The sequence below is a fragment of the Cololabis saira genome, chromosome 18, assembly GCF_033807715.1.
Source record: "Cololabis saira isolate AMF1-May2022 chromosome 18, fColSai1.1, whole genome shotgun sequence".
Classification (NCBI taxonomy): Eukaryota; Metazoa; Chordata; class Actinopteri; order Beloniformes; family Belonidae; genus Cololabis; species Cololabis saira.
This window is the reverse complement of record NC_084604.1, coordinates 37983010-38055098: the sequence shown is the minus strand read 5'-3', so window position 1 is coordinate 38055098 and position 72089 is coordinate 37983010. Positions and strand designations below refer to the sequence as shown.

The 72089-nt window shown below is 41.1% G+C and overlaps 3 protein-coding genes across 3 annotated transcripts; all 3 read left to right on the top strand.

Annotated features, from left to right (window-relative positions):
* The first annotated feature begins 4456 nt into the window (after positions 1–4456).
* On the top strand, positions 4457–11282 carry LOC133418523 (uncharacterized). Its single transcript, XM_061707257.1, has 6 exons — positions 4457–4513; positions 7068–7367; positions 7613–7900; positions 9359–9493; positions 10077–10102; positions 10515–11282. Exons 1-6 carry the CDS (start codon positions 4465–4467, stop codon positions 10632–10634), a joined length of 918 nt encoding a protein of 305 aa, XP_061563241.1. The 5' UTR covers positions 4457–4464; the 3' UTR covers positions 10635–11282.
* Positions 11283–19651: 8369 nt separating this feature from the next.
* Positions 19652–26173, top strand: LOC133464831 (uncharacterized). Its single transcript, XM_061747016.1, has 5 exons — positions 19652–19740; positions 21180–21485; positions 24019–24312; positions 24411–24562; positions 26084–26173. The coding sequence occupies exons 1-5, from the start codon at positions 19692–19694 to the stop codon at positions 26171–26173; spliced, it is 891 nt and encodes a 296-aa protein (XP_061603000.1). The 5' UTR covers positions 19652–19691.
* A 27255-nt stretch (positions 26174–53428) lies between these two features.
* LOC133464857 (uncharacterized) lies at positions 53429–58475 on the top strand. The gene is made up of 6 exons (XM_061747045.1): positions 53429–53648; positions 53959–54282; positions 54403–54696; positions 54819–54953; positions 55215–55240; positions 57482–58475. Exons 1-6 carry the CDS (start codon positions 53600–53602, stop codon positions 57563–57565), a joined length of 912 nt encoding a protein of 303 aa, XP_061603029.1. The 5' UTR covers positions 53429–53599; the 3' UTR covers positions 57566–58475.
* Positions 58476–72089: the final 13614 nt, after the last annotated feature.

Genomic DNA, 72089 nt, shown 5'->3' with positions numbered 1-72089 from the left:
AAATTTTAAATTGGATTCTGAATTTTACGGGTAACCAATGGAGCGACGCTAACACTGGAGAGACGTGGTCTCTCCTGCTGATTCCTGTCAGTACTCGTGCTGCTGCATTTTGGATCAGCTGGAGCCTATTCAGCAAATTACTTTGACATCCTGCTAACAACACATTACAGTAATCTAGTCTAGAAGATACAAACGCATGAGTTTTCTGCATCACTCTGCGAGAGGATTTTTCCTAATCTCTGCAATATTACGGAGATGGAAAAATGCTATTTTACAAACCTGATTAACATATGGTTTAAATGACAAATCCTGATCGAAAACAACACCAAGGTTTCTCACAGTTGCACTGGAAGCCATCGCAACACCGTCTAATCCCTTCCTAAGATGCTCTGGAGCAAGAATGATAACCTCTGTTTTATCTGAATTTAGAAGCAAGAAATTTCTGGACATCCAGTCCTTGATGTCCCTAAGACATGCCTGAAGTTTAACTAACGGTTCTGTTTTATCCGGCTTCATAGACAAATAGAGCTGCGTATCATCAGCATAGCAATGAAAGTGTATGCCGTGATTCTGGATTATACTTCCCAATGGCTGCATGTATAAACTGAACAAGATTGGCCCTAGCACTGAACCCTGCGCTGGTACTGAACTATTACTGAGCTGGTACTGCACTGGTACTGCACTGGTATTAGACTAGTATTGGTTCTGAGCTAGTACTGAACTGGTATTGAATTTGTACTGTATTGGTATTTCACTGGTACTGAACTGGTATTAAACTGGTGCTGCACTGGTACCGAACTGTTACTGAACTGGTACTGCACTGGTATTGCACCGGTATTGCACTGGTTCTGAGCTAGAACTGAAACTGTACTGCACTGGTACTGTACTGGTATTGAACTGGTATTTCACTGGTATTGCAGTGTTATTGCAGTGGGATGGATCAGAGATGGATGAGATGGCAGGATACCGTTGGGGTTCAATTCAAAGAGAACAAAAACAGACAAACAAACAACCTAGGACCTTGGAGACCCAAAATGTTGTTAGTTTTTAGTTGTTTCTGTTGAACATTTGAACCTGGAGGTCAATAGATCCAGACTCTAGTGCTCGGTAGAGGAACCGCAGGGTTGGAGGTCTTACTTTAGATCAGGGGTCTCCAACCCTGGTACTGGAGAGCACCTATCCAGCATGTTTTAGATGTTTCCCTGCTTCAGCACACCATGATACAAGGAGCTGTGTCATCAACAGAACTGTCCAGACCTTGATGACAAGTTAATGACGACCATTGATTAGAATCAGATGTGTTCATGCAGGGAGACACCTAGAACATGCTGGATAGGTGCTCTCCAGGACTATGGTTGGAGACCCCTGCTTTAGGTTTTAGTCATCAAGTCGCCCTGAAACAAGAAGTTACATCTTCACATACAGACCTGCAGCAGAGAAAAAGTATTTTTATCACTGACCAGAGATAGAATGACACCACGACTGGATTTGATGGGAGATAAAAGATTCTGTTTCAGATGTTTAGGTTTAGGTAGAATAGAATAGAATAGAATAGAAAGCCTTTATTATCATTGTACAGGTACAGTGAAATTCGGCAGCAGCTCCGTCAAAGTGCACACATCTAAAGACTATGTAAACAGGGAAACATAAATATATACATATATATATATATATATATATATATATATATATATATATATATATATATATATATATATATATATATATATATATACACACACTATAAACAAGAGTGAATGGGAGGATAAAAAATGTACATGGATGGGTGGGGGGATATTGCACTTAAATGGATGGAAGAATAATATTGCCCTTGAAAGGATGGGAGTATTGCACATAGATAGTAGAATTTTGGGACATTGTGGATAGAAGGTAGAAAATATTGCACAGAAAATATGAGGTAGCTTATAGGTTGAGGAATGGCGCTTTTGTAGTCCCACCTCCGCCCGGCTCGGCTCGGTGCGGCCCCGTCTTGCGCGTTTGCACTAGGGGCTGAGACGGGTAGAGCCGCTCCAAGCCGATACTATTTCTGTAACCATTCTGGCGAGGTTCTTTGCGAGCTGAGCGGGGACTATTTCTGACGTCACCACCCTCCGCGCCACTGATTGGTCGGGGGGCGGGGCCGGCAGACGTTTGAATCAGGAAGCGGGAGTCAGCGCGAGAGCGACCCGCGGCTCGCGGCGATTTTATTATAAAGCGCAAAACATCTGTTTGGTGATCCAACTCTGAGGTGCAGATGTTCATAAACCTGGTGGCTGACGAGAGAATTAAAAAAGGGATGTAGACGGGCTGTTTTACTCTCAGCCGCTCGCGGCTCCAGCTGATTTCTCATCTGCGCCGACACAAACAAAGGTGTTGCGCAATCGAGTACGTCACAGCAGCTTCACCCCAACCTGCCCACTTCTCACCTGGCTGTGGAAAAACAAACGGGTAGAGGCGGGTAGAGGCGTGACGAGCCGAGTCGGGCTCAGTAAGTCCTAGTGCAAAAGTGCCAAAAGTTCACAGCTTTGGGGAAGAAGCTGTCCTCTTTTTGTACGGGTTCGTAAGGACCTGAAGCGCCTCCCAGAGGGCAACAGGTCGAAAAAGTGGAAGCCGGGGTGGGTGTTGTCCTTTAAAATGTTCCTTGCTCTGTTGAGGCAGCGGGAGCTGTAGATGTCAGACAGGGATGGCAGACCTGGACCTGTTGACACAGCGGGAGCTGTAGATGTCAGACAGGGATGGCAGACCTGGACCTGTTGACACAGCGGGAGCTGTAGATGTCAGACAGGGATGGCAGAGAGGGCAGAGGGCAGCCGATGATCTTCCGTGCTGTGTTTGCCACCCTCTGCAGCCTCTTCCTGTCTGCCTCCGTGCAGCTGGAGTGCCACACTGTCACGGCATGGGTCAGCAGGCTCTCTATGGTGGACCGGTAGAAGGTCACCAGCAGCTGTGTGTTCAAGTTCTCCTTCCTGAGCACCCTCAGGAAGTGCAGCCGCTGCTGAGCGTTCTTCACCTCAACTCTTCCCACTTTTTATTTGGCAGACAGCCCCCTTGATGGATGTGAGGAAATTAAATATCTAGGTCATGTCATTTCTGATGACTGGACGGATGACAAAGACCTGTATCGACAGCGCTGTAAAATTTATTCTCAAGCTAACATGCTCATCAGGAAGTTTTATATGTGTTCTGACTCTGTGAAGTGTTCCCTGTTTCGAACCTACATCACACCGTTATATACTGCTCACTTGTGGTCTAACTATATGAAAAAGAGCATGCAGAGGCTCAAGGTAGCATACAATGATGCAATGAGGTTCCTGCTCCGTGTTCCTAGGTGGCATAGTGCCAGTCAATTGTTTGTGTCCAACAGAGTGCAAACTTGTGAGGCACTCTTAAAGGAGCATGAGGCAGGATTGTGGCAAGATTTATGAAAAAAATCCGTATACATTTTAAGTTTTCTAGTAATAATGTCAGATGAAGCGTTCCAAACCCAAAAGAATGATTCCTCTAGTGTATCTCTCCTTTGCCTTGAACAGGCTGTGTGCTGCAAAATGTGCTGCAATTCGGTCCCGAATTTCCCGCGCTGGGCTGCGGATGTGACGTCACATGACGCTGCATGCACGTTCTCCCCGTTCTCCCGTGCCAGCTTCACTGTTGGCTGCAGTACCCCCAACGGCCGTCGTGGTGAAGGGTGGCGCTAGAGAGTTTCATTTCTTAAAAGGAGCCTCAAGCTCCTTTAAGACAGTTGATGTTTAGTTTTATGTGTCGATTGGACAAATCAGAGAACCACATAATTGAAGCTTTAGTCAGCCCTTTGAAAAGCTGCTATAGATTCACCTCTAGGATAAGGTGGCATTGGTGCAATAGCTTGAATGTTTTATAAATTGAATATTTTGTATATACAAGCAATAGCTTGTATGTCTTATAAATGTATATTTTGTACTTTTGTATTTCTTTTTTATACATTTTATATTGTATTGTGTTTTATATGGAACTGTGTCTGCATGCAATAAAGTTGTTAATATATATATGTATATATATATATATATATATAGATATATATATATATATATATATATATATATATATATATATATATATATATATATATATATATATATATATATATATATTATGTGTATATAATGTGTACGTATTGCAAAACCAACTATTTTGGATGATAAAGCCCAACTGTATGAGGCTGCCTGGGGTATTGCGCAATACCAGCAAGAATGGATCGTCTCAAACTGACAACAGAGCGTTCTGTGTGCTCATGATCTTGCAAGTTCATTCTTCCGAGAACGACTAGCAAGAACATTCTCTCCAAGAACACAAGTCTATTCTTTGCATTCTCTGTATTGAGAAAGGCCCATAGTTTTAGTCAACAAGTCGCCCTGAAACAGGAAGTTACATCATCACATACAGACCTGCAGCAGAGAAAAAGTATTTATATTACTGACCAGAGACAGAATGACACCACGACTGCAGCTCTTCATCACCCTACTGCTTCACTTTGAAGGTAAAGATCAACTTTTTGACATGTTTCGGGGCTTTATGTGATTTAAACCAGGGGTGGGTAATCCTGGTCCTCCAGGGTCGTGTCCTGCAGGTTTTACACGTTTCCCTGCTTCAGCAAAACCCTGACAGAAACGTCTGAGTCGTTACCAAAGCTGTGCTGACCTGGACAGGTGTCTGTCCTCAGCCTCCGTCCTCCACCGACACTCCTGTCATCAGTGAGACGCCCCCCGGTGGCAGCAGCTGGTATAACATGTAGACGTGGATCAGTGGAGGACCGGCTCGTTTTTGGAGAACCACATTCACAGCTTTTGTCTTTGTTAACGTACTGAAATCAGTGACCTGAGGGTGTGAACTTCACACCCTCAGGTCACTCATTTCAGTACGTTAAAAAAAAAAACAGAAGCTGGTTATTCACCTACATGTCTCTGCAAAAAACAGGCTGTTTTATACAATCCAATATATCATTTCAGCTAAAAATATATTTTTCACATTGAAGTGTAACAAAGTAAATTTAAGTATTTTAAGTATTTTACCAAAACCAAAAGTTCTTCTTTTATTCTTCTGTTTCTGAAAAAATGGGTCAAAGACGAAGCAGAAGAGGAAGGTTTGCTTCCTCTTTTTATGTTGCCATGAAACCAAATATAACATTGAATTAAAGCTGTAAGCGATGAACGGGCCTCCACCCTTGTGCACGTTCAGGCTGCAGTGGTAGCTTGTTTGACTTGTAGATTCTTCAGGCCTGGACATTTAGTGGATGAAACCACCCACGACTCTCTATGTCAAACCATTCAAAAGTTATGGAAGAAAATAGGGACTATCAGATATCGACCAATCAGATGAAGGGGTGGGGCTAATTTGCACCAATTATGTTCAAGGATTCAAAACCGAGTCCGATGACACCACCCAATACTCTCGATGTCATACCATTCAAAAGTTATGGCAGAAAGTAGGAACTATCAAATATGGACCAATCAGATAAAGGGGGGGTGCTTTTTGGCATCTATCGTCGCCATGGTAACGCTTTTGACTGAAAAAAGTAATGGGAAATCGTCCCAGGATTAAGACGCACATTTTGATGTATAACACACCTGGGTGCACGTTACGGTTCGGGCGAAGAAGAGACTGAAGAAATGGCATAAATTGCGCCAAAATTAAACGATTAATTCAAAATGGCCGACTTCCTGTTCGGTTTCGGCCATGGCGCCAAGAGACTTTCTTTCTTTTAGTTGCAACATGATACAGGTGTGCATCGATTTTCGTGCATGTACGTCAAACCGTATTGTGGGGCATGAGGCGCAATGTTTTCCAGGGGGCGCTGTTGAGCCGTTAATCCAAACCATTAAATATCAATATCAACTGTGCCGGGGGGGTCCCGGGACAGTTCATCCAAGTAAGCGCCGCGAACGCGTGGCGCTCGAACTCAAACGTCCTTGTCAGTGGGGCTGATAAGAGGGGGAGCCAGGAAGGCGTTGGATGGGGGTGGGGGAGTTGTGGTTGTCAGTGTGAGTGTGTGTGTGTGTGTGTGTGTGTGTGTGTGTGTGTGTGTGTGCGATAGTCTGTGAGCCTTCACCCAAAGCTCCTCAGCCAAAAAGTCCTTGGTGTAATCAGGCAGCTCGGTACAGTTCTGGGAGGAAAATGTTGCAGGTGTTGTGGGAGAGGGGGAGGGTTTGAGCAGAGTTGTCTTGTTTACATTCCTCCAGGGAGATTTGTGACGGAAGAGGCCTGCCAAGCCACTCCGTCAAGGGCAAATTGTAGAATCAACAATTCTTGAGATCAGGCAGCCCAGTAATTTTCCGTCTGCCTTCAAGTCTCTGGTTCATCAATGGCAACTCCAATCAGCCGAAGCCGGGTACCCAGCTTCTCCAAGGTGTTCTCCATCTTGCTAATGAGCTCGAAGACCGCCGCTAGCCTGCGATTCTGTTCAAGGATCACATCCAGCTTGTGGCCCTGCTCTAGAGTCTGAGTGCGGATCCCCGTGCTTATTCCTTCAGCAACGTCGGGCAGCTTATAGAGGGCCAGAACGGCTGTCACCGACTTACGAGATTGACGATAGGCCAGGAACATCCCCACTCCAATTAGAAGAAATCCTGCTATCATAAATCCAATTATGAAGGCGTCTTAAATGTCCTCGATGGTTAGGATCCTGAGGCACAACGGCTTCCAGTTCTTGTAAGAGTCCATCGTGTAACCAGCAAAAAAAGTTCCGTCGGGGCAGGAGGGCTCCCTAACCCCCTGACTTCTTCTCATGACGGTGGACCTCGGCCCGGGTCCTGCAAAGCTGCTTCCCTGCAGGTTTCACATGTTTCCCTGATTCAGCAAAAACCTGAGGGCGTCCAAATTGTGCAACAGTCCGGCTTGTGTCACCCCTGATACATGGGCATATACTGTGTATGAAATTAGCCCTTAGTGCAGGAGAAAGTAAGGGAAAATGATTCTATCAAGTGGAGGTTATTGAATGTTGCTTCTGTGTTGACAAACCTAAATATGTAGGTTAAATATGTTTCTTGGGTCAGGTTGATGTGTGAAGTGTAAAACTTTTGTGTTTTTCTCTGCAGCAGGAATCAGTGATGGAATCGTTCTCCATCACAGAGCTGGAGATGATGTCGTTTTACCGCCTGACTTTGATTCACATTACCCATGTTCTGATGTTGACTGGATTCTTTACAATCCATATATAAATTTCATCGTTCGTCAAGGAAATATTGTGAAGACGTCACCTGGAGCTGAAAGGATGAGTTTGAGCAGTAACTGCTCTCTGATCATCAACAACATCACTGCTGAAGATGCTGGTCTTTACAACTGTAGGATTAGAAAAACTCTTAGTCCCACATCTGTGTATCTGAATGTTTTAACAGGTGAGTGTAAACGCTGTTAAAAGCTTGTGTGGATTTGTCAGCAACATGATCGTCTGGTCTGTTTGGGATCGTCCTCAACATGATGGATCCTCTCAGAGGAACTGGACCACAAACACCTGACGTTTATTTACACGTTTAAATATTTGATTCTTCCATCAGACAATCACTCAGTAAAACTGGATCAGTAAAATGAAGAGTTTCTCATATTCAAGTGGCTGAAATAACAGTTATTTGTTTTGTTCCAGTCTCTCCATATCAACCACATGGGGATCCAGGAAGGGATGGAGATGTGACATTACGCTGTTCTCTGAAGAAATACCTTTATGGCTGTGAGAAGAACAGCATAATCTGGGTGGATGAGACAGGAACTGTGCTGCTTGGTGAAGGTGATGGGTTTGTGTCTGGAGGACAGAACAACTGTGTTTCTGATCTGATGGTGAAACATCAGAGATGCTCCAAGAGAAGATTCACCTGCCAGGTTGTTGAAGGAGACAGAGTGAAGATAGATGCTGAATACACGCTGGACTTTACAGGTAAGACCCTGAAATCATGAAGACCTGGGGCCTCATCTATAAAGCTTGCTTGCGCAGAAAAAGCGCCTGAAAGTTGCGGAAGCCGCCATCTACGCAAAGCCTCGGATCTAAAAAGAAAAAACTAACCGAAAAATCTGCGTATCCCTACGGCAACCCTCACCCTCCCGTAAGAATTTACTTAAGACATGGGGAACTGGCGACGCAGGCTGTGAGGTGGTGAAATGAAGTCAGATTCATGTCATACTCTTAATAATGTCATCACATATCACAACATATATCAGACTTATAATAAAATAGTGCTGATAACGGAGCAGGCGGCGGGGGGGGGCGGGGGCGGGGATGACTGCCGCTCCGAGCCCACTACTCCACGCCGAAGAGGAAAAAAGAAAGTGTTCTGATTAAAATAAGGAAAGTTGGACTATATAACAATTGCGTTCATAAGGATAAAGTTTTTAAAAAAATAAAAATTAAAGAAATAGTCCCTTCTCCCCGTGTGTGTCTGCCTGTCATGCCGGGTACATGCGCTCATGTTGTTTACTTTTAAGCCGGAATTATGGTTCTGCGTCACACCAACGCAGAGCCTACGCCGTAGGGTCCGGCGTAGGGTGCGCGTCGCCACGTACCCTACGCCGTTGGCTCTGCGTTGGTATAACGCGGAACCCAAAAAACAGCCTAGAGCAGCTCTGAGGGGAGACGGGAGGGAGGAGGGGGAGCGGGGGCTGCCGGGCCGCCGCCCCGAGTGTCTTGATGATTTGCTGAGCCTGCCGTTAGTTTTTAAACTGTAAAAAGTGGGGGGGACAAATACATCATTTTGAAAAGTCGGGGGGACATGTCCCCCCTGTTCCCAGTGGAAATTGCGTCGTGCGATCGTGGCACTAACGGGCAGCAACGACGTGCTGCCACTCACTCGCTTTATTTTATACTATTTACTTTTTCTACTTTTACTGTGACCACCAAATAATCTCGTTTCACTGTCCTCTCTCCACATCATCCACAACATCTAGATCTCAGATCTCAGCGAAATTCAGTGGCACGGTAGCTCGACACGTTCATTCATTCTGACGCATTCATCCCTAACAGGCTGCAGGAAGCCACTGCGCATGCTCAGTAGGCTCATCCATATGGATTTATGGGCGTGTTGAGGGCGGGATATGGGGCGGATTCAGCTGCGCAGCTTTCCAGGTGGACTGTGATTCATAAAGGGAATATTGCGTGGAAGTCTGCGTGCACGCGGTTTTATAGATCCGGATTTTTTTTTGCGCCCGCCATTTTCGGCTTTCGGGCGTACATGCACTTTTTGTATGAATCCTACGCACTCCATTTTAAATGAGGCCCCAGGAAACTAGGTTAAGATGAAGATAATAAAAATGGGATGTCATCATTCAGACTTTACAATTTTTATGAGTTTAAGTGTTAATATTGACTTTCTGACCATTTTGTTGAATCCTTCGATTCCAGATTCCAGTCTGATCAATACCAGATTGATTATTGAATGGGTGTTCGGGGGGCTGATGGTGGTTCTGGTCATCATCGCTACGTTTCTCATCATTTACAGGATGAAAGTTAAAATGAACAATCCCAAAAATCAAACAGGTGTGTCTGTCAGGTTGTTATTTAGTTTCTGAAGTTAGATTGAGTTAAACTCTGAAACAAAATCAACAAACAGGGTTTTCTCAAACTGGAATAAAGTAGTTAAAGATGTGATTGTTTGTGAAAATGGCGTGGAGACTGGTGGACAAAATCCTCTGGATCTGAGAGTCAGTGAGAGTCTGAGATGTTGGATTTCATCTGCTGGTTTTGAAAGAACTACTGCAGGATAAAATGATCTAAACTAGACTTGAAGAGAAGACGTCACAGCTGCACATGTTATTATTTATGTTTATTTGATATGGACATAGCAATTACATTGGACAAACCAGATGCATTGTTTAAGTGTTTTCGCACAAGTGCTAATTCGCAACAGTTGTCCATAGGCAGCTTTTGAAAAGATGACATGTAGAGAAAAGAGGAAGTAGAAACTATTTCTTCCCTCCAGCATCACTTGAAATGTAACATCAGTGACTTATTAATGACAAGTTAATCAGAAGTTATATTATTATTAATAAAAATGACAGAATAAAGATAATAAATGTGTAATCTAGTCAACTAACTAAGAATTTAAAATTCTTTGTTCCAGGTGTTCAGTTACCAATGCAGCAGTATGTGAGTATCTTCACTAATATTTAATATTTTATATATATATACCTATAACATATAAATCTGTATGAAATATCCATGTTCATCTAATGTTTCCTGTTTGTTCATTTCCATCCAGATTTCAAGCTGATTATTCTTGATTTTCTTTTAATAAACCTAAATACCAGAGAGTAAATCATTACTGTTGTCTTAGTTGACTAACAAGATGTTAAATAGACATTTATTGCCTCTAACTTCCATAAATGTTATTAATGGATGATTTTCTGGTTTTGATTCAGATATTGATATTAGAAGGGTTTATAATTTTAGATCAATTTCATAGGAACCATTAAGACTGGTCCATTATCATGTAAATATGATCTTTATCTCCCTCTTGTGGTGAAAACATGAATTACAAGAACATTGTATGTTTCCACAGGGGAACAGGGATGAAGCTGATGGTGAGGTGGTGAACTATGAAGACGATGAAGACCTGCCTGCTTCTGTCCGATCCACAGATCAATACATGAGCTGCAAACCTCTAGTTAGTGTTCATTAAACCCTAACAAAACTATTATAACACTCATTCTAGATAGAGTTAGTAAACCTCCATGTAAGCGCCATGTATAGCTTATAGTTTAACTCTTTTATTGCATAATATGCCTTGTTGTTTACACAGAAGGAATATATTTCAGTTTAAGGGAGTATGAGGCTCCTTTTAAGAAATGAGACTCTCTAGCGCCACCCTTCGCCACGACGGCCGTTGGAGGTACTGCAGCCAACAGTGAAGCCGGCACGGGAGAACGGGGAGAACGCGCATGCAGCGTCATTTGACGTCACATATGCAGGACAGCGCGGGAAATTCGGGCCCGAATTGCAGCACATTTTGCAGCACACAGCCTGTTCAAGGCAACGGAGAGATACACTAGAGGAAACATTCTTTTTGGTTTGGAACGCTTCATCTGACATTATTACTAGAAAACTTAAAACGTATGCAAATTTTTTCATAAATCCTGCCTCAATCCTGCCTCATGCTCCTTTAAGTTTTGAGAGTTATTATTTTATACTTTAGTGATTAATACCTCAATTTCACTACTGAGATTTGTTTTGCCTTAACGGTTTCTGTAGTTTGGGCCAGTGGGACTTCCCTAGTGGGAGGAAGTGCGGGACTGTGTTTTTTGTGAGTTGATTGAATAAACGAGTGACGGTGGAGCAACACAGTTTTTTACCGTTCTGTTGCCGTACTCAACGCGTAAACAATCTCCTGTCGTCATTACCATTCATGAAGTGAGTAAGATGTTTGGTCAAAAGAAGAAAACGTCTAAAGTCTAAAGATAGTCACTACATTAAGTAAAACACTGCTCCGGGAACAAGACATCTGCGTCGCCATGATGACAAAAAAAACGCACAAGAACTGAAAGTCATAAAGAGGTACAAAGAACGGCATCTCACTCACCTTCTCGTGAAACCGAGACAACAAAGATGTTTGGTCTGAAGAAGATGACATCCATTTAAGAAGGCCCAGCTGTGCTTTGTGTCATAGACCATTTCGTCAAATTGTTGAGTTAGAAGGAAGAAGCTGAGTAAATCCAATATGTCGGACGAGGATGAAAGTTACGAGGCTATCGCAGAGAGCCGCAATACCGCGGTTAGTCACAAGAGGGCGCCAAAACCCACAGAAAAAGCGCTAGAAGAGCAAACAAGCAGGCAAATAAGTGCAAGAAGGTCAAAACTCTCACAGGTGACATAAAAAACGAACAAGATCACTGCACTAATGAAAGATAATGAGAGTCCAGATGTTGTGAATTAACATTTAAATGAATGCACAAAACTACTACAAGAGTTTATTCATGCAAACGCAAATGTTCTTTTGCTGTTGCCCAAAGATGAACATGAAGCAGATCAAAAATTCTGGTTTGATCCAAAAAGGGAAGAAATCAGCAGATTTATGACAGAAGTCGAAGAATGGGTAGCTGATACAAGTCAAAAACAGCATACAGACATGAATAACTACAACAGTGTAAATGTGACTAATATTCCATCATCCAAGAAATCTAGTCACAAAAGCAAAGCAAGCAGCCGCTCATCAACGTCGTTAAGAGACTCATCTGTAGCTACACATACACACACACCTAGCCACACATACACATACACGTGTACACGCACACATACAGCCACTTAAGTCACATTTATATACACACACACATACACACACATAGCCACACACACATATACACAGCCACACAAACATATACGTACACACACACACAAATACATACACACATACACACACAAATAGCCACACAGACATGTACATACACTCGCACGTATAGATATACATACACACACACACACACACACACACACATACACACACATAGATATATACACTGGGTTGTTCACCTGCACGCTTGCTCTGTAGTTTCTGAAGTTATTTTACGGGCCGAACAGCAGTGCGGAGTACCCGGCCTTCTTGGGGTCCCTGGGAGGATTACTGGATAGTGCTCCAACTGGGGACTCTATTGTTCTACTGGGGGACTTCAACGCTCATGTGGGCAATGACAGTGATACCTGGAGAGGCGTGATTGGGAGGAACGGCCTCCCTGATCTGAACCTGAGCGGTGTTTTGTTGTTGGACTTCTGTGCTAGTCACAGTTTGTCCATAACGAACACCATGTTCAAGCATAAGGGTGTCCATCAGTGCACGTGGCACCAGGACACCCTAGGCCGGAGGTCAATGATCAACTTTGTTGTCGTTTCATCTGACCTTCGGCCGCATGCTTTGGACACTCGGGTGAAGAGAGGGTGCTGAGCTGTCAACTGATCACCACATGGTGCTTGTGTGTCAAATAAGTAATTTTAATACAGTTATTTATATGTCCACTAGACGGCAAATGAGTATTTTAATTGCAGTAATTTATATGTCCACTAATTTATTTAATATGTCCAATTTTATTGTAGTTATTTATATGTCCACTAGAGGGCAAATAAGTCATTTTACTGCAGTAATGTATATGTCCACTAGAGGGCAAATAAATGATTTCAATGCAGTAATTTATGTGTCCACTAGAGGACAAATAAGTAATTTTAATGCAGTAACTTATATGTCCACCTGAGGGCAAATAAATGCATTTCAATGTAGTAATGTATGTGTCCATGTGAGATACCAGTCCTGTGCCCAGCTGATCTTTGGGCTTTGGGGTTTGAGATGGGTGGATAAAAGAAGGGTGCCAGCAAGATAAGTTCCAATTTTTATCAAAAAAAGTTTATTTTTAGTTTTTCCTCAGGCATAAAACAACAGAGACACATAGACTCAGAGACGGCCTCTCTCTAGCAAAAGAAAAGACCCACCTCTGTCAGGTGAGCCACCCTCTTAAATAGCCAAAACCAAATTGGTCCAATTGTGCAGCTTCCATCTGCAGTGGTTTACTCCTCCCACAAACATAACCTTTTCAAATAACAAGGTAACAAAAAGACAAGACCACCTTATTCATTTAAAAATAAGCATAAGACTTCAATGTAATCCCACATAAATCCCGAACTGAAAAATGACAATAAATTCGTACATTCACAAATCCACTCACCCCTCACCTGTCTGACACATTCACACCTGTCAGCACTCAGCATGAATAAAGGCGTGGTCACCTGCCAGCACTCAGCATGAATAAAGGCGTGGTCACCTGCCAGCACTCGGCATGAATAAAGGCGTGGTCACCTGTCAGTACTCAGCATGAATAAAGGCGTGGTCACCTGCCAGCACTCGGCATGAATAAAGGCGTGGTCACCTGCCAGCACTCAGCATGAATAAAGGCGTGGTCACCTGCCATCACTCGGCATGAATAAAGGCGTGGTCACCTGTCAGTACTCAGCATGAATAAAGGCGCCTCCACAATGGGACCACGCTCCCTGACAGCTACGTAGCATGCAGGTGAGCAAATGTAGTAGGAAAACAGTTTTATTGAACAACAAAAAAAATGAATTGTAACTAGTGGGTACCACACTACATTGACTGTAACTCAAAACACTACAATAAATCCTGACTTACAAACCTTGGTCCCTGAGCTCATGATGGTGAGAAATGTTTGTGCTCACTTTCTCTCACAGCAAACTGCCAGTTTAATACCAGTTTAATACCAGTTCAGTACCAGTTCAGAACACCGGCCCCTCGCGTTCCCTCGTCGGCCTGGGGCGGGCGGGTCGTGGTGCCCGGGCCTGGTGGGCTCGCCGCGCAGTCTGGGGTGCCTTCTGGTGGTGCTGGACCCCCCCGGGGAGGGGGAAACGGTGCGTGAATGTGCGTCCTTGTTGGTGAGAATGCATTATGAAAGGGTCCAGCCATGGAGGATTTGGGCCTCCATCTACAGGACAATACAATTTAATAATTGGGCCTTGCTGGGGGGGGGGCGGGCCTTGCTGGTGGGGGCGGGCAACAAATCCACCTCAAGGGTCAACTGAAATGTAACAAAAGTTCAACAGAAACACCTTTGCATGTTCACTTTTAAACAATTCAGGGTTGTTTCCTGTAACTTTGACTTGTCATATATTTCAGGAAACAAAGACACATTGGGGGTTGGAGGTGTTTACTTTACCCAGAAACAGGAAGTTCCACCTTCAGAAACAGGAAGTGCCACCTTCAGAAACAGGAAGTTCCACCTTCACAAACAGACCTGCAGCAGAGAGAAGCATCATTTCATCCAGCAGAGACAGAATAATGGCACGACTGCAGCTCTTTATCACTTTACTGCTTCACTTTGAAGGTAAAGATCCACTCTGACTCATGTTTTAGGGTTTAATTTGATTTAAAGACTGTAAAAACCACTTTGAAGTTGTCGTGTACCGCTGAACGTTGCTGTATCACTAAATGTGTTTTCTTTAATAAAACTCACCTCTGTTACAATTAGACCACTTAAAGACGATGTTACATAACTCTGAATGATTCACTAGAGTTTATGTGTGTTGAAGTCTCTTCTCTGTGTTGACAAACATAAATATATAGGTTAATTACTGTAAATAAAACAGGATTTTACTCATAAACTCTGACCTCGTCTTTGCCTCTTGGTTGTGATGTGGAGCAGCTAACTCATGTAGCCTGAGCTCAGACTAGTGGTGGTTAGTGGCCTTTCCAGGAAGTTTGCTCATCATTTCAGTTGAGACCTACTAAATTGTTTACTGCTGTGGACACAACAAATACCTACCAAATGTGTTACAGGCATCTTCCAACCATTTCCAGGGTCCAGGCCAGGATGCAGAGCTGCAGTCTTACACACTTCTCTGCTGCTTCTCGAGTACCAACGCCTGCCAATAAAACTGTAGGATTGCATTATGTAATTGGCGACTCTAACCAGGTGCCTAGCAAAATAGAAGTGGTTGCAGTTCCCCGCCTTCCAAAAGTTCACCAGGTGCGGCGTTATAGAGGCACTAACAGAAATAACCTTGTAAAAATGAAAACCAATGCACATTTGGTACCAATAAGAGACCGAAAAATTAGATACGGACTACTAAATATACGATCATTAAGCTCCAAGTCTTGGTTAGTAAATGATATAATTACAGAGAGCAGGAGTGATATTTTCTGTTTAACAGAAACATGGCTAAAGGAGGAAGAGTATGTTAGTTTGAATGAATCAACTCCGCCCGGCTACTTTAATCATCACATTCCTAGAAACACGGGCCGGGGCGGAGGAGTCACAGCAATTTATAACTCCAGTCTCCAAACAAAAACTGAACCTAAGTGCAATTATAATACATTTGAAAGCCTCACGCTTAGTCTGAAATTTTCGAGCTGGAAATCAGAGAAGCCAGTTTTGTTAGTGGTAGTGTACCGGCCCCCTGCTGGTGCTTATCTAGAGTTTCTGTCTGAATAAGCCAGAACAGCTTATTATTCAGCGTTGATAGAGGATAACAAAAGTAACCCACATTTTCTGTTCAGCACTGTAGCCAGGCTGACAAAGAGTCACAACTCTGTTGAGCCGTGCATTCCTGTAGCTCTCAGTAGTGAGGATTTTATGAGCTTCTTTAACAGTAAAATCACACGAATTAGAGAAGAAATCAACCAGCCGGTTGTGGCCGTTTCTTCAGCTTTAGCGACTTCCCTGGGCTCTGACTTGACTCTAGACTGTTTTGATCCTGTAGACCTCCCTGAGCTGACCTTACTCTTCAATAGAGCTAAGTCTACCACATGTACGTTAGACCCCATCCCGACTCGACTATTCAAAAATGTTTTTTCTCTTATTGGTGCGACAATAACGGACCAAATCAACCTATCCCTAAGCTTAGGATATGTACCACAGGTTTTCAAAGTTGCAGTAATTAAACCTTTACTTAAAAACCTTCTCTTGACCCAGAGACCTTAGCTAATTATAGACCAATTTCCAACCTTCCATTTGTATCTAAAATTCTGGAAAAGGCAGTTTCAAGCCAGTTATGTGACTATTTGTATAGAAATGATCCGTTTGAAGTTTTTCAGTCAGGGTTCAGAATGCATCATAGCACAGAGACAACACTGGTTCGAGTCACGAATGACCTTCTTATGGCCTCAGATAAGGGATTAGTATCCATACTGGTTCTACTGGACCTCAGATAAGGGATTAGTGTCCATACTGGTTCTACTGGACCTCAGTGCAGCTTTTGACACTGTAGATCAGGGGTGTCAGACTCCAGTCCTCGAGGGCCGGTGTCCCTGCAGGTTTTAGATGTTTCCCTGCTTCATTGCACCATGATACAAATGACTGTGTCATCAACAGAACTATCCAGACTTTGATGACAAGCTGGTGACGATGATTAATTAGAATCAGGTGTGTTAAAGCAGTGAAACATCTAAAACATGCACGACACCGGCCCTTCTGGGATTCAGTTTGACACATGTGCTGTAGATCAGCATTTTACTGCACAGGTTAGAGCATGTTGTTGGGATTAAAGGGACAGCTCTACGTTTGTTTAAATCATATCTATCTGACAGGTTCCAGTTTGTTCATGTACATGAGGTTTCTTCAGAACAGTCAAGGGTCTGTTATGGTGTTCCGCAGGGTTCAGTGCTAGGGCCAATCTTGTTCAGTTTATACATGCAGCCATTGGGAAGTATAATCCAGAATCATGGCATACACTTTCATTGTTATGCTGATGATACGCAGCTCTATTTGTCTATGAAGCCGGATGAAACAGAACCGTTAGTTAAACTTCAGGCATGTCTTAGGGAAATCAAGGACTGGATGTCCGGAAATTTCTTGCTTCTAAATTCAGATAAAACAGAGGTTATCATTCTTGGTCCAGAGAGTTTTAGGGAGGGATTAGATGGTGTTGCGATGGCTTCCAGTGCAACTGTGAGAAACCTTGGTGTTGTTTTCGATCAGGATCTGTCGTTTAAACCATATGTTAATCAGGTTTGTAAAATAGCGTTCTTCCATCTCCGTAATATTGCAAACATTAGGAAAATCCTCTCGCAGAGTGATGCAGAAAAATTAGTTCATGCGTTTGTATCTTCTAGACTAGATTACTGTAATGTGTCCAAGTAATTTGCTGAATAGGCTCCAGCTGATCCGAAATGCAGAAGCGCGAGTACTGACAGGAATCAGCAGGAGAGACCACGTCTCTCCAGTGTTAGCGTCGCTACATTGACCACCTGTAAAATTCAGAATCCAATTTAAAATTGTATTACTTGCATATAAAGCCCAAAACGGCTTAGCTCCCCATTATTTGCAAGACCTGATAGTGCCTTATGTTCCTGGCAGAGCTCTCCGTTCTCTGAGTGCAGGTTTACTCGTAGTTTGTAGAGTATCCAAAGATTTAGATTTGGAGAACGGGCGTTCCGCTATCAGGCACCATTACTATGGAACCAACTTCCAATCTGGGTTAAGGAGGCTGACACCACCTCCACCTTTAAAACTAAACTTAAAAACGTTCTGTTTAGTAAAGCCTATAGTTAGTGTTTACTTCTCCTCTCCTCTTCCCTTTCTCTCTTCTCCATTTCCATTTTTATTTATTATAAGTATCTCATAGCTATCATTTTTGTCCATCGCTCCTGTAGTTTCTTGTGCTGGCCCCCCTTTTTTCTGTTTTATGCATGTTTGCAGGCCGGAGCTTCGGGAGCTGCGTGCTGGCCTGCGGTCCCGGTACCCCCCCACCCCCGGTCATCCCGTTGCTGCTTCCACCTGCCTGAGATGCCCCCCCCCCCTCTGGTCATGCCGATGCTGCTTCCACCTGCCTGCGAACCCCCCCCCCCTCTGGTCATCCCGCTGCTGCTTCCACCTACCTGCTCCCGCCGAAAAGACCAAAGGTCATATCTCAACTTCTCTTAGTCCTAGATTGTTGTATATTTTTACTTTTTCTACTTTTTTGGTGTTAGGAATTCAATTCTGAGATAAATTTCCTATTTCAAGGTCATGTTGAAGGTCAAATTTAATTTTCAAGGTAATTTTTTGCCCAGAAAACTCCATATATCTAGAATTAAGTCACATAGAAAGATTACATAGTGCTCTAGACCCTTATTTTCACCCCGAAGGAATGCAATTTTCTGTTTATTGGACAGGTCACTATCGCTGTAGTATCAATCTCATTGGGTGAGAACAGTGGCCTTCATTCAGGCTTAAAATGAACAGAACCTCAGAACTAAGTATAAAATAATAAAAAATAACAAAAAACATCAGCTGTGCATATTTAAACTCAACACCTACTATGCCTGCCTCTATCGCCTTGCTTATTGATTCATTATGAATTTTCTGCAAACTGGCCACTAGGGGGCCGTCCCAATTTGTTTGCGGTGGTTTTTGAAAACCTTATGTCCATAACTAACATGCCAAATATCAAAAACTTGTCACCAAGTGCACGATTTTCATGAATTCACTCCCAGCTATCAGTTTCATTACTCTTCATTTATTGCGTACCTCCACCTGCTCATGTGCTCCTCCACCTGCTCGTACCTCCACCTGCTCAGGTGCTCCTCCACCTGCTCCTTTCACCACCAACCTTCTCTCATCTGTAATCTGATCCGTCAGTGTCTCCATCACCGTAGAAAACGGCGCTGGGCACGACCCTTGATGTAACCCCACCTCCAATTTGAATCACTCCGTCATGCCTACTGCACACCTCACCTCTTTTATGCTGCTCTAGTACAGTCGGCGCCGCCCTTTCCTTAGATAAGAAATTAAATCTAACCATGGAGACCCAAAATGTTGTTAGTTTTTAGTTGTTTCTGTTGAACATTTTAACCTGGAGGTCAATAGATCCAGACTCTAGTGGTCGGTAGAGGAACCGCAGGGTTGGAGGTGTTACTTAGATAGTTTTAGTCATCAAGGCACCCTGAAACAGGAAGTTACATCATCACATACAGACCTGCAGCAGAGAAAAAGTATTTATATCACAGACCAGAGACAGATCGACACCACAACTGGATTTGATGGGAGGTAAAAGATTCTGTTTCGGATGTTTAGGTCTTCAGATAATCCGTCCGTCCACCTAAACTTTGAACTTGAACTCTTGCTGGTTTGTGTGTCCAGCAATGTGAGGACGGTGGGTGTTGGTGTGAAGATGTTTTTAGCCAGCAAGTTAGCAAGAAACAGGAACTAACATGTTCATATAGAGAGGAGAAGCAGAGAAAAGCATCATTTCCTCCAGCAGAGACAGAATGACACCACGACTGCAGCTCTTCATCGCTTTACTGCTTCACTTTGAAGGTAAAGATCAACTTTTTGACATGTTTCGGGGCTTTATGTGATTTAAACCAGGGGTGGATAGTCCTGGTCCTCCAGGGTCGTGTCCTGCAGGTTTTACATGTTTCCCTGCTTCAGCAAAACCCTGACAGACACGTCTGAGTCGTTACCAGAGCTTTGCTGACCTGGACAGGTGTGTTGAAGCATCTAAAACATGCAGGACACGGTATGTGTCTGTCCTCAGCCTCCGTCCTCCACCGACGCTCCTGTCATCAGTGAGACGCCCCCCGGTGGCAGCAGCTGGTATAACATGTAGACGAGGATCAGTGGAGGACCAGGTCGTTGTTGGAGAACCACATTCAACCCTCAGCTGATTTCAGTATAATAGTATAAGAACAGTATACAGTATAATAACTGACGGAAAATGGCGCCACCAAAATAAACAAACAATGATGCCGGTAGCTGCCGGCGTTACACAGTAATATACATATGGTAACTAAACATTAAATGCAAATTTAGCTCTGAACCGCTCTAAATGAAACTGATCACCCAGGACCATAAACCTCACGCCTCCTCTTGGTCCAGTCGGGAAGCTGCGGGTTCTGCCGGGGGTTCCAGTGTAGGAGAGCTTCGTTTCGGCTCGGCTCCACCATGCGGCTCGGTTCCTCTGTCCGGCGGGGATCCGACCGGCAGTTCTTTCCTGCAGGGGTCCTCCGGGAGCGGGCAGCCTCTCGGCTCTCTCTCTCCTGTTCCTACTTTGAAAAGAAAAAGGCTCACCTTTCATCACCGAGGCGCAGGCTTCACGGACGCAGGAGAATCTGCTTCTTAGGCTGATCTGGACGCGATGCTGGAGGATCGGAACCTCCTCCTGGCGAAAGGAGCTCAAACAGAGAAGTGTTATTAGGAGAGAGAGAGCCAGAGCGCTGAGGCGCTCCGGGTCACTACGGATCTCCAGGCCAGTCCCGATGCGGGCTTTTTGCAAGAAGCCAAGAGCTGAACGAGCTGAGGAGCTTAAGAGAGGAGATGATGAAGAGAAAAGAGAGAGTTTTGGGGGAGACACAGAGATTTGTCCTCCGCGCGCTGCGTGACGTATCCAGCGCCAGGTTAGTGATTGGACGCACGCCACTTCAGGCGCCGCCTCCCCAAGGCACAGTGGTCCTTGTAGTTTTTCAAGGCGGCCATTTTAAGAGGCATCCGAAGCTGATTTCAGGTTGAGCCGGCTTTTTAAAGTCAAATTCACATTCACAAAATGTTCATAAGTTCAGAGTTCACATGAGCACATAGACCCAACAGTATTAAATTAGCCCGTAGTGCATGAGAAAGTAAGGGAAGATGATTCTATCAGGTGGAGGTTATTGAATGTTGCTTCTGTGCTGACAAACCTAAATATGTTGGTTAAATGTGTTTCTTGGGTCAGGTTGATGTGTGAAGTGTAAAACTTTTCTCTGTGTTTTTCTCTGCAGCAGGAATCAGTGATGACATCGTTCTCCATCACAGAGCTGGAGATGACGTTGTTTTACTGTGTAACGTTGATTCTTCACATTACCCATGTTCTGATGTTGACTGGATTTACAACACCGATCTATATGAACAATTAATCGTTTATAGTGGAAATATTGAGGAGACGTCACCTGGAGCTGACAGGATGAGTTTGAGCAGTGACTGCTCTCTGATCATCAACAACATCACTGCTGAAGATGCTGGTTGTTACAACTGTTGGATTAGAAATAATGTTGGTTCCACGTCTGTGTATCTGAGTGTTTTAACAGGTGAGTGTTTTGACTTAATAACATCCAGACTGTCAGTTTGAATCCTCCTCATCAACTCTGAGTGAAACGCTGTTAAAACCTTGTGTGGATTTGTCAGTGACATGAACGTCCGGGGTCCGTTTCACAAAGCAGGTTTAGTGAAAACTCTGAGTCTGTTAACCCTGAAATGAGGGAAACTCTGAGTTTTCCGTTTCACAAAGGGAGGTAACTCAAACCAGAGAAAGAGAGGTAACTCTAGCCCGTTTCACAAAGAGAGGTAACTTAAGCTCTCGGTCAGTTACCGTAGCCCTCCCCGGGAGACCCGGAGACGCCCTAGCCACAGCCCCCCGCCCGAGCCCTCCCCAGCCACCCCCCCCCACCGCCATGAGGTAACCCCCCCCATAGGCCCCCAAGGCCCCCACCGGCTAGGGACAGGGCCCCACGGCCCCCCCCACGGCCCCCCAGGGGCCACCAGAGGCCCGCGCCCCAGACCCCCCAAGCCGACCCCCAACCCCAAGGGCTACGAGATCACCACCCCCCCGCCCCCACTAGGTAATGAAGCCAATAATCGGGGACCACAGAGAGTGCAATTCAGCCGAATGTTGTTCATTGGAGGCAGACATTATCTCACTACTAATATGATCTGATAAAAGATTCCTAAAATGGTTGATACATAAACTGGATTTTTGTTTCCAATTTACTAGAATGGTTTTCTTTGCGATACATAAGGCAGTGAGAACCCGGTGTGTCCAATTAGGTTCTATTTGAGTGTCTCCCAGGTGACCTAATATACATACCGTGGGGCACACTGGGATTCTGTGGTCGATCCATGTGGATAAATCCTCACAAATCTCCTTCCAGAACCTCTGTACCGGTGTACAGAACCATAAAGCATGCATATAATTATCTGGGGTGTTCTCTGTGCATTGTGAACAGATATTAGAGGTGACAAAGCCCATCTGGAACATCCTTTGTCCAGTATAGTGTATTCTATGAAGAACTTTGTACTGTATAAGTTGTAAGTTTGGGTTTTTAGTCATAGTAAACGTATTTAAGCATATTTGTGACCAAGAAAACTGGTCAGTATTATTATTATTTATTATGGCCTTAAGTTGTTGGTTCTCTAAAAATGTATTCCTGCTAACTCCGTATTGAACTATAAGTGTATTGAAAGATACAAACTCTCCTCCTACAATTACGTGCTGTAAATACCGTATTCCTTGATCTCTCCATTGAACAAAGTTAACCATCTTTTTATCATTTTTCACGATGGGCAAAGCAATATATGTTAATCCTTTATTTGTTATAATTTTGATGATTGAATTGTTTAATGATTTCATAATATATTCTAATTTTTTGAGATTTTTTATTTGGGGTTTTCATAAACTGTGAGCCATAGGCTAATCATCAAAATTATAACAAATAAAGGCTTGAAATATCACACTTTGCATGTAGTGGGAAATAATATTTGTTTCGCCTTAAGTTGAATTTACTTACTTTAAATAAGAGCATAATACAAGGGTCTCCAACTCCGGTCCTGGAGAGCACCTATCCAGCATGTTTTAGATGTCTCCCTGCATGAACACACCTGATTCTAATCAATGGTCGTCATTAACTTGTCATCAAGGTCCGGACAGTTCTGTTGTGGACACAGCTCCTTGTATCATGGTGTGCTGAAGCAGGGAAACATCTAAAACATGCTGGATAGGTGCTCTCCCGCAGGACCGGAGTTGGAGAACCCTGGCATAATATGTGTCTGTATTGATTCAATACGGAACGCAACTTTTAATTCCCAATTACGGAACAATTCCATATTTCAAGGGACGGGTGGCAAGCCTACATAAACCTGTCCAAGCCATCAAGGGGTTCCACAGGGTTGCAGGTGAATGATGTAGAGATCTGTTAAATTAATTTTATATTATATTCTGTGCTGCAGTGTTACTCTTTTTTCGAAAAACATGTTCAAATTCGCCGTATGCGCGCATTAAAATCTCTAATTCCATTCGGATGAAAAAGGACACGGCGTGAAGTATGTGGATCTTCAGATGCAATGTTTCCTCAAAGTGATTTTGTAAATTGAAATGTTAAATAAAGTTTAAAAAAAAAAAAGTATGTGGATCTTTTGCCGTTGTTGTCGCCGGTTGCCATGGTGAATCGTTGTATCAGGGCTCTATAGATACTGGCTTTTGATAGTTGTGGCGCACGCGCTTCCAGGTGAAACTACTTAGAGTTGAGTAAATTACCTCAAATCCGCTGTTCTGGAACCGAAAACTCAGAGTTTCCGATCTCAGAGTAGATCAACTAAGAGTTCAGGATTAGACTCAGAGTTTGTTGAACCTGCTTTGTGAAACGGACCCCTGGTCTGTTTGGGATCGTCCTCAACATGATGGATCCTCTCGGAGGAACTGGACCACAAATACCTGGCGTTTATTTACACGTTCAAATATTTGATGTTTCCATCAGAGAATCACTCAGTAAAACTGGATCAGTAAAATGAGGAGTTTCTCAAGTGTTATTCAAGTGGCTGAAATAACAGTTATTTGTCTCCTTCTAGTCTCTCCATCTCCACCAGATGTGGATCCAGGAAGGGATGGAGATGTGACCTTACGCTGTTCTCTGGTGAGAGACCGTTATTTCGGTCCCTGTGAGCAGAACAGCATCATCTGGGTGGATGAGACAGGAAGTGTGCTGCTTGGTGAAGGTGATGGGTTTGTGTCTGGAGGACAGAACAACTGTGTTTCTGATCTGATGGTGAAACATCAGAGACGCTCCAAGAGAAGATTCACCTGCCAGGTTGTTGAAGGAGACAGAGTGAAGATAGATGCTGAATACACGCTGGACTTTACAGGTAAGGCCCTGAAATCATGAAGACAAGGAAACTAGGTTGAGATGAAATTAATATTAATATTGACTTTCTGACCATTTTGTTGAATCCTTTGGTTCCAGATTCCAGTGTGATCAATACCAGATTGATTATTGGATGGGTGGTCAGGGGGCTGATGGTGGTTCTGGTCAGCATCGCTACGTTTCTCTTCATTTACAGGATGAAAGTTAAAAGGAACAATCCCAAAAATCAAACAGGTGTGTTTGACCTGCCTGTCAGGTTGTTATTTAGTTTCTGAAGTTAGATTGAGTTAAACTCTGAAACAAAATCAACAAACAGCATTTTCTCAAACTGGAATAAAGCAGTTAAAGATGTTATTGTTAGTGAAAATGGAGTGGAGACTGGTGGACAACATCCTCTGGATCTGAGAGTCAGTGAGAGTCTGAGATGTTGGATTTCATCGGCTGGTTTTGAAAGAACTAGTGCAGGATAAAATGATTGTGGCAGGGTGGAGGAGCTGCAGCCACTCAGGTGATGGGACACAGGTGTGTCCCATCAACCTCTCCACCCTGCCTGCCTTATAAGGCAGGACTGGACAGCAGCAAGGGCCCTGGACGCACTCGCCCATGCCATGGCGGACCTGGCCGCCCTGCTCCGTGACCAGGGTGAGCAGCAGCTGGCGACGCTGGACGCACTCGTGGCCGCGGAGCGACCCCCCCCCCCCCCCCCCCCCCAGGATAGCGCATTGGACTCCTAGTTGAAAAGTTGAGATATAATTCAAAGGTTGTGGGTTCTGCTACGGGGGCCCGACCGACAGGATAGAGAGGACACAGAGTTTTGTGCAGAACCCTTTATTTAATCCACACACCGCCACACATGCACAAGCACAGCATCACACAGCTCAGCAGCTTCATCTTCAGTCTCCCCCCTTGCTGCTGCCCAGTCCTGCCTTATAAGGCAGGCAGGGTGGAGAGGCTGATGGGACACACCTGTGTCCCATCACCTGAGCGGCTGCAGCTCATCCACCCTGCCACAATGATCTAAACTAGACTTGAAGAGAAGACGTCACAGCTGCACATGTAGAGAAAAGATGAAGTAGAAACTATTTTTTCCCTCCAGCATCACTGGAAATGTAACAAAAGTGACTTATTAATGAAGGAGTTAATCAGAAGTTATATTGTTATTAATAATAATGACAGAATAAAGATAATAAATGTGTAATATTGTCAACTAACTCTAAGAATTTAACATTCTTTGTTCCAGATGTTCAGTTGCCAATGCAGCAGTATGTGAGTATCTTCACTAATATTTATTCACTAATATATATATATATATATATATATATATATATATATATATATATATATATATATATATATATATATATATATATATATATATATATATATATACATACATATCTACCTTAAAATATAAATATGTATGAAATATCCAGTTTCACCAAATGTTTCCTGTTTGTTCATTTCCATCAACATTTGCTGCTGATTATTCTTGGTTTTCTGTTAATAAGCCTTAATACCAGAAAGTCAATAATTATCGTTGTCTTAGTTGACTTACAAGACGTTAAATAAACATTTATAGCTGCTAACTTTCATAAATGTTATTAATGGATGATTTTTTTGGTTTTCATTCAGATATTGATAGTAAAAGAATTTATAATTGCAGATCAATTTCATAGGAACCATTAAGAACGGTCCATTATCATGTAAATATGATCTTTATCTCCCTCTTGTGGTGAAAATATGAATTACAAGAACATTATATGTTCCCACAGCTGAACAGGGATGAAGATGATGATGATGATGTGGTGAACTATGAAAACGTTGAAGACCTGCCTGCTTCTGTCCGATCCACAGATCAATAAATCAGCTGTGTGTGATGGAAACATTAGCCTTAGCCTGGGTACAGAGCAGCAGAAGGATGTTTTGTCTCTGAAAGCTCAGCTCTGGGGCCTGTTTATGATATATTACTAGATATACACAGGGGATAATGAGACACAGGTGCAGACAATCAGGGCAGATGGGAAACTGGGACAGAACTGAAACTGGGGGAAATGTCAAATCCTGACAGAACTGGTACTGAACTGGTATAGCAAATTTGTTATTGAAAATATAAACTGGTCAAATACTTTCTGTAAAAAAGGCTGTGTGTGTTTTAAAACGCTGGGATCAGAGACAACAAAATGAGAATTTACTCCTGGTTGGAACCTGGATGGAACCACTGAAACTCTAGTTGGAAAACAACTTCTTCTACTTCTGTTTTTCTAATCACATCCAGGATGAAAGCCAACGGAGGATCAGGAGAACAAAACAAGTACAGAAGTTGTAAGAAAACACAATCCAACAGACAGAAAGTCTGACAGCAAGTGTCCAGAAGTGAACAGGACATGCTGCCAGGACATTTAAGCTGATTTAAAATGATTAGATTGTAATAAAATTGTAATAATTAATTTATTCCAGTTCCAGCAGACACATCCAGCCTAAACAGTCATGAACACACCATGGTTAGGTTGTGTTTGGTGGTGTACTGCACTGGCATTGTGCTGGTACTGAACTGGTATTTCACTGGTACTTAACTGGTACTGCATTGGTACTGCACTGGTATTAAACTGGTATTGCATTAGTATTGCACTGATACTGAACTATTACTGAACTGGTACTGTGCTGGTATTGAACTTGTACTGCTGCAGCAGTGATACTGTACTGGTATTAATCTGGTATTGCACTAGTATTGCATTGGTACTGCATTGGTATTACAGTGTTATTGAACTGGGCGGGTCAGAGATGGATGAGATGGAAGGATGCCGTTGGGGTTCAATTCAAATTCAAAATACTTCATTGATCGCCGAACCGCCCAAGAGAACAAAAACAGACAAACAAACAACGTAGGATCTGGGTGGGCCGGTGTCTGAGGATGCAGCCGGGGGTCGGCCCCGCCCTTTCCTTAGATAAGAAATTAAATCTAACCACGGAGACCCAAAATGTGGTTATTTTTTAGTTGTTTCTGTCGAACATTTTAACCTGGAGGTCAATAGATCCAGACTCTAGTGGTCGGTAGAGGAACCGCAGGGTTGGAGGTCTTACTTTAGATAGTTTTAGTTATCAAGTCGCCCTGAAACAGGAAGTTACATCATCACATACAGACCTGCAGCAGAGAAAAAGTATTTATATCACTGACCAGAGACAGACCAGAGACAGATCGACACCACAACTGGATTTTATGAGAAATAAAAGATTCTCTTTCAGATGTTTAGGTCTTCAGATAATCCGTCCGTCCGAACTTGAACTCTTGCTGGTTGTGTGTTCAGAGGATTTACAGAAGTGTGAGGACGGTGGGTGTTGGTGAAAAGATGTTTTTAGCCAGCAAGTTAGCAAGAAACAGGAACTAACATGTTCATATAGAGAGGAGAAGCAGAGAAAAACATCATTTCCTCTAGCAGAGACAGAATGACACCACGACTGCCCGACTTTTCCCACTTGAAAAGCATGTAGAAGTCTGTAATTTTTATCATACTCGTACTCTTCAACTCTTCAACTGTGAGTGATGGAATCTAAAAAACAAAATCCAGAAAATCACATTGTATGATTTTTAAGTAATTAATTTGCATTTTATTGCATGACATAAGTATTTGATACATCAGAAAAACAGAACTTAATATTTGGTACAGAAACCTTTGTTTGCAATTACAGAGATCAGACGTTTCCTGTAGTTCTTGACCAGGTTTGCACACACTGCAGCAGGGATTTTGGACCACTCCTCCATACAGATCTTCTCCAGATCCTTCAGGTTTCGGGGCTGTCGCTGGGCAATACAGACTTTCAGCTCCCTCCAAAGATTTTCTATTGGGTTCAGGTCTGGAGACTGGCTAGGCCACTCCAGGACCTTGAAATGCTTCTTACAGAGCCACTCCTTAGTTGCCCTGGCTGTGTGTTTCGGGTCGTTGTCATGCTGGAAGACCCAGCCACGACCCATCTTCAATGCTCTTACTGAGGGAAGGAGGTTGTTGGCCAAGATCTCACGATACATGGCCCCATCCATCCTCCCCTCAATACGGTGCAGTCGTCCTGTCCCCTTTGCAGAAAAGCATCCCCAAAGAATGATGTTTCCACCTCCATGCTTCACGGTTGGGATGGTGTTCTTGGGGTTGTACTCATCCTTCTTCTTCCTCCAAACATGGCGAATGGAGTTTAGACCAAAAAGCTCTATTGTAGTCTCATCAGACCACATGACCTTCTCCCATTCCTCCTCTGGATCATCCAGATGGTCATTGGCAAACTTCAGACGGGCCTTGACATGCACTGGCTTGAGCAGGGGGACCTAGCATGCGCTGCAGGATTTTAATCCATGACGGCATAGTGTGTTACTAATGGTTTTCTTTGAGACTGTGGTCCCAGCTCTCTTCAGGTCATTGACCAGGTCTTGCCGTGTAGTTCTGGGCTGATCCCCCACCTTCTTCATGATCATTGATGCCCCACGAGGTGAGATTTTGCATGGAGCCCCAGACCGAGGGAGATTGACCGTCATCTTGAACTTCTTCCATTTTCTAATAATTGCGCCAACAGTTGTTGCCTTCTCACCAAGCTGTCCTGTAGCCCATCCCAGCCTTGTGCAGGTCTACAATTTTATCCCTGATGTCCTTACACAGCTCTCTGGTCTTGGCCATTGTGGAGAGGTTGGAGTTTGTTTGATTCAGTGCGTGGACAGGTGTCTTTTATACAGGTAACGAGTTCAAACAGGTGCAGTTAATACAGGTAATGAGTGGAGAACAGGAGGGCTTCTTAAAGAAGAACTAACAGGTCTGTGAGAGCCAGAAGTCCTACTGGTTGACAGGTGATCAAATACTTATGCAATGCAATAAAATGCAAATTAATTACTTAAAAATCATACAATGTGATTTTCTGGATCTTTTTTTTTAGATTCCATCACTCACAGTTGAAGAGTACCTATGATAAAAATTACAGACTTCTACATGCTTTGCAAGTGGGAAAACCTGCAAAATCGGAAAAATGTGCATTATTACTATATTTAATATACATATATAAATATATATATATATATATATATATATATATATATATATATATATATATACAACACGAAACCGACAAAACCGACACGGAGCCGACCAAAACACGAGCAGTGTGTGTGTGTGTGTGTGTGGGTGCGTGTGTGTGTGTGTGTGTGTGTGTATGTGTGTGCGTGCGTGTGTGTGTGTACATGTCTTTGTGGCTATGTGTGTGTGTGTGTGTGTATGTATATGTTTGTGTGGCTGTGTATGTGTGTGTATATGTATGTGACTGAGTGGCTATATGTGTGTGTGTGTGTGTGCGTGCGTGCGTGCGTGCGTGCGTGCGTGCGTGCGTGCGTGTGTGTGTGTGTATGAGCGTGTATATGTATGTGTGGCTAAATGTGTCCGTGTGTGTGTAAGCATATGTGTGGCTGTGTGTGCGTATGTGTGCATGCATGAATGTATGAATATGTATTTGTGTGCGTGAGTGTGTATATATCTATGTGTCTATGTGTGTGTATGTGTGTAGGTATAAGTGTGTGTGTGTGTGTGTGTGTGTATGAGCGTGTATATGTATGTGTGGCTAAATGTGTCTGTGTGTGTGTAAGCATATGTGTGGCTGTGTGTGCGTATGTGTGCATGCATGAATGTATGAATATGTATTTGTGTGCGTGAGTGTGTATATGTCTATGTGTCTATGTGTGTGTATGTGTGTAGGTATAAGTGTGTGTGTGTGTGTGTGTGTGTATGTGTGTGTGTGTGTGTGTGTGTGTGTGTGTGTGTGTGTGTGTGTGTGTGTGTGTGTGTGTATGTATGTGTGTGTGTGTGTGTGTGTGTAATAGTCCTGTCAAAGCTCCCCCTGAAGTGTATCTATAGTGGGGGAGGGCGGGGGCAGCCAGGGATCCCGGGGCGGCGGACCACGACCCAGGCAATCCCCGGCCACCCGGTCCGGGCCGGACACGTGGCCACGAGGCCCTCACCCCCCAGGCCAACGACCTCCAGCCGGCGAGGGGCCAGCCTGCCCGGAGAGACAGAGCCGCCCTGGCGCGGGACCGTGCACCCGCCCCCACGAAAGTGGCCCTCCAAGACCAGAGGGGCGCCCCGCTGCGGAGAGAGGGAACTGTTATGACCACCTGGCTCACGGTAGATCACAACAAGTAGGGAGACCACACAGGTAAACCATTTCATGTATTTATTAAAAATAAGGCCCTAAGGTACAAGGTAACTAGATAATAATGTGCAAACTAACAAGAAACAACTACGGGAAAAATGGTTGGCCGTTGTTGTCACAGGCAGGGAGGGAGAGAGAGGGGCGGCCCTGGAAACCTCTCCTTAAATACCCTCCCAGGCAATCAGACCCAATCCTGTGCACCTGGATTGGACCTGACCTGAAAGGCAAAAATGAGGAAAGCACCAAGGCACCAGGGAAACAGCGCCTCCCCCACCACACAGGAGGAGGACAGCTATTCCCAATACAGAGATACATAACAGAACCCCCCAACAGGGCGACACCTGCGCGGGCCCGACAACGGAGGGCCCCAGACCCAGGCATCCCATTCATTCATCCATTCACCTATCCGATACCTATACTAATAATAATACGATATACTATACATAATAATAATAATAATAATAATAATAATAATAATTATAATAATAATAATAATAATAATAATAATAATAATAATAATAATAATAATAATAATAATAATAATAATAATAATGTTGTGAGCTTTGAATGGGACCAATAAGGTTTGCAACTTGACTATATCCCAGAATTTGAGAGTATATAAATTTATAAAAAAAACGTTGGTGGGCTCTTGGAACACTTTTCTCTTTATTATACGTATTATTCGTTTCTGTAATATAAAAATTGGTTTTAGATGGGTCTTGTATGTGTTTCCCCACATCTCCACACAGTAAGACATGTATGGAACTACAAGGGAACAATAAAAGAGGATGAGTGACTTTAAGTTTAAAAATTCTTTTGATTTATTTACAATTGCAATGGTTCTAGACATTTTCTTTTTGGCATAATTAATGTGTGATTTCCATTTTAATTTATGATCAATGAGTGTTCCAAGGAATTTGTATTCTGTTACTCTTTCAATGGGAATATTGTTGATTTTGATAGAAATTTCGGTAACACTTTACAATAAGGGTCCCTTAATTAACGTTAGTTAATGCATTATTAAGCATTAATTAACAGTTTAATAATAGTTAAATAACCATTATTATGTATTACTTAACATTAATTAGCATATTAGTTAATGCATTAATAAACAGTTAATTAATGCATTATTAAGCGTTAATTAACAGTGTAATATTAGTTAAATAACCATTATTATGTATTACTTAACATTAATTAGCATATTAGTTAATGCATTAATAAACAGTTAATTAATGCCTACTGCTCAGAGTTAATTAATACATTAGTAAGCATTAATAAACGTTACATGATGTAATTATTTATCCTTATGTATGCATTACTTAGTATTAAGTAATACATTAGTTAATACATAAGTAAAACGTTAATAAGGTCCCTAGTAATCATTTACTAATGGTGTTTATTTGGAGTGAATATGCATTAAGTAACAGCTACCTAATACATCTACTAATCATTCGCTAATGGTGTACATGTTTACTGGATGGGCATTATTAAACAACTATTTAGAGTCTTAAGTAATCATTTCCTAATGGTGCTGTGTATGTTATCAGGTAGCTTACCTGACCTTATGAACGGTAACCTGACATAAACCTTAATAAATGTATAGGAGTGGCTCATAACCATTACTTAACCATTAGTAAAGGCTTGCTGGACCCTTATTGTAAAGTGTAACACATTTATCCCTTAGGTAACACATTATTAATGCTTAACTGCCTCATAAGCATTACTTAACCATAATTAACCATTAGTAAATACTATTCTGGACGCTTATTGTAAAGTGTAACACATTTATCCCTTAGGTAACACATTATTAATGCTTAACTGCCTCATAAGTATTACTTAACCATAATTAACTATTAGTAAAGGCTTGCTGGACCCTTATTGTAAAGTGTAACACATTTATCCCTTAGGTAACACATTATTAATGCTTAACTGCCTCATAAGCACTACTTAACCATAATTAACCATTAGTAAAGGCTTGCTGGACCCTTATTGTAAAGTGTAACACATTTATCCCTTAGGTAACACATTATTAATGCTTAACTGCCTCATAAGCATTACTTAACCATAATTAACCATTAGTAAATACTATTCTGGACCCTTATTGTAAAGTGTAACACATTTATCCCTTAGGTAACACATTATTAATGCTTAACTGCCTCATAAGCATTACTTAACCATAATTAACCATTAGTAAATACTATTCTGGACCCTTATTGTAAAGTGTAACACATTTATCCCTTAGGTAACACATTATTAATGCTTAACTGCCTCATAAGTATTACTTAACCATAATTAACCATTAGTAAAGGCTTGCTGGACCCTTATTGTAAAGTGTAACACATTTATCCCTTAGGTAACACATTATTAATGCTTAACTGCCTCATAAGCATTACTTAACCATAATTAACCATTAGTAAATACTTTTCTGGACCCTTATTGTAAAGTGTAACACATGTATCCCTTAGGTAACACATTATTAATGCTTAACTGCCTCATAAGCATTACTTGACCATAGTTAACCATTAGTAAATTAAGCAATCACATATAAAGAAGTTTACACTTTTTATTTAAAACAAAATAAAACAGATAACAGATAACAGATAACATTTGTTATATGTATACATCTTATAAATATATATATTATATATATATATAAATATATATATATATATATATATATATATATATATATATATATATATATATATATATATATATATATATATATATATATATATATATATATATACATACATATATATATATATATATATATATATATATATATATATATATATATATACATATATATATATATATATATATATATATATATATATATATATATATATATATATATATATATATATACACACACACACATCTGTGATAACAGATATGTAACAACAATTCGCACAGAGGAGATCTTTGAACAAACATTATTTAGTAACATAATACAATAGCACAGTATGATAGGCTACCCTCTGTTTATCCTCCCTGGAAATGTCTGCTCCCTTTTGACATGATGAGCTATGAGTGGCACCAGTTCTCTCATCCCCCTCTTCTCCACCAAGCGAAGCACCGGCTTCCCTGGATGTCTTCGCCCTGGCCGCCTCCGCGTGCTTTGCACCCCCAGCATCCCGAACACCCACTTCCTCCGCTTCCAGCCCCCAGCCATCCTGTCCCTTCCATACTGTGTTTTGGGGAAAATGACAGAACAAGAAACAAGATTATTAACCTTGTGTCAGATAAATTTATAATGTTAGCAGGAATAAAGTTGACAAATCTGATTAGACAAAGTAAAATGCAAGATTTCCATGGAATGGATGATTACTATAGCCAAATTTAAGAGTTTCTATAGGAATGATTCTGTCCCATTCTGTTTTTCATCACTATAAGCATGAACATTATAAATGATGGGCTGCTGTTTCAACTTGGCTTCTGTCGATCGGCAATCCAATCGTTTCACTGCGATTGAGAAGACAATCAACAATGTTTTTTTTTCTTGCCGATGTTATAAAACATACACATATGCTGCTACAGCTGTGTAGTGCCCCACCCATTGTGCTTTGGCTCAGCTGATCGACGCTCAGACAGCAGTTAGATCTTGCAGTTTTTAACTCTTTTTATACACACAAAGTACAGCCAAATACCAGGCTAAAAAATACAGTATAGATCTCCACATTAGGATGGTGAAACAGAGCAGGTGAGAATCTTCTTGCTCCTTGCTCACAGACCTGTCCAAAAAAGCAGCGTTGTACACGTTGTACACTGTTTGAATAATAATTTAATCAATTACATACTTTTCGATAACAAACAGATCCAGCTAGAAAACAAGCTGGTTGTAGGTCAGGTATGGGTGGCCCTGGAGCTAAATTGGAGCGGGATGGAGCAGAAGCGCTGGTACAACTTTTAAAATAAAAATCCGCACCCTGCTCCCTGCTGGAGGCCGCATATTTGCACTTCGCCACCAACTTTTACTGTTGCGCTTGTATTTGGTGCCTTTTGCATCTTCATTTGGTAAATGTCTTTGACATAACATTTAAACTCTTCTTTCTAAACATATTTCTGATAATTGCACATGATTTTGTAATGTTTTACCTCAAAATTCTGATCAAATTTACATATTGAATCTTTGAATATACTAATTAATTTTTCCACATTGGTGATGTGGTTATAACTAGTCTCGTTTCCAAACTCTAATATTTCAAAATGATTGTCTGGGGAAGTTCCACCTCAATTTTGTAAAAATAAGCGGGTGTCTGGGTGGAAACGTTTTGTGAGTTTAAAAAAAAACAGTGTTGCAAAACCAACCAACAGTCTTTTAGGGTGGGCCTTTCGTTGCTAACATTGCTGACGTTTCTGGTAAGGTGTGTGCAAAGCAGAGCTAACCAATCATTGGTTGAGGATGAAAGACTATCACAGATTTTCATTTAATTTAATTTACTTGTTCTGTCCATGGAAACATTCAAATTGTACCAAAGGAAATAGCAAAAGGTTGCATCTTTATCCATGTTCAGAAAGGAGCAGGAAAAAGAAAACTCTTATTTAACCTGCCTATTTTACCTATTTTACCTTTTCAAGGAAGCTGGTTGCAACCAGCGGTAGCACTATTACAAAATCCTGCACTAACTTCCCCAAACATTCAAGTCTTGTCCAGTCTCGACCTGAACGTTGGGCATCACAAGACTAAGTCATAATTAGCAGCCTAACAATTTGTAGCAGTTAATATAAAAAGTTACCTTTCTTTTATGTCTGAAGTGACTCATCTATCACCACAAAATGCTCCTTCCCCCAATTCTCTGTCCTTCTCTATGATGCAGCCTCTCCATCGCTGTCACGCAGACCTCCTGTTGCTTTGCCATTCTTGAAAGGGTTCTTGAGGATGCAGCAATGTTGTCCATCATGAAATCAAGCTGGCGAATAATAATAATAATAATAATAATAATAATAATAATAATAAGAACAATAATAATAATAATAATAATAATAATAATAATAATAATAATAATAATAATACTGACCAAAAAAGTTATCCCACAATGTTAGCCAAAGTTACCTACCATTCAAATCGGTCCACAGATCCACCATCTTTTTCTTCAGCTTCCTTTTGTGATGACACCGGTTGCACTTGACTTTCCATCTCAGTATTTTTTTCTTTTGGAGCCATTCAATTAGTTTGAGGTGTTTGTGTTTTTTTTTTTGCCTTCTGTCAGCTCACTCAACTTGTTTGCTAACTTTAACCCACGCATGCCGTGTGCTCCTAAAATGAAACGTGCAGCTTGGTAAATGGCTATCCTGTTAAAATTACTGTCCGTCCTGCCAGAAAAGCCTGCTCCTCCTTCAAGGCAGTTACACCCAGGTTACACCGCGATAACTCCTGAGTTCTGGTGTGCGCCAATGCTGCGTTCATGACACCTCAGAACTCTGGGTTTCCCCATTGAAAACTCCCATTTCTGTCTTCAAAGCGTTCCAGATATTGACATTAGACATTGTTGTTTGATGTCAGAAAACTGATTCTCCAAGAAGACTCTGAATTTCCCGATTAGGAGCACCAATATTAGGCCTTAGTTAAAAGCCTTAGTTCCGAATTGGCCTGAACGCCGCACGCCGCACTTTTTTCTTTGCGCGCACTGACCGCGGCCCCAGCTACAGAAGCGTCTCCAGATGGATGAGCTCGGAGTCTCACCTCGCAGGACCAGGATAACCACGCACAAGAAAAAAGCGGAAAAGGGAAATTCATCTGGAAAACATGGTAAGATTAATCTAACTACGTTAAATTGTTAGCTCTTAATGTTAACTTTATGACATTTTTTTTTTTTTTTTTTTAACAATCTGTTTATTGTGGTTTTTCACATAAAAAAAAAATACAATGGTTCACAAGTTCAAATCAACAATTGTAAAAATAACAGAGCCGTAAAACAAGACTCAACCTCTCCATCCCTAATTTAAATTCCTAACAGTGGTCGCCCAGTGGTAGTATAAAAAGTTAGGTAACGCCATTCCACCTGCGACTTTGGGTCTTTGTAATACTTGGCGGCTCAACCTAGGAGTCTTTTTGTTCCAAACAAAATCCAGGATAAGGCTGTCTAATTTACGAAAAAAAGAGAGAGGAAGAAAAATTGGGATGCACTGAAATAAGTAAAGAAAACGTGGAAAGATATTCATTTTAACTGTATTGATCCTAACCGCAACAGAGAGATTTAGGAGGGACCACCGCTCAAAGTCATCTTTAATTCGTGTGAGCAGAGAGAGAAAATTTTTCTTATAAAGATTAGCCTGTGTGTCAGCTATATACACACCAAGATAAATGAAACCAGAGTTCGAGACCTTAAATGGAAACTGTCTAAGTGGAAACTCTCTTGCCTGCTTATTCACAGCGAATAATTCGCTTTTGTCAAGGTTCAGTTTATATCCCGAAACCTTACTGAAAGCATCTAAAACCGAGAGGGCCGCAGGAATGGAATGCGCTATATCAGACAGAAGCAGCAAAAGATCATCCGCGTACAAGGCTACCTTCAGCTCCACATTATGTCTAATTATACCGCGAATATCGGGGTTAGACCATAAGGCGATCGACAGAGATTCCATCACAAGGGCAAATAAAAGAGGACTTAATGGGCAACCCTGTCTTGTAGAACGACCTAAATGAAAGTATTCGGAATTTGTGTTATTCGTTCTAACAGAGGCGAGTGGCGAGGCGTACAATAATCTAACCCATGAAACAAATTTTTCCCCAAAACCAAATTTTCCCAGAATAAAAAACAAATAATCTCATTCCACTCTGTCAAACGCCTTCTCCGCATCCAACGCGACCAAGGCTTCAGGCAGAGCAGATGGAGAAGGGCTATAAGCCACATTAAATACCCCCCTAAGATTAAAAAAGGAATGTCGGTTACGAATAAACCCTGTTTGATCCAGCGATACAATAGAGGGGAGAACGGTTTCTAAGCGTCTGGCCAGTACTTTAGACAGCAATTTGAAGTCAACGTTCAGCAGACTAATGGGCCGGTATGAACCACATTGTAAGGGGTTCTTACCCTTCTTTAAGAGCAGCGATATACGGGCCTGGTTTAAGGTGTGGGGGAGTGTGCCCAAAGTAAAAGATTCAGTGAACATCTCTAGCAGGTGCGGAGCCAGTTGCTTCCAGAATACTTTATAAAAATCGGCCGGAAAGCCATCTGGGCCAGGGCTTTTACCGCTTTGGAGCGATTTAATTGCTTCTGCAAGTTCACCTGCTGTAATAGGACGCTCCAATCCCCCCGCCACGTTCTGGTCCAGAGTAGGAGTGTCAATTTTATCGAAGAAAGAGAGCAGATCTGGGGGAGCATGAGAAAAATCCGATGAATATAACAATTTATAAAAATCAAAGAAGGTCCTATTGATTTCCACAGGGTCTGACGTCACTCCTGCACCAGTTTCGATTCGAGGGATTAACTGAGATGCTGAAATTTGTCGCAACCGATGAGCCAGAAGCTTACTAGTTCTATCTCCCTGTTCATAAAATCGTGACCTTGAACGAAGTAGTAACTCAGCTGTAAACTGTGACATAATGAGATCATACTCCGCTTGCAAGGCCATGCGTTCCTTATAGGTATCTGGTTGTTTAGAGGCGGCATACAAAGAGTCCAAAATTGCAATGCGCTGAGATATCTTGGCTAATTTCTCCTTTGCAGATTTTTTTTGATAAGTTTTATAGGAGATAATCTCTCCTCTAATAAACGCTTTCATTGTCTCCCATAACACAGAGGCTGTTACCTCTGGAGTTTTGTTGATTTGAAAAAAGAAATCAATCCGCTTACTGAGAAAATTAACAAAATTACTATCCAATAGCAAGTGTGTATCTAAACGCCATGGTGGCCTCATATTATTGAACTTCTGAAAATAAATGTTCATGGAAACGGACGCGTGGTCCGATACAACTATTGCATCATACTTAAAGTCCGAAATGGAAGTAAGTAGTCTATTGGTCACTAAAAAAAAATCAATGCGCGTGTAAGTAGAATGAACATGTGAGAAAAATGAGTACGCTCTTTTACCTGGATTGAGGAAACGCCAAGGATTAACCACATTAAACTCTCTCATAAAGGCTTCAATCACTTTGGCTGATTTGGATTGTGCAACTGAGGTGCGGGAGGAGCGGTCTAAGGAAGGATTCATCCAACAATTAAAGTCCCCCCTAGGATCAGTTCATATACAGACAGATCCGGTATCCTTGAAAAAACCCGTCTGAAAAAGGATTCGTCGTCCCAATTAGGGGCATACACATTCGCAAAAGCTACCTTCACATCAAAAATGCACCCAATAACAATTATAAACCTGCCAGCAGGGTCAGTGATTGTTCGGGTATGAACAAAGGGAATGTCCCTGTGCAAAAGAATAGCTACCCCCGTGATTTAATAGAAAAAGAGGATGAGTAAATGTTCCCAACCCAGCTCTTTTTAAGCCTCATGTTATCCACCTCTCTCAGATGAGTCTCTTGCAAGTAAATTATGTGGGCATTGAGATGGCGCAAATAGTGTAAAACCTTACTTCGTTTAATTGGATTAATTAGGCCCTTACAATTCAAACTAACAAACTTAACATCTCCACCTGCAATGAGAGGTGATCTCCTAGACTGTGCCATCAAATGTCAGAGGTTTAGATCCAAGTAGTAAGCATGAGAGACTAAAATAAAAATCTATCAACATAGTAAGCATAAACATGAAATAAAACCAAAAGTATAGGGTAGGTGCCAACCCCCCCCCCCAAAAAAAACAAACAACCCCCCCAGCTCAGAGCAGAGCGCCCCCCCCTTGTTCCCACCTAGCAGAAGCATCCAAATAATGATGCGTGCTACCCCCCCCCTCCTCTGAAATAAAACCTGTCGTTACCTGTAGTGTCACTGTACTACCAAACGACTAAAGGGAATGCAGAATTGAGCTGTCCCCTAAAAACCAAAAGGTCTATAAGCAAACACAGAAAAAGGTACCACAAAGTAAAACACAAAATAAATGACTCCATTTAAGAGTGGAGTAATCCTCCGTGCGACAGTCATTAAACCGAAAATCCTCAGCAAGAGAGTGACGATCACTTAATTAAATAAATTAAATAAATTAAAAAAAAATAAAAAATAAAATTATATAAAAATAAATAAATAAATGACTCCATTTAAGAGTGGAGTAATCCTCAGTGCAACAGAGTCATCAAACAGAGAATCCTCAGCAAGAGAGTGACGATTACTTAATAAATGAATTACTTAAAAAAAAATTAATTAAATAAATAAAAAAAAATTAAAATTTATATAAAAGTAAATAAATAAATAAATGACTCCATTTAAGAGTGGAGTAATCCTCAGTGCAACAGTCATCAAACAGAGAATCCTCAGCAAGAGAGTGACGATCACTTAATAAAATAAATTAAATAAATTAAAAAAAAAAAAAAAAAAATTATATAAAAATAAATAAATAAATGACTCCATTTAAGAGTGGAGTATCCTCAGTGCAACAGAGTCATCAAACAGAGAATCCTCAGCAAGAGAGTGACGATTACTTAATAAATGAATTACTTAAAAAAAAATTAATTAAATAAATAAAAAAAAATTAAAATTTATATAAAAATAAATAAATAAATAAATGACTCCATTTAAGAGTGGAGTAATCCTCAGTGCAACAGTCATCAAACAGAGAATCCTCAGCAAGAGAGTGACGATTACTTCATAAATGAATTACTTAAAAAATGTATTAAATTAATAATAAAAAAAAAAAATATATAAAAAAAAATATATATATATATATATATATATATATATAAAATAAATAAAAAAATAAATAAAAATAAAATAAAAATAAATAAATAAATAAATAAAATAGAATAAAACCTCTAGCACCTACATACTCTGAGCAGAGCGCATAATCAGTCTAAAGTTCGCAACATTCGTGTCATGGCTGTAAATAAGGATATCAGCGGCCCAGCCCTCAGCCGGTGGAATCTTCTGGACCCGGATTCTTTTTCAGTTTCTTGTTCACAAAATCCAAAGCCCGGTCCGGGTCCTCAAACTTGTGGGTCTGGCCACCCGACAGGGTGATGTGCAGTGTAGCTGGGTACCGGAGGCCAAACTTAACATTACCACAGGCGTGGAGCTCCTTTTTCACCTGGACAAAGGCCGCCCTCTGCTTGGCCACCAACGATGTGAAGTCGGGGAAGATAAATACCTTCCTCCCGTTGTACAGCAGCGGTGAGGCCTCTCCCGCACGGCGCAGAATAGCATTCCTGACACGGAACAGTGTCACCCTGATGACCATCGGACGCGGTGGTTCCCCCTCCCCTGGCTTGGCTCGTAGCGTGCGGTGGGCCCTATCGAGGCCGGGCCTCTCCTCCAGTCGCAATAAATCTTTCAAAAAATCAGCCATGAACTCTGTGGGTCGAGGTCCCTCGGTACCCTCAGGCACGCCAACCACACGGATGTTGTTCCACCGAGAGCCTCCAGGTCCTCACACTTCTTGCTCAAAGTCTCCACCACAGCAGATAGCTTAGCCACATTAGCATGCACATCGGTTAGCTTGTCGCCGTGCTCATTAGCCGCGTGCTCGAGATCGCTAATAGACTCACTTTGCCGATCAATTCTCCCCTCAAGCGGCTTCAGAGCGGTCGCTACCTCCTTCTTGACAGTTGCCGACACTATTGCCTCAAATTTCGTGACAATTTCAGTACGCAAGTCCTCCATCATTGCTTTAATGCTGCTTAGCATCTCGTCATTGGCATCCGACAGCACCGGGGAGTCGGGTTGTAGCCGGCCCCGGGCGGCCTTAGCAGACTCACTCTTCGCTCTGGAACTCGACATTTACCCGGTTAAAACACTGAGGAAAACCGATATACAGTCCTTGCACGGGGATTTAGTAGTGGCAACCGAAGGACAGACTTTATATAATGAATAAAATATATTAAAAACTCATTCCCGAAGAGCCGACGTGAAACACGTCCTACATCATGCGCCCCCTCCCCACCTTCCTATGACACTTTTTTTGAAAAGTTCACAATTCGAGTTGTCATAACAAATACATCATTCTGACAAAATGTAAACTTTTCAAAAAGATGCTGCATATTTGACTCAGTAACACTTGAATAATGGAGAAGAAGAAGTTTACGTCGGTAAATTTGAAAGACTGACTTCTTAATCATGTAACTGAAAGGGTGTGTGTAGAAGCTAATACACCTCGTGAAGGCTGACACTTTTTTAAACGAAAGACCCCAACTAAACACGGGAGCGGGATGGATGAGACGTCACTGAAACTTGATGTGATGAAGCTCTGCTGCCCCTGCTAGTTTTGGGGGGTCACCAGACATAAAACCTGTTTTCTCTGTATTTTGAAGGTAGAGGCTTAGATTTATTAGGAATTCGTCTGAAAAAAATTATAATAGGTAAGAATTACAGTACATAAAAAATATGTGGTTATAATGGGAGTCAATGGGGCAAATTTGGACATGAAGGTAAAGAGTGTAAGTTTTTTTAAATGAACAATCATTGTTCCAAAAATAATAATGCATCAAAATAAATGTTATCAATTATTGACATAGTCAATGCTGTAATATATTTCACTTTGAACCTAATTTTTGAAAATATTGCATATTTTGTGATTTTTTTATTGAAAAAATCAGGAGTTGTAAAAATAATGTTTAAAGATTATAATGAACTTTATATCTATGGCTAGGTCTGAAGTTGTTGAAAAGATTTTATGTGGTGAAAGTGAAAATAAATATGTATTACATTTTTTATTGCACTTTTATGAGATGGTAGTCAATGAGGCAAATTTGGACTATGGGTAAAAAGTGTATATTAATTTTAAGGGATGCTCGAGGGTTAAAGAATGATGGGTGTGTACGCTGTGGGTGCGAAAGTTGTGTCATAGCTTTGTTGTTGTAGGTGTTTGTATACAATAAGCAATCAAACTGATGTAATCAACTATCAATCCTTGCATCCATAGCTTTGACATGTCTCAAGGAGGCTCAACAGTCCAGAAGAGAAGACAGTGATGATGAAGCGATGAGGGGATCTGAGATGCAGCATGACAGTGAAGACGACAGTGAGGATGACTCTGAATCCAGCTCTGAATCCAGCTCTGACAGGATAAGGAGAAAAAGGCGAAGAAAAGCAAACATCGCTCTCGCCTGCGGGGTATGTGAAACGTATTTCTTGGCTGGCTTGAGCTGTATGTGTCTGTTGTCCCTACAAGTAGATCAATCTCTCATGACAAGCTGACAGGGCTTGAAATTAACTTTTTGACTTACTAGCCAAGTGGCTAGTAGATGAAAAAAGTTATTAGCCAACCAGATTTTTTACTAGCCAGAACCAAAACGTTGCTTTACTTTTGTATTTCGACATCACTTGTATATAGCAGTCATCGTAGTACCATATTACATCAATCCTGTTTTTCTATACGCTACAATTATCATTCAATAGTGTACTACTATACTATTGGTCGAAAATGAGATTGCATGATGTGTTCTTGTATAATTTAATTTCAGTAGTTGCCTACTTAATTGTAAATCTAACATTTATGGAGGAATATATAGCATTACATCTTCAAAGTAACACTTTGATCCTGTCCTGTCTGTATATTCTATGCAGCAGGTGTATTGTATAAATAATGTGTTTATTCTGGGCTGGATAAAAATGTCCAAATGAGAACGAACAAGTGAATTTAAAAACAAGCAGCCTTTTTATTATTAGCTCGAAAGTGTCTTATAAAGACTACAACAACCAACCTAGCCTGTCTTAAGACAACCACAAGACAACAGCTAAACCATTTAAGGAACTATACAGTGTGTCCCCTGCTGGTCAAACTGAGACATTGCATTGGTCCATTTTCTCCAGTTGTTCTTCAGAGTGTTTACTATTCATTCTTCAGAGTCAGACTCAGACGGTTCACCCGGAGTTGACATCAAGAATAAAAAATAAAAAGGTGCAATGGTGCGCACAGTATTGGGAATCTCAATTTGATTTATAAATGGCACAAAAGTTGGGAATCTCGATTTTTCTAACTAGCCAAGTGGCAAGAAAATCTGTCTCGCCACTTGAGGAATTTGGGTCGCAAATGGCAAGTGGCGAGTGCTAAATTCAAGCCCTGCATGCTGATAGAGGGATGTACCAGAAGGACCAGTACGGTCCAAATGAATGTTCATTTCCAAAAATGATTCACCCCAAATGTGTCCATTTTTATTTAGCATTTTCCCCTCTTTTTCTCCCAATTTAGCCTTGATAATTCCCTGTGTGTGTCATGGTGTTTCCATGTACCTTGGTGAAGTTGTGCCAGAAAATCCTTCTACACTGTGTTGAGGTGTCACATATGGGATTAGTGTGTCTCGCGGCACATTGAACATTAACAGTAAAATACAATGATTTGTTTTTTTCTTCTCATCAATCTCATGATTCAAATGATACATTCCTTCTTGTTCTTGTGTGTTTATATTAGTTGGAGGACCAGGTGATGTGGTGAAGCGGTACAAGGAAGTCCTTGCCATTTTCCAGACGGGGAAGAATATGGCCAAATCCTTCGAGAAGTATGGAGTAGACAGACTTACTATTGTGAGGACTGCAGCGATTGCCGAGCTCGCAATAGCTGCTCCAGAAGAATATGATCAGGTGGAGAAGGGGGAGACGGTGGCAGACTTTGCTAAAAGATGCAAGGAGGTTATAAAGGCCACTAAAGTCATTTCTGCTACAATACATAAAATGAAGGATGATAAAATTATGCCAGCCTATCATACTGTGTTATTGTATTATGTTACTAAATAATGTTTGTTCAAAGCTCTCCTCTGTGTGAATTGTTGTTACGTATCTGTTATCACAGATGTGTATGTATATATATATATATATATATATATATATATATATATATATATATATATATATATATATATATATATATATATATATATAATGTATGTATATATATGTATAAGATGTATACATATAACAAATGTTATCTGTTATCTGTTATCTGTTTTGTTTTAAATAAAAAGTGTAAACTTCTTTATATGTGATTGCTTAATTTACTAATGGTTAACTATGGTCAAGTAATGCTTATGAGGCAGTTAAGCATTAATAATGTGTTACCTAAGGGATACATGTGTTGCACTTTACAATAAGGGTCCAGAAAAGTATTTACTAGGGGTGTAACGGTATTTGTTTTCGTCCCGTCCCGTCACGGTACGGGGGTCACGGTTCGGTTCACGCAGTCATACGGCGAATACGTCTGACTGAGTTAAAAAAAAAAAAAAAAAAAATCAATCATCGTTTTTTTTCCCCCTTATAAATATCAACAGTCACGTTCAACAGTCACGTTCCATTACCTCTACATTATCCCAAATGTGTGCTAGTCTGTGCATATCAATAAATATATGTGCAATTCATATATCATCATAAATTGTAGGCTATAATAACGATAAAATGTTCTAATTCTTAATTTACAACTGTCCTGAACGCATCAGGGCCGTGTGCCAGCGCGGATTGGGAGTAAAGCCTGATTTATGGTTCTGCGTTAAATCGACGCAGAGCATACGCCGTAGGGTACGGCGCAGTCTACGGCGAGGTTATGCGGCGACGCGCACCTTCGCCGTAGGCGCTGCGTTGGTGTAACGCGGTACCATAAATCAGCCTTAACAGTCACAGTGAAGGAGATTAGCGCTAAAGTTTAAAAGAGGACTAAATTTGTACAAAGTTTTGAATGTTACCCCGTTTTCCACGTTACCTGGATTATTTTGGGTTATGGAAGAGTCAACTACCGTTGGTGAGTGAGTGTAACCTTCATAAATAATTTATTTATCAGTTTCTTGACCAGCTGCCTATTTTTTTTTTTTTTTTTTTTTTTTTTTTTTTTTTTTTTTTTTTTTTTTTTTTTTTCTTACCTTGTCTGCACACATATTATTGATTGATACCATGACGGTAGAAACCAAAAGTGTATATATGTGCATTATTACTATATGTAATATATACATATATATACGCACACATATGCGTACACATACATAAATATACACATACAAACCCAGTGTTTTTTTTTTTTTGTTTTTTTTTGTTTTTTTTTTGTTTTTTGGGGGGGGGAGGGGGTGGGGGGGGGGGGTGACGACATCCACTGCCAATCCAGGAAGCAGGAACACACGGAGACACACGTCAAGCACTGGAAATCTGCAACAAAAAACCACAAACAAAGCACGAAACCGGCACGGAGCCAACCAAAACACGAACAGCAATCGACCTAAATCTTGAGATCTGATCGCAGTCTGAGCTAAGCTATCGCTACCGCTAACTAAGCCCAAAAACTAGAGAGCCAGCATGCAGGTGAACAAGCCAGTGTGTATGTCTATGTGTGTGTGTGTGTATGTATATGATCATGCGTGTGTGTGTGTGTGTGTGTGCATGTGACTAAATGACTAAATGTGTGTATGTGTGTATGTGTGTGTGTGTGTGTGTGTGTGTGTGTGTGTGTGTGTGTGTGTGTGTGTGTGTAATAAACCAAACAAAGCTCCACCTGAAGTGTATCTATAGTGGGGGAGGGGGGGGAGCGACCCCGCCACCCGCGAGACCAGAGGCCGACAAGGAAGAGCCCGGAACCCAGGCCACCGGCAAACCCCACAGAGGGGAGAAGCAGGAGGGAGGCAACCCACCGCCTGCGAGGCCCCCCCCCCGCCCGGCGGCGGCCGAGGGGGCCCGCGGGCGGGGCCCCCACAGCGCGGAAAGAAGCAGCCAGGGATCCCGCGGCGGCGGACCGCGACCCAGGCAATCCCCGGCCACCCGGTCCGGGCCGGACACGCGGCCAGGAGGCCCTCACCCTTCAGGCCAACGACCCCCACCCGGCAGGGGGCCAGCCTGCCCGGAGAGACAGAGCCGCCCCGGCCGCCGACGCGGGCAGGCGCACCCGTCCCCCACGAAAGTGGCCCTCCAAGACCAGAGGGGCGCCCCGCCGTAGAGGCAGCGGGGGGGACCGGAGACGGGCCCGGAGAGAGGGAACCCCCCAACAAGGCGACACCCGCGCAGGCCCGACAACGGAGGGCCCCAGACCCAGGCATCCCATTCATTCATCCATTCACCTATCCGATACCTATACTAATAATAATATAATATACTATACATAATAATAATAATAATAATGACCAGCTGCCTATTTTAATGAGCTTGTGTTGTTGTGAACGAGACCGCCGAGTCTATTCTCTGTTATAGAGCTCAGAAATTATGTTATAGACCGCTGTGTCTATATCTATCTAAATAGATTGTGTAATTTAGACCAGTTATGTTTTTTTTTGTATTTAAATTGTATCAAAGAATGAACTGAGTCAGTCCGTGACTACCTGAGTTTTCAGAGCCATGTGATTGACAGCTGTCAGGCCTGTGTGTGTGTGTGTGTGTGTGTGTGTGTGTGTGTGTGTGTGTGTGTGTGTGTGTGTGTGTGTGTGTGTGTGTGTGTGTGTGTGTGTGTGTTCTTCTGAACAAGTTTGTGACTTTACTCTGCTTTCTGCAGCATAGGCCTATAGGCTTGGCTCAATAAAAGTGAGAATAAATGTAGTTTGATGGGTAGGATGAGGTGTTGTTGAACGTTAAAATGACTATCATAAGGCCCATGCAGAATACTCCGCCCCCAGACGGCTCTGCCCATATGCAGCAGTAGAGGAGCCCGGGTTCAAGTATTTATTAAAAGTGCTCGAGCCTCGTTACAATGTCCCATCCCGCGCTCACATAAACCAGTCCGTGGTAAAATTAAAAACACTAATGCACAAGTTAAATGTTTTATTCTATTTATTTTACACTTTAATAAGAGATGCTTTTTAGTTTTGTAGCCAATTGAACAAACTTTAACTTTCAAATGCTATGATCAAAATAAAGGAAGAAAAAACTCGTCTTATACATTTGGGACTTTTTGTATTTTTTTTCCCGTTGTACCGAACCCGTACCGAACCCGTACCGAACCGTGACCCCTGTACCGAGGTACGTACCGAACCATGACTTGTGTGTACCGTGACACCCCTAGTATTTACTAATGGTTAATTATGGTTAAGTAATGCTTATGAGGCAGTTAAGCATTAATAATGTGTTACCTAAGGGATAAATGTGTTACACTTTACAATAAGAGTCCAGCAAGCCTTTACTAATGGTTAATTATGGTTAAGTAATACTTATGAGGCAGTTAAGCATTAATAATGTGTTACCTAAGGGATAAATGTGTTACACTTTACAATAAGGGTCCAGAATAGTATTTACTAATGGTTAATTATGGTTAAGTAATGCTTATGAGGCAGTTAAGCATTAATAATGTGTTACCTAAGGGATAAATGTGTTACACTTTACAATAAGGGTCCAGAATAGTATTTACTAATGGTTAATTATGGTTAAGTAATGCTTATGAGGCAGTTAAGCATTAATAATGTGTTACCTAAGGGATAAATGTGTTACACTTTACAATAAGGGTCCAGCAAGCCTTTACTAATGGTTAAGTAATGGTTATGAGCCACTCCTATACATTTATTAAGGTTTATGTCAGGTTACCGTTCATAAGGTCAGGTAAGCTACCTGATAACATACACAGCACCATTAGGAAATGATTACTTAAGACTCTAAATAGTTGTTTATAAAATGCCCATCCAGTAAACATGTACACCATTAGCGAATGATTAGTAGATGTATTAGGTAGCTGTTACTTAATGCTTATTCACTCCAAATAAACACCATTAGTAAATGATTACTAGGGACATTATTAACGTTTTACTTATGTATTAACTAATGTATTACTTAATACTAAGTAATGCATACATAAGGATAAATAATTACATCATGTAACGTTTATTAATGCTTACTAATGTATTAATTAACTCTGAGCAGTAGGCATTAATTAACTGTTTATTAATGCATGAACTAATATGCTAATTAATGTTAAGTAATACATAATAATGGTTATATAACTATTATCACACTGTTAATTAATGCTTAATAATGCATTAATTAACTGTTTATTAATGCATTAACTAATATGCTAATTAATGTTAAGTAATACATAATAATGGTTATATAACTATTATTACACTGTTAATTAATGCTTAATAATGCATTAATTAACTGTTTATTAATGCATTAACTAATATGCTAATTAATGTTAAGTAATACATAATAATGGTTATTTAACTATTATTAAACTGTTAATTAATGCTTAATAATGCATTAACTAACGTTAATTAAGGGACCCTTATTGTAAAGTGTTACCAAATTTCTTAATTGATCTTTCGGTTTCCAAATATTTAAAGCTTGGTCTTGCTCAAATTTAGGGAGTTTATTGGTGTCAAACCACTTTTTCATAAGATCCATCTCCTAGTCATAGTTAGTGTTAGTAAACCTCTAGTTATTGTTTAGTAAAGTATCTAGTTATTGTGTAGTAAACCTCCAGTTAGTGTTTAGTAAAGTTTCTATTTAGTGTTTAGTAAACCTGTAGTTTGTGTTTAGTAAACCTCTAGTTAGTGTTCAGTAAACCTCTAGTTAGTGTTAGTAAACCTCTAGTGTTTAATTAACCTCTTGTTAGTGTTTAGTAAATCTCTACTTACTGTTCAGTTAACCTCTAGTTAGTGTTAGTAAACCTCGAGTTAGTGTTAATTAACCTCTAGTCAGTGTTAGTTAACCTCTGGTTAGTGTTTAGTAAACCTCTAGTTAGTGTTAGTAAACCTCTAGTTAGTGTTTATTAAACCTCTAGTTAGTGTTTAGTAAACCTCTAGTTAGTGTTAGTAAACCTCTAGTTAGTGTTCAGTAAACCTCTAGTTAAGGTTTAGTAAACATCTAGTTAAGGTTTAGAAAAACTCTAGGTAGTGTAAACTCTAGTGTGTTAGAGTCAGTAGTCATAGTTGCAGCTATAGAACAAGACTATAATAGTTAGTCTCAAATATAGCTTGGTGGTAGATATGCTGCTATAGGCTTATGCTGCAGGGGGGGCCGACATGATCCACTGGGCGATGCCTCTCACCCTTCTTCTCTGCTCCTCTTCCACTTTTTATTAATTAGAAGTATCTCATCATTGTACACATTGTTCTTGTAGTTTGTTGTGCTGCCCCTCCGCACCCCCCCCCCCCCCCCCCCCCCCCCCCCCCCGCCTTTTTCTTCTGTGTACCTTTGCAGGCCAGAGCTTCAGGAGCTGCATGCTGACCTGCAGTCCCCCCTCTCATCATCCCACTGCTGCTTCCACCTGGCTTGCCCCCCACTGGTACTGAACTAGTACTTCACTGGCATTGCATTGGTACTGAACTGGCTTTTCACTGGTACTTAACTGGTATTGCACCTGTACAGCACTGGTACTGTCCTGGTACTGTACTTATATTAAACTGGTATTGCACTTGTACTGAACTGGTACAACACTGGTTCCTGAAAAGTATGCCATAGCTGCTGGGCCACCGTTGCCATGGAGCTGGTGCCCGTTGTTATGCTAGTGTGTCCACTGCATTGTGGGTAATGTAGTGTGAAGTCGTCGTCTCGTCGAGTATTTTAAATGTGCCGCCCGCTGGTGAATGAGAAGGAGGATTATTTCGTAATAATGGGACCTAAACAGTGAAGCTGAAACTAAATTCCAGTTCGTTATCTGCAGATCTGAACAAGTTCACGTTCAAGTTCTGTATTTGCAAATATGTCACGTTCAGTTCAAGTTCTCACAGAAATGAACGTGTTCAATGAACACGTTCATGCACAATACAGGAAGTTACATCATCACGTACAGACCTGCAGCAGAGAAAAAGTATTTATATCATTGACCAGAGGCAGATCGACACCATGACTGGATTTGATGGGAGATAAAAAATTCTGTTTCAGATCTTTATGTCTTGAGATAATCTGTCCATCCACCTAAACTTTGAACATGAACTCTTGCTGGTTGTGTGTTCAGAAGGTTCGCAGCAGAGTGAAGATGGTGGGTGTTAATGTGAAGATGATTTTAGCCAGCAAGTTAAACTGGCACTGCAATGGTACTGCACTGGTACTGAACTGTTACTGAGCTGGTAAGCAATAGTACTGCACTGGTACTGCACTGGTAGTGAATTTGTACTGAACTGGTACGACACTGGTACTGCATTGGTATTGAACTGGTATTGCACTGATACTTAAACTGTATTGCACTGGTACTGAACTATTATGAAACTGGGACTGCACTGATTTTAAACTGGTATTGCACTGGTATTTAACTGGCATTGCACCTGTACAGCACTGGTACTGCCCTGGTACTGTACTTATATTAAACTGGTATTGCACTTGTACTGAACTGGTACAACACTGGTTCCTGAAAAGTATGCCATAGCTGCTGGGCCACCGTTGCCATGGAGCTGGTGCTCATTGTTATGCTAGTGTGTTCACTGCATTGTGGGTAATGTAGTGTGAAGTCGTCGTCTCGTCGAGTATTTTAAATGTGCCGCCCGCTGGTGAAATGAGAAGGAGATTTATTCCATAATAATTGGACCTAAACAGTGAAGCCGAAACTAAAAATTCCAGTTCGTTCGGGAGGGGCCCACATCACCCGCGTTCCCTCGCCGGGCTGGGATAGGTGGGTCGCGATGCCCGGGCCTGGCGGGGCTCGCCGCGCACCCAGGGGTGCCTTCTGGCGGTGCTGGACCCCCCGGGGAGGGGGAGACGGTGCGTGAATGTGCGTCTTTGTCGGTGAGAATGCGGTATGGAAGGGTCTTGCCATGGAGGATTTGGGCCTCCATTGGCAGAACAACAAAATTTAATAATTTATTAATATTATTACTATACAAAGATGGTTATTATTAAGGGTCTGGGCCCCTCTGGTCTTGGAGGGCCACTTTCGTGGGGGCGGGTGCTCCTGCCCGCGTCGGCGGCCGGGGCGGCTCTATCTCTCCGGGCAGGCTGGCCCCTCGCCGGGTGGAGGTCGTTGGCCTGGGGGGTGAGGGCCTCCTGGCCATGTGTCCGGCCCGGACCGGGTGGCCGGGGATTGTCTGGGTAGCGGTCCGCCGCCCCGGGATCCCTGGCTGCTTCTTCTGGTCTCTCCGGCGGCGGGGTTGCCCCCGCCCTCCCCCACTATAGATACACTTCAGGTGGAGCTTTGATAGGATTATTACCCCCCCCCCCCACACACACACACACACACACACACACACACACACACACACACACACACACACACACACACACACACACACACACACACACACATAGCCACACACACACACACATAGCCACACAGACATACACACACTCACACACACAGCCACAAAGACTTATACATACAAAACACACACACACACACACACACACACACACACACTGGCTTTTTCACCTGCATGCTTACTCTGTAGTTTTTGGGGTTAGTTAGTCACGGTAGCTTAGCTTAGACTGTGATCGGATATTGAGATTTGGGTCGATTGCTGCTCGTGTTTTGGTCGGCTCCGTGTCGGTTTTGTTTTTCGTTTGTGGTTTTTGTTGCAGATTTCCAGTGCTTGACGTGAGGCCTCCGTGTGTTCTTCCTGGATTGGCAGTGGATGTCACCACCCCCCCCCCCCAAACAAAAAACAAACAAAAAAAAACTGGGTTTGTATGTGTATGCGTATATATATATGTATATATATATTAAATATAGTAACAATGCACATATGCCTTAGGTTTTCACCAGCATGGTATTAAACATTAATGTGTGTGCAGACAAGGTAAAAAAGAAAAAAAAAAGATCTAAATCAAGTTCTTTATTTGCAAGTATGTTGCGTTCAGTACAATGTTCTCACAGAAATGAACGTGTTCAATGAACACGTTCATGCACAATACAGGAAGTTGCATCATCACATACAGACCTGCTGTCACGGTTGGTGTTTGTTGAGGAACCAAACGCAGGAGAGCGAGAGGCAGGAGTTCACAAAACAGGATTTATTTGAGCATAAACCAAACTAAAAGGCGCCGCAGAGCAGGATTAACAAAAACACGAGAGCAAAATCCAAAAACCAGACAGGACACATGGAGGAAGGAAACAGTACGGACCAACAGGGAGCAGGGGAAAGACAAGACTAGATATACACAGGGGATAACGAGACACAGGTGCAGACAATCAGGGTAGATGGGAAACAGGAGGGACAGAACTGAAAACACAAACTGGGGGAAATGTCAAAACCCTGACATTACGCCCCCTCAAGGGACAGATCCCAGATGTCCCAACAAAAACCCAACCCAGGGCGGGCGGAGGGGGCCCGGAGGAGGGCCCAGGCCAACACATGGTCAAGGTTCCGGGGGCCGTCCTCGGGGCCATGCCGACCGGCGAGACAGTTCGGGGGGTCGCCCTCGGGACGTAGCAGGCGGGTCAGGAGGTCGGTCTGGGGGCGTAGCAGGCAGGATACGAGGAGCTGGTTTCGGAGGGGGGCCCGGGTCCTCGGCGCTGGCTGAGGGGGAACCCGGGTCCATCACCGGAGCCGGAACAGGGGCTGAAGCGTCCGGGACCACCGCCGACACAGGAGAAAGCTGGGGCTGGGGCCGACGTCGTCGTCGTCGCAGCCAGGCGTGTTCCCCGGAAGGGGGACTCCTCTTCCTCGATCCAGTGCATGTTCTTTTCCGCCTCCCGGCAGAGAAACTCCCTGAGGAAAGTGAACTCTCCCGCTGGAGATCCCGTTCTGTCACGGTTGGTGTTTGTTGAGTACCCAAACGCAGGAGAGCAAACAGGAAGGAAACAGTACGGACCAACAGGGAGCAGGGGAAAGACAAGACTAGATATACACAGGGGATAACGAGACACAGGTGCAGACAATCAGGGCAGATGGAAACAGGTAGGACAGAACTGAAAACACAAACAGGGGGAAATGTCAAAACCCTGACACCTGCATAAGAGAAAAAGTATTTATATCATTGACCAGAGGCAGATTGACACCATGACTGGATTTGATGGGAGATCAAATATTCTGTTTCAGATGTTTAGGTCTTCAGATAATCCGTCTGTCCACCTAAACTTTGAACTTGAACTCTTGCTGGTTGTGTGTTCAGAGTATTTACACCAGTGTGAGGACGGTGGGTGTTGGTGTGAAGATGATTTTAGCCACTACGTTAACAAGAAACAGGAACTAATATGTTCATATAGAGAGGGGAAGCAGAGAGAAGCATCATTTCATCCAGCAGAGACAGAATGACACCACGACTGCAGCTCTTCATCACTTTACTGCTTCACTTTGAAGGTAAAGATCAACTCTGACTCATGTTTTAGGGTTTAATTTGATTTAAAAAGACTGTAAAAACCACTCTGAAGTTGTTGTGTACCGTTGAAAGTTGCTGTTTCACTAAATGTGTTTTCTTTACTAAAAATCACCTCTGTTACAATCAGACCACTTAAAGACAACGTAACATAACTGAATGATTCACCAGAGATTATGTGTGTTGAAGTTTCTTCTCTGTGCTGACAAACCTAAATATGTAGGTTAAATATGTTTCTAGGGTCAGGTTGATGTGTGAAGTGTAAAACTTTTCTCAGAGTGTTTTTCTCTGCAGCAGGAATCAGTGAACGATGGATCGATCTCTATCACAGAGCTGGAGATGACGTCGTTTTACCGTGTATCTATGGTTCTTCACATAACCAATGTTCTGATGTTCACTGGCTTTACAACAACATTCCAAATGCAAACCCACTAAATGAGATTAATAATGGAAATATTGTGAAGACGTCACCTGGAGCTGACAGGATCAATTTGAGCAGTAACTGCTCTCTGATCATCAACAACATCACTGCTGAAGATGCTGGTCGTTACGACTGTAGGAATAGATACGTGTATAGTACTTTTTTGCACACATATGTGTTTCTGAGTGTTTTAACAGGTGAGTGTTTTGACATAATTTGTCGTTTATTTACACGTTTAAATATTTGATGTTTCCATCAGACAATCACTCAGTAAGTGGCTCAAGTGGCTGAAATAACAGTTATTTGTCTCCTTCCAGTCTCTCCATCTCCACCAGATGTGGATCCAGGAAGGGATGGAGATGTGACATTACACTGTTCTCTGATGGGACACAGTCATTTGGGTCCCTGTGAGCAGAACAGCATCATCTGGGTGAATGAGACAGGAACTGTGCTGCTTGGTGAAGGTGATGGGTTTGTGTCTGGAGGACACAACAACTGTGTTTCTGATCTGATGGTGAAACATCAGGGAGGCTCCAAGAGAAGATTCACCTGCCAGGTTGTTGAAGGAGACAGAGTGAAGATAGATGCTGAATACACGCTGGACTTTACAGGTAAGACCCTGAAATCATGAAGACAATAAAAACTGGATGTCATCATTCAGACTTTACACTTTTAATCAGTTAAAGTGTTAATATTGACTTTCTGATCATTTTGTTTAATCCTTTGATTCCAGATTCCAGTCTGATCAATACCAGATTGATTATTGGATGGGTGGTCAGGGGGCTGATGGTGGTTCTGGTCAACATCGCTACGTTTCTCATCATTTACAGGATGAAAGTTAAAAGGAACAATCCCAAAAATCCAACAGGTGTGTTTGACCTGCCTGTCAGGCTTTTATTTAGTTTCTAAAACTAGACGTGAAGAGAAGACGTCACAGCTGCACATGCAGAGTAAAGAGGAAGTAGAAACTATTTCTTCCCTCCAGCATCACTGGAAATGTAACAAAAGTGACTTATTAATGAACAAGTTAATCAGAAGTTATATTATTATTAATAATTATGACAGAATAAAGATAATAAATGTGTAATCTTGTCAACTAACTCTAAGAATTTAACATTCTTTGTTCCAGATGTTCAGTTACCAATGCAGCAGTATGTGAGTATCTTCACTAATATTTAATATTTTATATATATATATCTACCTTTGAAATATAAATATGTATGAAATATCCATGTTCATCAAATGTTTCCTGCTTGTTCATTTCCATCAACATTTGCTGCTGATTATTCTTGGTTTTCTGGTAATAAACCCAAATTAAAGCTGCAAGCAGCGATGAACGGGCCCTCGCACTCATGGCCACCGCCCCCCATAAGCATATCAGAAATGACACCATCCACGACTTTCTATGTCAAACCATTCAAAAGTTATGGTAGAAAATAGGAACTATGAATAATGGACCAATCAGAAGAAGGGGCGGGGCTAATTTGCACCAATTATGGTCAAGGACCCAAAACCATGTCCGATGACACCACCCACGAGTCCTTATGTCAAACCATTCAAAAGTTATTGCAGAAAATCAGAAGTATCACATATCGACCAATCAGAAGAAGGGGCGGGGCAAATTCATGCCAATGAAGGTCAAGTACTCAATACCGAGTCAGATGAGACCACCCACGAGTCTTTATGGCAAACCATTAAAAAGTTATGGGAGGGAAATGTTTTCTAGGGGGCGCTGTTGAGCCATTTTGCTATGCCCATTAATGCAAACCACGAAATATTAAATTTATCAGGCCTGGCTTGCGTCCAAAATTTGGTGACTTTTGGGGAACTATCAAATATGGACCAAACAGATGAAGGGGGGGCGCGCTTTTTAGCGTCTAGTGTCGCCACGGTAAGGCTATTGAAAGAGAAAAGTAATGCGCGTTGTCGCAGGATGGAGACGAACATTTTGATGTATAACACACCTGGGTGCACGTTACGGTTCGGGCCGTATTAACGGCCGAAGAAATGGTATAAATTGCGCCAAAATGACGCGATTAATTCCAAATGTTCCAAATGGCCGGCTTCCTGTTCGGTTTCGGCCATGGCGCCAAGAGACTTTTCTTTAAGTTGCGACATGATACAGGTGTGTAGCGATTTTCGTGCATGTACGTCAAACCGTATTGTGGGGCTTGAGGCACAAAGTTTTTTCTGTCTGAACCAATCAGATGAAGGGTGGGCGCGCTTTTTGGCGTCTAGCGTCGCCACGGTAACACTTTTGACTGAGAAAAGTAATGCGAATATTCGCAGGATGGAGATGCACATTTTGATGTATAACACACCTGGGTGCACGTTACGGTTCGGGCCGTATTAATTGCCGAAGGAATGGCATAAATTGCGCTAAAAGGACACAATTAATTCAAAATGGCCGACTTCCTGTTCGGTTTCGGCCATGGCGCCAAGAGACTTTTCTTTAAGTTGTGACATGATACAGGTGTGTACCATTAAAAACCATTAAATATCAAATTTTTCGCCAGGCCTGGAAGGAAAGAAAGTGGAAAGAAAGAAAGAAAGAAAGAAAGAAAGAAAGAAAGAAAGAAAGAAAGAAAGAAAGAAAGAAAGAAAGAAAGAAAGAAAGAAAGAAAGAAAGAAAGAAAGAAAGAAAGAAAGAAAGAAAGAAAGAAAGAATATAAAAAAAAATTCCTACAGATACAATAGGGCCTTCGCACTGTAAGTGCTCGGGCCCTAATAACAGACAGTCAATCATTACTGTTGTCTTAGTTGACTTACAAGACGTTAAATAACCATTTATTGCTAACTTTCATAAATGTTATTAATGGATGCTTTTCTGTTTTTCATTCAGATATTGATATAAAAAGAGTTTATATTTGTAGATCAAATTCATAGGAACCATTAAGAACGGTCCATTATCATGTAAATATGATTTTTTATCTCCCTCTTGTGGTGAAAACATGAATTACAAGAACATTGACGTTCAGTCTGAGGATCTCTGACCCACGGAGGAAACTGATAAACTGGTGGGGCTGCTGTTTTCATCCAGGGTGTGATGGTCAGTGACGCTGCTCAGGTGTGTCAGCTGTTGCCCCGGTAACTGCTCAGGTGTGTCAGCTGTTGCCCCGGTAACTGCTCAAGTGTGTCAGCTGTTGCCCCGGTAACTGCTCAGGTGTGTCAGCTGTTGACCCGGTAACTGCTCAGGTGTGTCAGCTGTTGCCCCGGTAACTGCTCAGGTGTGTCAGCTGTTGCCCCGGTAACTGCTCAGGTGTGTCAGCTGTTGCCCCGGTAACACACCTCCTAACCAGGAACACCAGAGCAGCCACACAAGAGACGGGAAGACACAAGACAAGGAGGGAGCAGCAAGTGTTGTCTCATGACCTATGAACTCTTTTGTTTCCACAGGTGAACAGGGATGATGATGATGATGATGAGGTGAACTATGAAAACGATGAAGACCTGCCTGCTTCTGTCCGATCCACAGATTAATAAATCAGCTGTGTGTGATGGAAACATTAGCCTTAGCCTGGGTACAGTGCAGCAGACGGATGTTTTGTCTTTGAAAGCTCAGCTCTGGGGTCACCGGGGCCTGTTTATGAGAATCCTAGTGTTTAATCTTCATCATTTTGTGATCTTTTCCTCGGTGTCACTCCTGGATCGAGGAGTCTGATGGATGTTTGACCCACTTGCTAACGATGTATTAAATCTCCTAAACTTTCCCCATCTGCCCCTTTGTTTAAAAAATTAAATGTATTATCCATCTATGATATTAACATACTCCAATCATGTGCTTTCATTTACAAATGCACTTATCTTGCAAATATGCTTCCAAGTACTTTCAAAGATTTTTTTAAGACCAATTCACAAATTCATAACTATAATACTAGACAATTTGAGGATCTCCATTCTTCATTCAGTCGTACCAATAGCAGTCAGTTCTCCATCAAAGACAGAGGTTCCTCACTCTGGAATTCTCATATACTTATTGCTAAATCTTCACTGTCTATTAGTAGTTTTAAACAGAGATTGAAGACCAGCCTTATGGATCAAGCGTATAGAAGTGCTTCCACTTAAAGTGGACTCACTTCTGCACGTGCACATACACACGCACACACACACACACACACACACACACACACACACACACACACACATACAAACACACATGTGCATGCTCACATACATCCAACCGAGAAATTGCTTGTAAATATCCATCTTATTGGAACGCTGTTTTTGTACTTGCTGGTATTATAATGTAATGTATTATCTTGGTGAGAACTTTGAATAAGCCCATTTAGGGCTTCCTTTCTCACCTGCACATATTTTCATGCTTTTATATTCATTTTTACTTTTGTACCGTTTTCATGTTGTGCAAATAAACAAATCAAATCAAATCAAACTGGGATCATCTCTCACGTCTTTATTCCTGATAGTCTCATACACTCAGTTCAGCCCAGACAGTCACCCAGTGGTTCAAACATGTAACCCGGTTGTGTTGATGAGTTTGTCCACAACATGCTGAAAACAGATCTGACCTGCAGTCAGAACAGGAATGAACTTAAACCTTTACTGCAGCAAAAAACACACTATAATGTTCCAACGTCCATTAAGACCAGGATTTATGGATTTTACTGACTCTTTCTCGCTGTTTTTTAACCTAATAACCATATCATTCAGTTTAAATGAGTATTTTTCTCTACATTTTTCAGTAGTTGGAAAAATCCTCTTGAACTTCTTTTAGGAGGTTTACACGTGTTCAAAACTGATAAGAAGTTTGTAAATATTAATGATAACAGTTTTAATGTGCTACTCTAGATGTAAGAACAATAAACTGTCTTCTGAAGTCCAGCTCTGATCCGACTCCAACCTCCTGGTGGATGGTTAACCAGGTTTTACTTCTAGTTTCTGGACAGTGATGTAGCTGTTGGTCTGGTCATCTTTTCCTCGTTCACTCGGAATCCTGAGATGACAGATTTTACTGTGATCAAGTCCAGCCTGGTCATTGATCAGTGTTCAGGGTGGTGACGGTGGTTCTGACCACCATCACTGTTTTTCTCATCTCATTCAGGATGAAAGCCAACGTGACGGAGAATCAGAGGAACAAAACAAGTACAGAAGTCCTAAGAAAACACAATCCAACAGACAGAAAGTCTGAAAGCACGTGTTCAGAATTGAACAAGATCTGCTGCCAGGACAGTTAAGGTGACTTGAAATAAGATTGTAATCAAATGCGGTAATCTATATGTCCACTAGAGGGCAAATGAATACATTTAAATGCAGTAAGTTACATGTCCACTAGAGGGCAAATAAATGCATTTAAATGCAGTAACTTATGTGTCCACTAGAGGGCAAATAAGTTAATTTTAATTCAGTCATTCATCTGTCCACTAGAGGGCAAATAAATGTATTTAAATGCAGTAATATATGTGTACACAGGAGGAAAAATAAGCATTTTAAATGCAGTAACTTATATGTCCAGTAGAGGGCAAATTAATGCATTTAAATGCAGTAATTTATGTGTCCACTAGAGGGCAAATAAATGATTTTCAATGCAGTAACGTATATGTCCACTAGAGGGCAAATAAGTGCATTTAAATGCGGTAATTTATGTGTCCACTAGAGGGCATATAAATGCATTTCAAAGCAGTAACGTATATGTCCACTAGAAGGCAAATAAAATCATTTAAATTCAGTAACTTATGTGTCCACTAGAGGGCAAATAAGTAATGGTAATGCAGTAATTTATGTGTCCACTAGAGGGTATATAAATGCATTTCAATGCAGTTACGTATATGTCCACTAGAGGGCAAATAAGTGCATTTAAATGCGGTAATTTATATGTCCACTAGAGGGCAAATAAGTAATTTTAAATGCAGTAATTCATGTGTCCACTAGAGGGCAAATAAGTTAATTTTAATTCAGTCATTCATCTGTCCACTAGAGGGCAAATAAATGCATTTAAATGCAGTAACTTTTATGTCCAGTAGAGGGCAAATTAATGCATTTAAATTCAGTAATTTATGTGTCCACTAGAGGGCAAATAAATGCATTTAAATTCAGTAACTTATATGTCCACTAGAGGGCATATAAGTAATGGTAATGCACTAATTTATGTGTCCACTAGAGGGCAAATAAATGCATTTCAATGCAGTAATGTATGTGTCCACTAGAGGGCAAATAAGTTAATCTTAATTCAGTCATTCATCTGTCCACTAGAGGGCAAATAAATTTATTTAAATGCAGTAACTTATATGTCCACTAGGGGGCAAATTAATCCATTTAAATGCAGTAATTTATGTGTCCACTAGAGGGCAAATAAATGATTTTCAATGCAGTAACGTATATGTCCACTAGAGGGCAAATAAATGCATTTAAATGCGGAAATGTATATGTCCACTAGAGGGCAAATAAGTCATTTTAAAGCAGTAACTTAAATGTCCACCAGAGGGGAAATAAATGCATTTTGATGCAGTAACTTATGTGTCCACTAGAGGGCAAATAAATACATTTAAAAACGGTAATTTATGTGTGCACTAGAAGGCAAATACATGCATTTAAATGCAGTAACTCATGTTTCCACTAGAGGGCAAATAAGTCATTATAATGCAGTAGTTTATGTGGCCACTAGAGGGCAAATAAATGCATTTAAATGCAGTAACATATATGTCCACTAGAGGGCAAATACATGCATTTAAATGCAGTAAGTTATATGTCCACTAGATGGCAAATAAATGCATTTAAATTCAGTAAGTTATGTGTCCACTAGAGCGCAAATAAGTAATGGTAATGCAGTACTTTATGTGTCCACTAGAGGGCAAATAAGTGCATTTAAATGCAGTAAGTTATATATCCACTAGAGGGCAAATAAATGCATTTAAATGCAATAACTTATGTGTCCACCAGAGGGCAAATAAGTTAATTTTAATTAAGTCATTCATCTGTCCACTAGAGGGCAAATAAATGTATTTAAATGCAGTAATTTATGTGTACACAAGAGGACAAATAAGGATTTTTAATGCAGTAACTTATATGTCCACAAGAGGAAAAATAAGTATTTTAAATGCAGTAACTTATATGTCCAGTAGAGGGCAAATTAATGCATTTAAATGCAGTAATTTATGTGTCCACTAGAGGGCAAATAAATGATTTTCAATGCAGTAAGTTATATGTCCACTAGAGGGCAAATACATGCATTTAAATGCAGTAAGTTATGTGTCCACTAGAGGGCAAATAAGTAATGGTAATGCAGTAATTTATGTGTCCACTAGAGGGCATATAAATGCATTTCAATGCAGTAACGTATATGTCCACTAGAAGGCAAATAAATGCATTTAAATTCAGTAACTTATGTGTCCACTAGAGGGCAAATAAGTAATGGTAATGCAGTAATTTATGTGTCCACTAGAGGGCATATAAATGCATTTCAATGCAGTAACGTATATGTCCACTAGAGGGCAAATAAGTAATTTTAAATGCAGTAATTCATGTGTCCACTAGAGGGCAAATAAGTTAATTTTAATTCAGTCATTCATCTGTCCACTAGAGGGCAAATAAATGCATTTAAATGCAGTAACTTATATGCTGCATTTTTAATGCAGTAACTTATATGTCCACTAGAGGGCAAATAAATGCATTTAAATGCAGTAACTTGTATGTCCAGTAGAGGGCAAATTAATGCATTTAAATTCAGTAACTTATGTGTCCACTAGAGGGCAAGTAAGTAATGGTAATGCAGTAATTTATGTGTCCACTAGAGGGCATATAAATGCATTTCAAAGCAGTAACCTATATGTCCACTAGAAGGCAAAAAAATGCATTTAAATTCAGTAACTTATGTGTCCACTAGAGGGCAAATAAGTAATGGTAATGCAGTAATTTATATGTCCACTAAGGGCAAATAAGTGCATTTAAATGTGGTAATTTATATGTCCACTAGAGGGCAAATAAGTAATTTTAAATGCAGTAATGTATGTGTCCACTAGAGGGCAAATAAGATAATCTTAATTCAGTCATTCATCTGTCCACTAGAGGGCAAATAAATGTATTTAAATGCAGTAACTTATATGTCCACTAGAGGGCAAATTAATCCATTTAAATGCAGTAATTTATGTGTCCACTAGAGGGCAAATAAATGAATTTCAATGCAGTAACATATATATCCACTAGAGGGCAAATAAATGCATTTAAATGCGGAAATGTATATGTCCACTAGAGGGCAAATCAGTAATTTAAAGGCAGTAACTTATGTGTCCACTTGAGGGCAAATTAATGCATTTAAATGTGGTAATTTATATATCCAATAGAGGGCAAATAAGTAATTTTAAAGCAGTAACTTAAATGTCCACCAGAGGGGAAATAAATGCATTTTGATGCAGTAGCTTATGTGTCCACTAGAGGGCAAATAAATGCATTTAAAAACGGTAATTTATGTGTGCACTAGAAGGCAAATACATGAATTTAAATGCAGTAACTCATGTTTCCACTAGAGGGCAAATAAGTAATGGTAATGCAGTAATTTATGTGTCCACTAGAGGGCATATAAATGCATTTCAAAGCAGTAACCTATATGTCCACTAGAAGGCAAAAAAATGCATTTAAATTCAGTAACTTATGTGTCCACTAGAGGGCAAATAAGTAATGGTAATGCAGTAATTTATATGTCCACTAAGGGCAAATAAGTGCATTTAAATGTGGTAATTTATATGTCCACTAGAGGGCAAATAAGTAATTTTAAATGCAGTAATGTATGTGTCCACTAGAGGGCAAATAAATGCATTTAAAAACGGTAATTTATGTGTGCACTAGAAGGCAAATACATGAATTTAAATGCAGTAACTCATGTTTCCACTAGAGGGCAAGTAAGTAATGGTAATGCAGTAATTTATGTGTCCACTAGAGGGCATATAAATGCATTTCAAAGCAGTAACCTATATGTCCACTAGAAGGCAAAAAAATGCATTTAAATTCAGTAACTTATGTGTCCACTAGAGGGCAAATAAGTAATGGTAATGCAGTAATTTATATGTCCACTAAGGGCAAATAAGTGCATTTAAATGTGGTAATTTATATGTCCACTAGAGGGCAAATAAGTAATTTTAAATGCAGTAATGTATGTATGTGCACTAGAAGGCAAATACATGAATTTAAATGCAGTAACTCATGTTTCCACTAGAGGGCAAATAAGTAATTATAATGCAGTAGTTTATGTGTACACAAGAGGACAAATAAGTATGTTTAATGCAGTAACTTATATGTCCACTAGAGGGCAAATAAATGCATTGCAATGCAGTAACGTATATGTCCACCAGAGGGCAAATAAATGCATTTAAATGCAGTAATTTATGTGGCCACTAGAGGGCAAATAAATGCATTTCAATGCAGTAACGTATATGTCCACTAGAGGGCTAATAAATGCATTTAAATGCGGAAATTTATATGTCCACTAGAGGGCAAATCAGTAATTTTAAGGCAGTAACGTATGTGTCCACTAGAGGGCAAATTAATGCATTTAAATGTGGTAAATTATATGTCCACTAGAGGGCAAATAAATGCATTTAAATACAGTAAGTTATATGTCCACTACAGGGAAAATAAATGCATTTAAATGCAATAACTTATGTGTCCACCAGAGGGCAAATAAGTTAATTTTAATTCAGTCATTCATCTGTCCACTAGAGGGCAAATAAATGCATTGCAATGCAGTAACGTATATGTCCACCAGAGGGCAAATAAATGCATTTAAATGCAGTAATTTATGTGGCCACTAGAGGGCAAATAAATGCATTTCAATGCAGTAACGTATATGTCCACTAGAGGGCTAATAAATGCATTTAAATGCGGAAATTTATATGTCCACTAGAGGGCAAATCAGTAATTTTAAGGCAGTAACGTATGTGTCCACTAGAGGGCAAATTAATGCATTTAAATGTGGTAATTTATATGTCCACTAGAGGGCAAATAAATGCATTTAAATACAGTAAGTTATATGTCCACTAGAGGGAAAATAAATGCATTTAAATGCAATAACTTATGTGTCCACCAGAGGGCAAATAAGTTAATTTTAATTCAGTCATTCATCTGTCCACCAGAGGGCAAATAAATGCATTTAAATGCAGTAAATTATATGTCCAGTAGAGGGCAAATTAATGCATTTAAATGCAGTAATTTATGTGCCCACTAGAGGGCAAATAAATGAATTTCAATGCAGTAACGTATATGTCCACTAGAGGACAAATACATGTATTTAAATGCATTAAGTTATGTGTCCACTAGAGGGCAAATAAGTAATGGTAATGCAGTAACGTATATGTCCACTAGAGGGCAAATAAATGCATTTAAATGCGGAAATGTATATGTCCACTAGAGGGCAAATCAGTAATTTTAAGGCAGTAACTTATGTGTCCACTAGAGGGCAAATTAATGCATTTAAATGTGGTAATTTATATGTCCACTAGAGGGCAAATAAATGCATTTTGATGCAGTAATTTATGTGGCCACTAGAGGGCAAATAAATGCATTTCAATGCAGTAACGTATATGTCCACTAGAGGGCTAATAAATGCATTTAAATGCGGAAATTTATATGTCCACTAGAGGGCAAATCAGTAATTTTAAGGCAGTAACGTATGTGTCCACTAGAGGGCAAATTAATGCATTTAAATGTGGTAATTTATATGTCCACTAGAGGGCAAATAAATGCATTTAAATACAGTAAGTTATATGTCCACTACAGGGAAAATAAATGCATTTAAATGCAATAACTTATGTGTCCACCAGAGGGCAAATAAGTTAATTTTAATTCAGTCATTCATCTGTCCACTAGAGGGCAAATAAATGCATTGCAATGCAGTAACGTATATGTCCACCAGAGGGCAAATAAATGCATTTAAATGCAGTAATTTATGTGGCCACTAGAGGGCAAATAAATGCATTTCAATGCAGTAACGTATATGTCCACTAGAGGGCTAATAAATGCATTTAAATGCGGAAATTTATATGTCCACTAGAGGGCAAATCAGTAATTTTAAGGCAGTAACGTATGTGTCCACTAGAGGGCAAATTAATGCATTTAAATGTGGTAATTTATATGTCCACTAGAGGGCAAATAAATGCATTTAAATACAGTAAGTTATATGTCCACTAGAGGGAAAATAAATGCATTTAAATGCAATAACTTATGTGTCCACCAGAGGGCAAATAAGTTAATTTTAATTCAGTCATTCATCTGTCCACCAGAGGGCAAATAAATGCATTTAAATGCAGTAAATTATATGTCCAGTAGAGGGCAAATTAATGCATTTAAATGCAGTAATTTATGTGCCCACTAGAGGGCAAATAAATGAATTTCAATGCAGTAACGTATATGTCCACTAGAGGACAAATACATGTATTTAAATGCATTAAGTTATGTGTCCACTAGAGGGCAAATAAGTAATGGTAATGCAGTAACGTATATGTCCACTAGAGGGCAAATAAATGCATTTAAATGCGGAAATGTATATGTCCACTAGAGGGCAAATCAGTAATTTTAAGGCAGTAACTTATGTGTCCACTAGAGGGCAAATTAATGCATTTAAATGTGGTAATTTATATGTCCACTAGAGGGCAAATAAATGCATTTTGATGCAGTAAGTTATATGTCCACTAGAGGGCAAATAAGTAATTTTAAATGCAGTAATGTATATATCCACTAGAGGGCAAATAAGTAATTTTAAAGCAGTAACTTAAATGTCCACCAGAGGGGAAATAAATGCATTTTGATGCAGTAGCTTATGTGTCCACTAGAGGGCAAATAAATGCATTTAAAAACGGTAATTTATGTGTGCACTAGAAGGCAAATACATGAATTTAAATGCAGTAACTCATGTTTCCACTAGAGGGCAAATAAGTAATTATAATGCAGTAGTTTATGTGTACACAAGAGGACAAATAAGTATGTTTAATGCAGTAACTTATATGTCCACTAGAGGGCAAATAAATGCATTGCAATGCAGTAACGTATATGTCCACCAGAGGGCAAATAAATGCATTTAAATGCAGTAATTTATGTGGCCACTAGAGGGCAAATAAATGCATTTCAATGCAGTAACGTATATGTCCACTAGAGGGCTAATAAATGCATTTAAATGCGGAAATTTATATGTCCACTAGAGGGCAAATCAGTAATTTTAAGGCAGTAACGTATGTGTCCACTAGAGGGCAAATTAATGCATTTAAATGTGGTAATTTATATGTCCACTAGAGGGCAAATAAATGCATTTAAATACAGTAAGTTATATGTCCACTAGAGGGAAAATAAATGCATTTAAATGCAGTAGTTTATGTGTACACAAGAGGACAAATAAGTATGTTTAATGCAGTAACTTATATGTCCACTAGAGGGCAAATAAATGCATTGCAATGCAGTAACGTATATGTCCACCAGAGGGCAAATAAATGCATTTAAATGCAGTAATTTATGTGGCCACTAGAGGGCAAATAAATGCATTTCAATGCAGTAACGTATATGTCCACTAGAGGGCTAATAAATGCATTTAAATGCGGAAATTTATATGTCCACTAGAGGGCAAATCAGTAATTTTAAGGCAGTAACGTATGTGTCCACTAGAGGGCAAATTAATGCATTTAAATGTGGTAATTTATATGTCCACTAGAGGGCAAATAAATGCATTTAAATACAGTAAGTTATATGTCCACTAGAGGGAAAATAAATGCATTTAAATGCAATAACTTATGTGTCCACCAGAGGGCAAATAAGTTAATTTTAATTCAGTCATTCATCTGTCCACCAGAGGGCAAATAAATGCATTTAAATGCAGTAAATTATATGTCCAGTAGAGGGCAAATTAATGCATTTAAATGCAGTAATTTATGTGCCCACTAGAGGGCAAATAAATGAATTTCAATGCAGTAACGTATATGTCCACTAGAGGACAAATACATGTATTTAAATGCATTAAGTTATGTGTCCACTAGAGGGCAAATAAGTAATGGTAATGCAGTAACGTATATGTCCACTAGAGGGCAAATAAATGCATTTAAATGCGGAAATGTATATGTCCACTAGAGGGCAAATCAGTAATTTTAAGGCAGTAACTTATGTGTCCACTAGAGGGCAAATTAATGCATTTAAATGTGGTAATTTATATGTCCACTAGAGGGCAAATAAATGCATTTTGATGCAGTAAGTTATATGTCCACTAGAGGGCAAATAAGTAATTGTAAAGCAGTAACTTAAATGTCCACCAGAGGGGAAATAAATGCATTTTGATGCAGTAACTTATGTGTCCACTAGAGGGCAAATACATGCATTTAAAAACGGTAATTTATGTGTCCACTAGAAGGCAAATACATGCATTTAAATGCAGTAACTCATGTTTCCACTAGAGGGCAAATAAGTAATTATAATGCAGTAGTTTATGTGTCCACTAGAGGGCAAACAAATGCATTTAAATGCAGTAAGTTATGTGTTCACTAGATCGCAAATAAGTAATGGTAATGCAGTAATTTATGTGTCCACTAAAGGGCAAATAAATGAATTTAAATTCAGTAACTTATGTGTCCACTAGAGGGCAAATAAGTAATGGTAATGCAGTAATTTATGTGTACACAAGAGGACAAATAAGGATTTTTAATGCAGTAACTTATATGTCCACTAGAGGGCAAATAAATGCATTGCAATGCAGTAACGTATATGTCCACCAGAGGGCAAATAAATGCATTTAAATGCAGTAACTTATATGTCCAGTAGAGGGCAAATTAATGCATTTAAATGCAGTAATTTATGTGTCCACTAGAGGGCAAATAAATTAATTTCAATGCAGTAACGTATATGTCCACTAGAGGGCAAATACATGTATTTAAATGCAGTAAGTTATGTGTCCACTAGAGGGCAAATAAGTAATGGTAATGCAGTAATTTATGTGTCCACTAGAGGGCATATAAATGCATTTCAAAGCAGTAACGTATATGTCCACTAGAAGGCAAATAAATGCATTTAAATTCAGTAACTTATGTGTCCACTAGAGGGCAAATAAGTAATGGTAATGCAGTAATTTATGTGTCCAGTAGAGGGCATATAAATGCATTTCAATGCAGGAACGTATATGTCCACTATAGGGCAAATAAATGCATTTCAATGTAGTAACGTATATGTCCACTAGAGGGCAAATAAGTGCATTTAAATGCGGTAATTTATATGTCCACTAGAGGGCAAATAAGTCATTTTAAATGGAGTAATTTATGTGTCCACTAGAGGGCAAATAAATGTATTTAAATGCAGTGATTTATGTGTCCACTAGAGGGCAAATATGCATTTTTAATGCAGTAACTTATATGTCCACTAGAGGGCAAATAAATGCATTAAATGTGGTAATTTATATGTCCACTAGAGGGCAAGTACTCAATACTGAGTACTCAGCGGCAGAGAACACCAGAGCCTCCGGATGAGCTTTTGGCAAGAAGCCAAGAGCTGACGAACTGCACAGATGAAGAGCTGAGGAAGAGAGCTGCGGTGACATCATCAGCACCTGGCCAGTGATTGGACGTGCGCCCTTCAGGCGCCGGCCCCAAGGCACACTGGTCCTTGTAGTCTTTGACCATACAGTCAAACAGAAAAGAGAAACAAAAACAAGAAAAAAAAAACAAGAAAATTAACCCCCAAAAACCAGACATAAAATTAAGATGAATAAATAAATAACATATTGCCAGATAATCATCAGACACAGGGCCAATATAAATGAAAATGAATGAAAACCTTTACATTATCAGCATCCACACCCTCCACAAAGTTCAGGAAAGGCTGCCAGATCCTATGAAATGTCTCAGTGGATCCCAAGAACAGTGGACCTGATCTTTTCCAGTTTGAGATGAGCCCTGACTTCCCTGATCCAGTGATTGGATGATGGTGAAGCAGAGTCTTTCCATTTAAACTAAACCAGTCTCCTAGCCAGGAGGGAACAAAAGGCCATCATGTTGGTTTCCCGCCGCATAAATAGAGGAGATTCCACAGGAGCCAAACAGAGCAATATATGGTGACGGCTCCACCGTTTTCCCACATATTTTGGAAAAAGTCTCAAAGATGTTTTGCCAAAATGAATAAAGTTTAGGACAAGTCCAAAACGTGCAGAAGAGTAGCAGGGGCCCGGCTGCATCTATCACATGTGGGATCTACAGTATATCAGCATTTATCCACTTACTTCTAAGGAGGTTTAAGGCTGTCTGATTGTGTCTGTTGAGGTGATCATAAATCAGAGCGATGGCCCGCTTTGTGGTTGATTTCCAAGTAAAAACTGCATCTAACAGAGAATTGGGATGAGACATTGGGAAGCAATCAGAGTTCGAGGTTACAAAGTTCCGGCGCTGCATATACCTATAGAAATGCGATGTGAGGATATTGTACGTCAGCACCAACTGCTCGAAAGAGGAAAATGTGCCATTAGTGTAGAGATCAGTGAGATCAAACCTTTTCTACACCAAACATCAAAAGAATCATTGAACTTCTTCTTCTGTCATACAGTATGTCCTTAGACCCTCAGTTCCATTGCAGCAAGCCAGACCAGCGTGTCATTGTCTAAGCCTATTAAGCCACGATCACCATTCGGTGGCCGCTATATGGGACAGCTGGACATCACACGCTCCACAGTCTGTGATGGGTCCCCACATACGCAGTGGACACTGTCTGAGAGACCCCACTTGTGCATTGCTGCACCGAAACGTCCCACACCTGTCCTCAGGCGGTTGAGGGTTGTCCACTCCTTATGGGGGAGGTGCTGAACAGGGACATCTGTGGGGTCCTCAATGAACTGGTGCAGCCTAGATGGTTCTGCTGCCTTCCACTGGTCCCTCCATCTTGCCTTCACCCAGGAAGCCTTGGAGGAATCAGCCGGTGTTCTTTGCAGCAGGTCCTGGGCCTGTGTGGCAAAGAGCTGCCGGGACTTGAGATGCCTGCGCTGTGGTGTCTCCGTGACGGCCTTGTGGAGGAGGTGGGATTCACTCGTCTGTGCCTTCCGAGCGAGGGCCAGCGTAGCTGGGTCTCGTCTGACTTCGGCTGGAGCAATTCCAGCGAGGACAGGTAGTCAGTTTGTTGGGGTGGCTCGTAGGCATCCGGAGACGGTTCTGTAGGGCGGTGTTAATGGCAGGGTCCAGCTTCTTGACATGAGGGCTACGGCTCCAGACTGGGGCACAGTACTCAGCGGCAGAGAACACCAGAGAACACCAGAGAGAAAACACCAGAGAGAGAACACCAGAGAACACCAGAGAGAAAACACCAGAGAGAGAACACCAGAGAACACCAGAGCTTCGGTGGAGATGTGTCTTGGTGGTGGCTCCCCAGGTAGTACCGGCTAGGCGTCTTATCAGCGCGGCACGGGTGTTGGTTTTTGCCTTGATGCTGTCTAGGTGTTGTTTTTCCATGTGAGTTTTACCAGTTTTGTTTCCAGGTTAGTTTTTCCAGGAAACAAAACTGGTAAACTCACACACCTTTTTTCGAGGTGAATTTTCCAGGTTTTTTACCAGGCTTTTTCCAGGTGAGTTTTACGTTTTTTTTTGTTTTTTTTTACCAGGCTTTTTCCAGGTGAGTTTACCAGTTTTCTTTCCAGGTTAGTTTTCCCAAGTTTTTATACAGGCGAGTTTTACTAGGCTTTTTCCAGGTGAGTTTACCAGTTTATTTCCAGGTGAGTTTATCAGTTTTGTTTCCAGGCTTTTTCCAGGTGAGTTTTAACAGTTTTTGTCCAGGTGAGTTTTCCCAGGTGTTTTTCCAGGTGGGTTTTAGCAGGGTTTTTCCAGATGATGCGTAGGCTATTTACACCCTGCTACCAATATCAGTGCATGCTATGCTATGCTATGCTATGCCCATGTAGCTCAACAGTGATTGACAGGTATTCACACCACTTTTTATAAACTTCGTTTAATCTCTTCAAAATATTTTACAATGAAATAAGAGTATTTCCAGGTACATTTTACCAGTTTTTGTCCAGGTGGGTTTTTCAAGGGGTTTTTCCAGGTGAGTTTTCCAGATGGGTTTTTCCAGGTGGGTTTTATCAGGTGGGTTTTTCCAGGTTTTTTTTCCGGCTGAGTTTTTCCAGCTGAGTTAACCAGTTTTGTTTCCAGGTGGGTCTTAGCTGTAGTAACTCTGCTCGTCCAGCAGGGGGCAGCATCGCAGCAGGAACCAGCTCAGCTTCAGGCAGAACTTGACGGATGATGACGGACGTTTCCCTCCAAGCACGTCGATAAACGGTCTGCTGGGCCTCGTTCTGGAGCCAAACTTGCACTTAGGTGAAAAACCTTCAGCCTCGTCCATCAAGAGCCCGGATTGGACGAGGGGATCATAACGAGCCCTGAGGTTCTGAGGTCCGACTGGCGCCTGATCAGCAGCGTTGAGGGTTTTTAGTAGGCCTGTGTTGAAAAAAATTGATTTTCCGATTCTGAAATTGATTCCTATATTAATTCCTAAAAATCGATTCTTAAGTCTAAAGATCGATTTTTTTTCATTATTACATTTTCGCTGGGTGAACTTTAATCCCAGTAGTCATTTAATTCACACATGCGCTGTTGAGCTGTTGCAAGTTCTTTCTTTTTTTGCACTTTAAATGGATATTGAAAGGCATATTTGAGTTATTTATCCATTCATCCATCCATTTTCTTCCGCTTATCCGGAACCGGGTCGTGGGGGCAGCAGTCTCAACAGAGATGCCCAGACTTCCTTCACCCCAGACACTTCCTCCAGCTCTTCCGAAAGGAGTCCGAGGCGTTCCCATAGGCGTGTCAACCAAGACAGCCCTACGACATCCAGAGACTTGAGGTACTCAGGGCGAATCTCATCCACCCCCGGTGCCCTGCCACTGAGGAGCTTATGAACCGCCTCAGTGACCTCGGCTTGGGTGATGGATGAGCACGCCTCCGAGCCCCAACTCTCTGCTTCCTCAGTGGAAGGCATGTCAGTCGGGTTGAGGAGATCCTCGAAGTATTCCTTCCACCGTCCGACAATGTCACCAGTCGAGGTCAACAGCTCCCCA

Excerpts from the sequence above, each read along its gene's own strand:
- LOC133418523 (XM_061707257.1), top strand. The coding sequence starts at position 4,465 with ATGACACCACGACTGCAGCTCTTCATCACCCTACTGCTTCACTTTGAA. Across the intron at positions 7,368-7,612 it reads GTATCTGAATGTTTTAACAG|TCTCTCCATATCAACCACAT; the intron begins GTGAGTGTAAAC and ends GTTTTGTTCCAG. Across the intron at positions 9,494-10,076 it reads CAATCCCAAAAATCAAACAG|GTGTTCAGTTACCAATGCAG; the intron begins GTGTGTCTGTCA and ends TCTTTGTTCCAG.
- LOC133464831 (XM_061747016.1), top strand. The coding sequence starts at position 19,692 with ATGACACCACGACTGCAGCTCTTCATCGCTTTACTGCTTCACTTTGAA. Across the intron at positions 19,741-21,179 it reads TTTACTGCTTCACTTTGAAG|CAGGAATCAGTGATGACATC; the intron begins GTAAAGATCAAC and ends TTTTCTCTGCAG. Across the intron at positions 21,486-24,018 it reads GTATCTGAGTGTTTTAACAG|TCTCTCCATCTCCACCAGAT; the intron begins GTGAGTGTTTTG and ends GTCTCCTTCTAG.
- LOC133464857 (XM_061747045.1), top strand. The coding sequence starts at position 53,600 with ATGACACCACGACTGCAGCTCTTCATCACTTTACTGCTTCACTTTGAA. Across the intron at positions 54,283-54,402 it reads GTTTCTGAGTGTTTTAACAG|TCTCTCCATCTCCACCAGAT; the intron begins GTGAGTGTTTTG and ends GTCTCCTTCCAG. Across the intron at positions 54,697-54,818 it reads ATACACGCTGGACTTTACAG|ATTCCAGTCTGATCAATACC; the intron begins GTAAGACCCTGA and ends CTTTGATTCCAG.